The sequence below is a fragment of the Sparus aurata genome, chromosome 14 (assembly GCF_900880675.1).
Source record: "Sparus aurata chromosome 14, fSpaAur1.1, whole genome shotgun sequence".
Lineage (NCBI taxonomy): Eukaryota > Metazoa > Chordata > Actinopteri > Spariformes > Sparidae > Sparus > Sparus aurata.
Genome location: NC_044200.1, coordinates 19,461,455 through 19,533,198, shown reverse-complemented (window position 1 = coordinate 19,533,198; position 71,744 = coordinate 19,461,455). Strand labels below are relative to the sequence as shown.

Genomic DNA, 71,744 nt, shown 5'->3' with positions numbered 1-71,744 from the left:
CTCTAGGCTTTCACAAAGTTAGGCAGCTTTTATTAGCTGCTCTGATCTTTTCTAGGTGGCACGTCCTCTTCAATGTCATTGTCATAAAATCAATTTTCTGGTCGTAGTTTTTTTCGGCAGCTGTTTTGATGAAATAAGCCTGAGAATAAACAGGTAGTGAGCCTCAGTGGTCAAATGAGTGTGAACAGAAATAGCAGCACAACGGACATCTCATTAGAGGCCAAACTGATTGCAAAGTAAATCTCCGGTAAGTAGATGGATTTTGCAGGAGGAAGGGAGTCTTCTCGCTAAAGAAGATTATGTCGGCTAATAATTGCGTGTACTGGTATGAAAACTGGGGTTATTTTTGGCCGGTAGTAAAGCTGGATGAGAGGCAGAGGAGGCTAACCGGAGAGGAGGAATGACGGCTCATTGCAACCACCCACCTGTTGTTGTCTCTCTCAGAGCCATTTTCTTTCTTTTTTTTCTCTTTTTTTTAAGTTATCTGCATTAAATTGCTTTTTCTGCAGGCTCGTCCAACTCTTCAGCCCACTCACGCCTCAAACATTTGGCTGTCGCTTCCTTTAATAAAAGAAAAATTCAAGTCCAAACAAATGAAAACATGTCACTCAGCACAAACGATGTAAACTAAACGACGTTGTGAAAAACTATTGGATTTTGTTCATTTTGCTGCGTGTCCGCTCTCCAAAGTTAGCTTACACAGGCTAACCTGTATCTCAATTTTCTTTCCCATATATGTCGTGCGACCCAAAATCTCCTCCTTTGTGTAAATTCTCACATTATTTTGTTTCATCGTGCATTAAGCTCCCTGGTTTTCTTTGCAAGGAGTCCGACAGCAGCCTGGTTTACTCTCAGAGGTCGAGGCTTGCAGTGCTAACACACAGTTTGGTGACTACAGATTGATTTATTTAGAACTGCAAATAATTAAAGGGGCTCTGTGGTCGTTTATGACAGTCGACTCCATTTCTAAACTAGAGTTAACTGCCATTGCTTAGACGAGGTCGTTAACGTCGTGTCATTTGGACTGTCGCAAAATCCGACATGAGTCCTTCACAAAGAAATCCCCAGTCCAGGCTTGTACAGGCAACCGAGGGAAGCAAGGAAGACCTCAACAGCAGTGAAAGGTCAGTTTGTCATACATACTTTGCAATGAGCGGATGTCCATTGATCTGATGTTTCTCCCAAGATGAAACAGTGAAAGGTGAAGTTATAAAATATAATAAATATCAGTTTATCTCTCTCTAAGACAGCCAGGTTGAGCAATGAGGTCTATAAGCCACGATCAAACAGTAAACTCAGATGGTCTGTCGCAATATTATCACCTCCTTGACAGATCGGATCGAGTCACAGTTCACTTTGTTCGGATGATTTATGAAAAATGTCTTTTTGTTGCTCTACAAGCAGAGAGAAGATGTGAAAACATCAATAACGAGGCTGCGTCTGACTCAAATTTCCTCTCGTTGATCAATGTCTGATGAAAATCTGATGCAACGCTTGTTATCAGAGTCCGAGCGTCTCGGAATCCATAACTTTATTGAGATACGAGCGCTTGTTTTCCACTCGTCCACCAGCCTCCCTTTTACTGCCTGAGTCAGTGGACTGGAGACCCCGAAGGCCACAGGGTCGCGATCCCAGGTGAGGCATTGTCATCGGGCCCATGACCAGGGTACTTAACCCTTGATAGGCTAATTCATATCCCAGGTGTGGAGCCGGGTTATATACGGTGTGTCCGTCATGGTGATCAGAGTTTCCTCTAAAGCGGCCCAATGAGTGTGCAGCCTTGTCTGAGGCAGTTGGGAGGTGACGGGGTGAGGGGGGGCGTGGAGAGAGACGAGGTCCTGCAGTTCATGTTCATTATCAGTTCTGTTCGGTGACCCCCATGTCAGCGCTGGTCCTAACCGGATCTCTCTTCTAACACTCGCTGAGAGGAGGAAAATCACACGGACACCCCCTTGCGTAAGACAACACTGCAGGAAGGGATTTTTTTGTGTGTGTTTTTTTGTTTTTTTGTCAGGAAATCTGAGATGTGCAGAATTAAGTCAGCACTAACGATTCATTCCTGTGGGTTAGAGGACCCCTGAATGCCGGACAGCAAGATATTAATATTGTTTGCTCTTTTAATCTTTAATGCACCAGTGTGATTCGTTCTGTTTACTGAATACTGGATGGACTTTGTTCTTCTTTCGACGGAAAGACACAATCAGTACAGTCATAAGTAAATCTGCGGCACACAACATGTGATCGTGTCTTTCTTATTTGAGCTCCCAGCACCTGATCAATTATTCACTTAAGTAATAATGTGGAGGAGACACTGGCTGTCCCTGCTGGGATGGTGTCCTACTTTAAAGCTTGGAATATTGCCAGAGTGCAGAAAAGCCATTTTTTAAAAAACTTTCCTCCCTCATACATCCTCATACGGCTGGAAGCAGGTTATGCAGGGAGACGGAGGAGATATCTGCCTGAATTCAGCTCTACCCAACATGAAACGCTGTTGCACTTTAAGTACTTATTATTTATTTCTTTTTCATTCTTTAAATGAAAGGGAAGACGGTCCTTGGACCCCGTAGAACCCTGCTTTGGTTTCAAAATCCCCCCCTTTTTTTGAGGTCTCAAGGTTGGTAAGTATAAACAGCCCGTTTAAAAGGTACAAGGTTACTTAATCAACATTATACAACACAAGGTTGCATAACAAAATGGAAGTAAATTAATCCACGCTACATAAATTACAGAAGTTGGATGCAGTTATTATATATAAACCCACATAAACATGTAGTGCATTGTTTGAATTTGTGTCGAGGTTATTGTAAACAGCATAAATATGATGGAGATGATAATGTGATTGGCTCACTCAACTTTGACCATTATTTAAGCACCAGGCATCAATGTTACAAACACAGAGTCCAGCTCTTCACATTGTTTGGCGAGCCCGGTCTCATTTGTCCATTTCCTTTTAATGCAATCGGACAATACTCGGTGTACAACACAATCAGTGTATTTGGAGGAGCTGTTGCACAAAAGCTTTCAGATGAAATGGGTTCCCAACAACACACCTGCACAAAAATCTATGACAGCACCCTGTTGTGAAGGAGATATAGGAAAAGTTGCAGCAGCGTCTACGTTAGTGTGGAACAGAGTCAGCGAGAATCATTTCCAAGAACCAAAACAGCACAAATAATAGACAGAATATAAGATAAGATAGGACTACATACTATCTACACTAAAGATAAGAACAGAACTTGTTGTAGGGAGGTTTTGAAATAATCCCTTCGAAGTCCTCAATATATGTCAAGTTACATCATTATTAATGGAACTTGGTTTCACTGGAGGCACTTGTCATGTGACTGAAAGGCAAAAACACAACAAATGTTTACAGTTTTATGCAAAAACCAACAAATAATGATAAACAGCTCCTAATTGTTAGTATTTCTCAAAATGCTTTTCAGTATTAAGCGTCAGATCAACTGCAACACAGTCTAAAGAAGCCTAAAGTCATCGGATCATTGTGTCAGCTCGTGCTGTACATGTACGCTCAAATTTCATCATAAGCATTCAGACGCAGACTTCAGACTGCAGAGCCGCAGCCTCCGAGCGTCTTTGGATTCTAGACAGATTTACACTTCCTGCAGTCCATCCCGACTCCACCTCCCTCGCCTGAGAGGCCAGATCCTCCAGATCCTCCGGTCTGACTTTCCACCCGAGCTCTCCCATGATTCTCCCTGACAGCTGAAGCGTCAACCCCCCTGACACTGACGGGAATTTATGGTCCGGTTCAGGATGCACAGTAGCCCCGGGGAGAGAATACACGATTGGGGCACAGCAGGGACACGACTCCATTCATCTCGAGAAAAAAAAGAAAGAAGTGTGCACTTCATTTCAGCTCAGCGATCATGGCTAATTATCGCCCGAAGTCAGGCTTAATTTTAATATGTATTATATTTAAAACCCATTTGGAGCAACAGTTTCTGTAATATATATCTAATCGTCGTTCGTTCATGATCATTTGTCCTTTTTCCTCGGTTTGTTTGCATGAAAATGAGAAAGGTTCGGTGACTTTGAATGCAGCGCCGGTTTTGTTTTTGACTTCCGTGACATCTGTGGGAGGCAGAAATCTATCTTACCTGATGAAGTGCACTCTGAAACCAACACCTCCCACTCCAGAGAACTTAATGCACCGCGTTCGTAGGCACCAACACACCCACACTCTCCTCTGTTGTACACATCATTTCTGCTGCACGACAAGCTCAAAAAACAGCAAAACCAATAAGAAAAGTTATATTGTTTTTCACGAGCGAATGCCCCGGAGAATACATCCTCTGCTTCTGAATGAAAACACAAGACAAAGGACATCTTGTACATTTGCAATATTTGATGAAATGCACAAACCGACAACAGACCCAGAGTGCATTAGGTACTTTTAGAAGTTTTCCCAGACATTATGCATTAATAATGCAGGGAGTCTGGTGTAACTGCTCTGAAAATGAAATATACTACACATCCATATTCTGCTCTCCTGCATTAGCGGTAGGGGAATATATAAACGCGCCTGCAGAGCTGGGAGTACGTCTGACTGCTGGAGGTTAGTGTTCATGGCAACTTAAAGATTTCAACCCCATTTCCAATTTTTAACTCTTACACCTCGGAACAAAAGTATGTTTGAAACATACATCATCAGCTGTAGGTGATCCCACATTTCCGATACGTCCTCTTCAGCTGTGGTGATTTTATTGGCGTGACCTTGGAAATCCTGCTATTATCACAACGCCATTTACAATCTAATGGAGACAGAAAACATCGGATGTTCGCAATTAGTTCACAACTGATGGATGGATGGAAGGACTGTAATGCTTTGAGTGGACAGTTTGAAGTGTGCCTCGGAAAAATCAATTCTCCGTACAGATTTTTGGACATGGGTTTTACATTTTAAACTCGTGCTGACTGTCTGAATTTCTGCCCATGTACACACATTCTGTATTCCCCATTTCAGGAATTGTCATGTTACCACTAGGCTGATTGATGTCATGATACACAGAAAAGGGGCCGGGAGTCACACAAAGGGAGGAAACTAAAATTAAAACATAACACACAAGGGCAGAACTTCAAAATAAAACAGGAAATAGCAAAAATCCCTATGACAATTGACCAGAGCCACAAATGAAGATGTGATCACTTTCTTAACTTTTATTTATTGTCTTTATCTGATCTGCTCATCACTGTGAAGCTCCAGTGGAGTGGGTGGGGCATCTCATTGGTGCTGCCTTTCGCACCCAGAGGGATTTAAACCGACAACCGTATGGTCGCAAGCTCGCTTCTCCAATCTTTTGGCCAGAACCACTCTGATATGCTGCAATGTAATATGAATAACAAGAAAAACTCTCCTGTTATTATATCTTTACACATTATTACTATTTGTTTACCCTCTCTTCTAACCTTGTGGTCACACTAGCTACTCGAATTGTAAATGAATCTTTTCGTTAAACCCACTGTTTCTTAACGAGTAAAACCAAATACAAACAAAGTGCAGAGCTCCTCAATTGATTATATACGTGTTGAAATGGGGTTTTATAGCGCTGTGACTGTCAGCCATGTTGTGGCAATCGGCGCCTTATTTTTTCTCCCACCAGTGTGTTTTTGAAGTAATTATGATTGAGAGATAATGGGATTTTCAGAGAGCCATGAAACCTCTAATTGGAATCACTCCCAGGAGGCTAAAATGAATAGTCCTCCTCACCTGGCTGATCTTAATAACAGCCTGTGTAATCTGACGTGAATGCAGCCCCCGACTCAAACATCGTATTCGAGCGTGTGTCGGTGAGTTAGGTGACTGAAGTGGGACCATGTTGACTGGTAATATTATTTCGGACACCCTGACAAATGTTGAAAAGCACCCGTGACTCTCCGCCTTTTCCACAACAATGTAACAGAAGCCGGGGAGCGAGAAGGAGGGGGCAGGGATATCCATAGGGTAAAAGCAAAACCCCACCAGAACTCCAGCCATTTACAAAAATAGGAAATCCTTCACATTCCCGCCTGTGAAGTTTCCAATTGTAGACCTCTCAAGGTTGCAGCAAAAATGCCACGGGCTATATATCACCTCCTCGCGGGCTTTAATCTCTTTTATGAATCTGAGATGAATGAGCCACGTTGCTATTTATAACAGCCCCCATGCATGCATGTTTCTCCAAGCGTGTTTTGACTCTGCACATTCCGATCCATCTATGTTGGGATTTTCTACATGTTACAATCGGCCATACCATTCCCAGAGGCTAAAAACAGGCACAACACACCTCGACTCTATAGGATTATATGGCTTCAGTACATGAATGATACTCTCAGCGGGTGTGACTGTTTAACCTGCTTACTGAGCATGTAGTTCTCATAGAAAACTGTTCACACCGAGGCTTTCGTACGCCGGGCAGCTCTTTATTATAAGGTACATGAAGAAGTGAGTAGTTACCAGGGAGCAAGCAAAGAACGAATCAGGAAGTACATGTAACGACTCACATGTTTGGGATTGAAATACTATATTGAGAATCCTGAAACTATCTGTGAGCTCCCAGGAAAAACTCTATAATCATCATGTGATGAGGGACTCAGTATTGTTGAGCTTTACTCGAGTGGTAAAAAAGAGTAACTAATGATTAAGTAATTAGTATCTACTTGGTAACTTCTCAGTATGTTTCAGTTTACTTGAAGCCACACAAAAAGAGTAATTAATGATTAAGTAATTAGTAATTAATGTGTCTACCTAGTAACTACCTGAAGGTCCATAAAAAGAGTAACTACAGATTATATAATGAGATACAATGAGTCTACTCAGTATCATGTTTCAGTTTACTTGAAGGTGCACAAAAAGAGTAACTAATGATTAAGTAATTAGTATTTAATGAGTCTACTTGGTTACTTCTCAGTTTGTTTAAGTTTACTTTAAGCTATCTACCTAGTAACTACCTGAAGGTCCATAAAAAGAGTAACTACAGATTATATTATTAGATATAATGAATCTACTCAATAAAATGTTTCAGTTTACTTGAAGGTGCACAAAATGAGTAACTAATGATTAAGTAATTAGTAATTAATGAGACGTTATTAGTTTGTGCCACTCAGCAGTTGGTTCATAGTTAATGAGGATCAACTCATGAAGAAAGTGGTAAGATATTCATGAACTAATCATTACTTAATGACTCGTTAATATAGTATCTCCTAGTCTGTTCTCCAGTTACTCATCGTTATCTACATTATAGTCCTCGAATCCCATTTATTCCAGGCACACTCGTATTATTGGGTAGTTCCTGATTCACTTTTCACTTGTTTCTTTGGAACTACTGACATTTTTGTGCACCTTAATTTAAAGTGTTACCATAACTTGTAACAAATGTTCTGTAAAAGATTGCCGATCAAACTTAGATTATCAGATTTTTGGGTCCACCTTGAAAGAAAGTTGATTTTTTGAGTCTCGTTTCTCATCCAACTCATCAAATCTGACGCCTCGGGATGCTGATGTTCTTATCTTTAAATATAAAATGTGCTATATGAATAAACAAATCTGACTTGCTTTGACGAGGAGCCAATGTAAACAATCTGTAAACCCAATATTGACGTAGCTTTTATTAACTTTGTACAGCGTGCTTGTTTGCAAACAGTTGATTATTTACACATTCGGCAGATATGGAACAACATTTGGAGTCATGTCTGTGTCCACCAGATGAAAGTAGAGCTCTGTTTTTTATCTCCTCCAACCGCCTGAGAGAAATATCTGCCACTTCAGCTGCTAAATGCTTTTCTATGCCCACTTTATCTGTCTGCTGTTTGGTGCTGAGCAGGTAGTGCCCACAGTCTGAGGGTTTTTATCCTGAACACAGCTGCCAGCTGAGTCTGAAAGCAACACAGGTGACAGCAGTGAACTTAAATGATAAAGTTGCAGCAGTACGAACCAAAACAATGAACTCAAAGAAGCTAAAACACTTTATAGAGCTGAGGTTCACTGCAGGGTCAGGTGATTAATGTCTATTGATCACCAGGTCACTTCCCAAACTTTGTGAAGTGTTCTCAGCAAAGAATGTTTTATAAGTTTTAATGATTACTTCTTGAAATGAGCTTCAAGGCGTTTTAATCAAAATGCAGTTCCAAACAAATTGTTGACGATTCTAACTGCAGATTTACTTTTATTAAAAAATAACGTTTAGAAACCACAGCAAAGTTATGGACCTAAGTATTTAATAATGAAACAGGTAGAATTATTCTGAAGTGAATAACTGGGAATGTATCGCAAAAGTAAGCAATATCTATGGTGGCCCTGAAGGTTTAAACACAACAGCATTTCACAAAACACAACAGCACTTTGAGGTGTTTTCTGCGATGTTGTTGTGCTTTGTGTAAAAATGTTGTGTTTTGTGAAATGTTGTGTTTGTGTTCTGTAAAGTTGTTGTGTGTTCTGTAAAGTTGTTGTGTTTTCTAACATGTTGTTGTGTTTTGGGAAATGTTGTGTTTTGGGAAATGTTGTTGTATGTTCTGTAAGGTTGTTGTGTTTTCTAACATGTTGTTGTGTTTTGGGAAATGTTGTTCTGTTTCCCGAAATACTGTAAATCTGGCTAATATGAATTAAACGGAAAGAGAAGAAACATTTTTCAACAAATACAAACAGCTGACAGTCCAGAAATGCAAGATGATCGTAAATAAGGTAAGAACAGTGCAAAGATAATGATTTCTGTGGAGAAGGAGGATATACGTCGAACACAACTTGGCCCTAAAAGGTTTAATCTTTCAAGTGTCATATTATTGATCTTAAAATCATTAAAAAACCTATTAGATACAACTGTTACATTGATTCCCTGACACCAGTGACTCCATTTACATTGAGTTTTACCCCTGTTTAACTGTGTCACAACAGCATCAGGTCTTTCACTTTCTCAGTGACAGCTCTGGGAAATATCACCGCCCGTTGCCATTTTGTCCGGATGTCAGATATTTAAAGCACCTGTCGTGAAACCTGAGGTGACATTTCAATAGCTTCTGGAGGCCTTAATGTACACGCGTTTCCTCCACAAAGTCACTAGGTTGTAAAGAGCCATTGAAAAAAAAAAAAAAAGAAAGAGAGAAAGATGCTTGATGCAGTGTGACAGCCAAAGTGTTGGATAGAGTTTCACATTCTATATATAAGCCTGGTGACTTGTGTCCCTGCTGCTCCGTTTAAATGCCAGAGCCACACTGTCAAAACAGAGTGAGGGGGCGCAACAATATGATGGACCTTTTTGAGACCAACACTTATCTTTTTAATGATTTGCGCTATTTGGAAGAAGGAGATCATGGACAACTGCAGCACCTGGACATGTCGGGGGTTTCCCCTCTGTACAACGGCACCGACAGCCCGCTGTCACCGGGCCAGGATGATAATGTTCCGTCCGAGACCGGCGGGGAGAGCAGCGGGGAGGAGCACGTCCTTGCGCCCCCGGGTCTCCGTGCGCACTGCGAGGGCCAGTGCCTCATGTGGGCCTGCAAGATCTGCAAGAGGAAGTCGGCGCCCACGGACCGACGCAAGGCCGCCACGCTCAGGGAGAGGAGGAGGCTCAAGAAGATCAACGAGGCCTTCGACGCGCTGAAGAGGAAGACCGTGCCCAACCCCAACCAGCGGCTACCCAAGGTGGAGATTTTACGCAGCGCCATCAGCTACATCGAGCGGCTGCAGGAGCTGCTGCAGACGCTGGACGAGCAGGACAAAAACGGATCATCCCACAGCTTTAAAGGCAAAGAGCACACTGTAAGCTGCCATGTCATATTCAGTATGAGCGAGGTGACTTTATAATGAAACTTTTAAAATTCCCACATGGACTTGTAACGCGTCTGTGGTGCGTTTAATGACCTTAAGACGTGTTTACTGCATATCTCGGTGTCACTCTGATATTTTTATTCCAGTCGTGAAATTAATTAGGGATGTCACTGATGTTGATGTTGACAACTTTACAGCTTCCTCTGCGAGGAAATTAATGTGTTCTCCCGGGAATATTCATCTTTTTTATTTATTTATTTGCTTTATTTGTGTCTCATAAAAGTTTGGCCTGTTTCTGTGTTAGTCTAAAAGTGTTTTAAAGTCAGTTTGATGAAATATACTTGTGTTTATCCATGGGCTGACCAAAAAACATGTGTGAGTAACATGTGACTTGTGGTTCTACAGGTGGCCAGTCATGAGTATCACTGGAAAAAGGCCTCGGAGAGCTGGTCGACCTCTGCTGATCATATCACTGCAGCAATGACAAACCAGAGAGACGGTACATCTGCCAGACTTCACTGACAGTCACTTTTAACTGGATGAAAAATCATTCCTAGAAAATAAGTCCTTTGAGTTTAATGTCAAAATTCAGAATTTCGAGTTCAAGGTCAGATTTCTGAGAAAAAAGTCAGAATTTGAAGTTTAGAGTCAAAATTGATGGAAAAAAGTCCGACTTTGGAGTTTAATGTAAAAATCCAGAGAAAATAAAATCGGATTTCTGAGAAAAAAGTCAGAATTTGGAGTTTAACATCAAAATTCAAACAAAAAAGGCAAATTTCTGAGAAAAAAAAGGCAGATTTCTGAGAAAACACGTCAAATTAAAAAAAAAGGCATATTCTGTAAAAAATTGAGTACTTGGATCAGATTTTGGAGAAAAAACACCAACTTTTGGAGTTAAATGTCAACATTTGTAGAAAGAAATGTCAGATTTCAGAGAAAAGGAGTCTGAATTTGGAGTTTAATGTCAAATTCAGAGAAAAAAAAATCAGATTTCTGAGAAAAAACTTCAAAATTCAGAAAAAAAATTCAGAATTTGGAGTTTAACGTCAAAATTCTGACTTTTGAGATAAAAGACTCAAATCCCAAGTTTTTTTTACAGTGGCTCTTATCCTGTTCTGTATCTTTGTTTTCAGGAACAAGTGAATCTTCGGCGTCCTCCAGCCTCCTCCGTCTATCGTCCATCGTGAACAGCATCAACAATGACGAGAAAATCAACTTCGGCGGGGACGCCTCAGAAAACTGAAACATTTGAACAAGACCTTGACAGGAAAACAATCGTTAAATTTAACATTTTCCATTGCTTTTCTCTAAATTATTTCCACTATATTCAGCCAATTCTGGCTTCTGTTTGTTTATGTAGCCTTCGTTTTTACAGCAGGAGTGACAGATTGTACATATTTTATAAGAATGTGATGTTTAGATTTATTTATTTTATATTCAGATGCACACAAACTCTCTGGGGAAGATGATATTTTATTTAAGTATTTGTACATAACTGACCAAGAGAATAAATTGCAACTTTTTTGCAATACTTTAAACCGCTGTGTTCCTCATTCTTTAAGGGCCCGAAGAGTCTCACAAACAGGAAGTGCAACATCAGACCACATGTATGTTGTTCTGACTTGATACCACAACACTAACACCAGTCCTCTTTTCTTCTCTTCTCCTCTCCTCTCCTTTCGCTTACAATCAGTAAATAAATGAATTACGTTAAAACAACAGGTCTTTGTGTGGAAAAGGATTAAGGTCACGGTAAAAATGTTTTTGCTCACGCTTTCAATTTAATTCTGAAAAAGTCAGAATTCTCAGGAAAATGTCACAATTAATTGCCTTATTGACAGGACAGATTGAGAGATGACAGGAAACAGGATGAGAGAAGGGGAGTGACACACAGCAAAGGGCCCCAGTCCAGGACTTGAATCTGAGACCACTGCAGCAAGGAAAAATCACAAAGAATATTCAGAATAAAATCCGAATTTTGAGAAAAAAATCCGAATTTTGAGAAAAAACTTCAGAATTTTGAGAAAAAACTTCAGAAGTAAAAAAAAAATTCAGAAATTTAAGAAAAATGTCAGAATTTGGGGAAAATTTTTCAGAATTTTTTTTTAAAATTTCGGAACTTTTAGAAAAAATTTCAGAACCTCTAAAAAAATGTCAGAACTTTTGGACAATTGTCAGATTTTTTGCAAAATTTTCAGAACTTTGACATTTTTTTACTTTTAGAATTTTTTTTATAATTTGTAGAAAAAATATGCTTATTTTTTGTAAAAATATCTGAATTTCAGAAAACATAAAAAAAAATGAGTGTGAAGCTCTACCTTCCCTTCTCCTGTGATTTTTTAGAAAAAAACATGAGAATTTCTAAAAAAAAAAAAATGTGAGAATTTTTAGGAAAAATAGATGTCAGAACTATAGAAAACCAACTCTGAGAATACATTTCAGGATGACACGCAGGAGGGCCCCAGCAGTGAGGACAAAGCCTCTGAACTTTTAGGAAAAAAAGTCAGAACTTTTAGGAATGTGTCAGAACTTTTAGGAATGTGTCAGAACTTTAGAAAAAACTTTTAGAAAACATGTAAGAATATTTTGAAAAAATGTCAGAAAATTGAGTTCAAAGTTCTCTCCTCTCCTCTCCTCTCCTCTCCTCTCCTGGTCATACACTAGTGACATGGAAACTTGTGCAACAGGCCTGAGTGCAAAGCCCACAGGAATGATGAGGTATAATTAGGACTTTATTCATCATCACTTGTTTCGTCATCACATAGAGCACAGAGCTATTAAAGCAGGTGACGTGATGCCAGCAGCACTCGAGTCTTGTTTGTCGCGTATTGACAGGAGAGGGTTTTGTTTGTTGATGGTGTTGGGGTCTGCTGGTCTCCCCTCACGACACAAAGCCTTGCTTGACCTCTGGGACTCTGCCTCGTCTCCCAGGCCTGCAAACACAAGCACACAAACACATCGTGTCACCGTGCAGCTCGTTCAGTCGGATTGTGGTTCTGGCTGCAGCACAGCCTCTGTAACCTCTGCTTATTTCAGGCTACTGTTAAAGAATCCCGGCTGATACAGACACAAAGGACTCCTTAAAGCAATTCAATTTGCACCGCTGAGCTCTCTACATCTCCTGCCTGACTGTTATAGCTCTCACTGAGAGGGGAGAATATGGGATGGATCTCAAAGGATTCTCTCAACCTGGTGAAGTACGGGCCGATCAAAGACAGACTGATGATGATGGTGATCCATGACCCGTGATTTTCATCGCCGACTGAACCAAATGTGATGTGATTTCGTATGAGGCAAGAAAGGCTCCAAACCCAGCCTGATAAAGCAGAACCATCACTTTCTGTCTCATTCACATAACATGTTACAAGTAAGAGGGCAGGCAAGCCAGTGACCACAGTTCAAGACTGCGTTAAAACACGACTGTGAACTTGTGTGATTGGCTGGTTATGAATCACCACTAGACTCTGAGCACCTACGTGTTCCTGAACTTAAATAATTTCCTCTGTGTTTTTTAATTTTTTTTTATTTATAACATGATACAATATATCTAATAATGCAACACTGCAACATTTTAAAACCATGACAAACACGTCGTGGAGTATTTTCTTCACATATTTGTCAAGGAACTTTTATTTATTAATATACTTGTGTATTTGACAGGGACAATGTGCAGCTCCTTAGCAGCCAGAGTTAGCTATGAGCTAATTAACATCCATAGTCCCCGGGGCAAGAAACCAAGACATCATCTCTGCTAAGAACATTTCAATACAGTAGAGACAAAAACAATACATATTCACTGTACAACAACATCAGCAACCCCGGCCACAGCAACAATAAGAACCAGAAATCAAGTCAACAATATGAGAGCTTGTTCCAGCACTGAGCTGAATTAAAAGCTGAAGACAACACGGTGATCCGGGGCTCTTCTGGGGCTCTTTTTCAACACAACTGTTCGGATCTCTTACCAAATATCCTGTTGTCTGTAGACACCAGACAGAAACACGATACTCCCCAAACAGTAATGTGATTTTAATGGGCTCCTGCTCACTCGCTCCATCTGATAGCACAACAACCCTAAATTAATATCTGTTTGGTAACGACCGCGGACACTTATTACCGCCGTACATTCAATTATTTTCTTGACATACTCTTTAAAACCTATTAGAGGAGTTGTATCTGCTGTAAAATCTCCACACCCTGCTGGGTTTGAAACCCTCCCGACTTGTTTTAAGTGCCCCCGACAAAGAAACCCTCCTGGAGCCCCGACTCTCTCTGTGTCTGACTTTACAGGGATTTCTGTGTTACTGATGACACCATATAATTCTCTTTTGGCTGTGAAGGCAGTGTTTTTAAAAGTCAGAGCTGATGAAAGGCGAGCTGTTACAGGAGTTGGGGGGGGGGGATAAGCCTCGGGCCTGACTGCTCTGATTTATCCAGACTTTCCTTGAATATCCTGCGAGGAATAGGATTGAGCGCTGGCTGCGCACCTTCTCTCCGCTTGGTGCCAAACAAATGCTGTTGCCACTCAACATGTTGTTTTGTTTGACTGATTCTTGAGGGGACTGTAAAAATGAACTTGGGGGGGAAAAACACTGAGGATGCATCGTCGTTATCAAACACAAAGTCGCAGAGGCGACAGTACTTTGCTGCGCTGTAAAAAGTATCCAGCTGTAACTATTTTGTGTTAAAATTTGATTTTGATTAAAGAGAAAGTCACCTTACGTGAGAAAAAGTCTTTAAGTATCTAAAATTCAATGTTCTGAAGTGTGAAAAAAGTACATTTACTCAAGTACTGCATTTAAACACAGTTTCAAGTTGCTATTTCCATTTTTACTTTACACTCCCACTTCTTCACCTTTTGCAGGCAAATGCTGTACTTTTTACTCCACTACATTTATTTGATAACTCAAGTTACTAGTTACTTTGCAGATTACATGCTGCATTGGAGCTAAAGTTGCATTTATTAAAATCAAGTTACGTAAAGAACAAGTACCTCTTATACACCCATACGAATAGTACCTGAGTAAAAGTCTTAAAGTATCTGATATCAAACGTACTTAAGTATCAAAAGCAAGTAAAAGTAAATCAAACGTATATTTACATGCATGTGTGTTCTTCATACTTTGAGCCAACAGATTATTAGATCCCATGTTCAACATTTTTCTGATGATCAAGAGTATTTTTTTTTTAAATCCTGAAAGTAACTTGTAACTAAAGTTATCAAACAAATGTAGAGGAGTAAAATAAAAGTACAGCACTTTCCTCCAAAATGTGGTGGAGAGGAAGTTGGGAGGAAAATGGCAGTAATGTAATGTAACTAAGTACATTTACTCAAGTACTGTAATTAAGAATACATTTGAGGTACTTCAAATTTAGTAACTAGTGACTAAAGTTATCAAAAAAAAAGTGGGGGAGTAAGAAGCTCAATATTTGTCTCCAACGTGTTGTGGAGTAAAGCACAAGTACCTGAAAAGAGTACTTAAATACAATACTTAGTTACATTCCATCAATGTCATTAAATATTACCGTACAATATTTCATTATAATCTGTTTGTTGATTATGTTTTCTTTTATTATACTGACTCATCAAAGTAACTTGTAACAAACTGTGTTAAATAAATGTAGTGGAGTAAAAAGTGCGCAGTAGCAGACAACAGAAACACTCAGGTCATGTACAGTACTTGAGTAAATGTTTGTCGTTACATGCCATCACTGGTAACAGTGAGCGCTCACAGAGATATGAAGGCAGCGTCCTCTGGGCTGCAGAGGTGATGCATTGTGCAGGAATGTGGCTCTGTGTGATGGATCTTCTCTCTGTCAGGCTTCTTGTGTTGCAACAAACCGGCAGCAGATTAAGTCAAAGCTCGAGGCCGTTTAGAAGAAATAAGGTTTTCAGACGTGAGCGAGGTGCACATAAAGGATCACCTCCTGCCCTTCACTTAACTCTGTCTCTGACCCCTGAGAACAACAAAAACAGCAAACTCGAGGGAGTTCCCAGGAGACCTGCGCGCACCGGCTGCGCCATCGGAGCGCCAGAGCGCGTCCCCGGTGACACCATGTGCTGCTCCGATCGAACTGCAGCCTCGATCATCTGCGGCTCGATTAGCAGGTTTTCCCATCGTGGACGTTGTTCTCGGCCTTTGATCCTCCCAGCAGCTACAGGCCGATGTCTTCTTCAGCTGTGCCTAATCCAAACTCCGACTGCAATTCAGAGGCAGCAGCGGGCAGCGGGTGTTTTCTTAGGTGCGCGCTGTTCCCAGAGAGAGAGAGAAAAGGGGGCTCCGCCAAACGTTTTGACACATTGTGAGAAATATCCGCATTGTATCCTTGTAAGCTGTCAACAGCGTCATTACCTGCAGTCCGTCACAGGGTCGAGCTGCAGAAAAAGCCTCTTTTAAAGCGTGGAGGAGAGCAAAATCTGCAGAAAAAAGAGAGAGACAATCCAACGTCTCTACTGACAAGGAGAAAATAACGTTTGGTGAAAAATGGCTAAAACATCTTGAGATTGTGGAAAATAAAAAAATATTCTCAGATGTATTAGGATTCCTTCAAAAAAGCAACACAATCATGTTGAGATTTCTGCACTATAAACATCTCTGCAGCCCTCTGTGCTTCAGATTCAAACAACCAAACAACTTTATCTTTATGACTCCCACCAGGGCCAATTTGTTGGAACAGTAAGAAAAAAACCCCCACAGTAATATGTAAGATATGGCAAAGAGCTCCATGGAGTAATAAAAAAAAGTCTAGAAATAGAAAATGTCATCAAAAAGTTTGATCAAGACGATAAAATCAATAAAAAAAAATGGCAAAATATGAAACACAGAGGGTAGAGAAACACGTCCAGAGGAAACTAAAATACAGTCACTTGATTGCAAGAGGAATAAAAACTACTGCACCATCACGACCATCTGCTCTGTGCTGAATTGAAGCACTCGACTTGTGTCAATAACCTTTAACGGTTGAAATTTGTTCCTCTGAGGCGCGGTGGTGCAGCGGTGCTGGTGTCAGCGGTGTAATTGCTGTTTTAATGAGCTTCAGCAAACAGCGATCGCCTCACTCGCGGCACCTCCAGTGACGAGGCCGGGGTGTTTAGAGGGGGCTTACCACCGTAATGTGAATTCACAGGGCTTGAAATGTTACACCTTCCTTTGCAGCTGGGCTGCATCTGCAACGCTGTTGTCTCCACCGTAAAAATCGGCCTGCATACTCCTACAAGTGGTCACCTTCTTTTTTTTTTTTTTACACAGTTTGACCAAACAAAACGCGCTCTCTTTAATGTTTATGTCTTCATAGCCGAGAGTTGCTTTGACTGTCGGCTATGATGTGACACCCGGAGGCTGGTTACAGATAAATCAGGGCAGAATGAAGGACTTCTGCTGGGTTAAAAACAGGTCATGTGGTGGTTAAACCTGCTCCAGAAACATTCCCGAGCATTGTGTTCATCGGGGCCTTGTAGGAGGAGAAGGGCCCTTGGAAGCAGAGAGTGGTGATGAGTAGGAAAACACCAGTAAGTGCAGATGTGGGAAACTCTGCAGGGTACTGGGGGGTGAGAGGCAGCGGGTTGGGATGGGGCAGGGAGGGAGCTGAGCTAACCCCAGCCTGCCTTCTGGCTGGGCCAATGGGCCATGGTAATTAGATCTGGCCAATGTGGGCCCTGGGCTCTGGCCTGGGGGCATATAAGGGGGGCCTGGGGCAACAGACCCCTCATATCACTCAGAGGTCTCCTCTCTCACACCCCACTCCTCTGCCCTCCTTCTTTGCGCCCTTTCTTCAACAAGCTATGGACGTCTTCTCGCCATCCCAGGTCTACTACGACAGTGCGTGCCCCTCGCCTCCAGACAGCCTGGACTTCGGCCCCGGCATGGAGCTCGACGGCTCCGAGGAGGACGAGCACGTCAGGGTCCCCGGGGCCCCTCACCAGCCGGGACACTGCCTCCAGTGGGCTTGCAAGGCCTGCAAGCGCAAGTCCAACTTTGTGGACCGCAGGCGGGCCGCCACCATGCGCGAGCGCCGGCGACTGAAGAAGGTCAACCACGCTTTCGAGGCTCTGAGGCGCTGCACCTCGGCCAACCCCAGCCAGCGCCTGCCCAAGGTGGAGATCCTGCGCAACGCCATCCAGTACATCGAGAGCCTGCAGGACCTGCTACGAGAGCAGGTGGAGAACTACTACGGCCTTCCTGGAGAGAGCAGCTCGGAGCCCGGGAGCCCGCTGTCCAGCTGCTCCGACGGCATGGTAAGACCCCCTCATCCACATGTTCATCTTGCTCTAGCAGACATACGGTTGCGGAAAAGTCTCGCAGGTCTACGACTGCGAGCACGAAGGGACTTCACCTGGAAAAGCCTCTGTTGTCGACCAAAGTATCTGCAGGGCCTGCTGCCGGTTCTCATTACCATGCCGAGTATTTCATTTCAAAACAGAGCCAGGATTTCCAATTTACGAACCTATTAATCAAATAAGCTTGTCTTGCACCAGGACCTCAATTACCATGGCTCCCCATGCGTGTCATACTCGCCTATAATTCTTTAATTCAAACATCAATTCACTCAGTAGCCTTACACGTATTTCTATCCGCTGTGTTTTTATCACAAGTCCGGATGAATTAGTTGTTCTCAACAACAGCCTGAATGTGACGATGAATCAGCCAATTCTAAGAGACTTATAATGCTGGATGCAGTAATGGCTTTCCCACCACCGGACACTTTATAGCCGTAATAAACCCGAGCTAAATCCACCTTACCGGGGTCTGGCAGGAAAAAAAAAACTGGGCGCTTTTTCTGCATTCCATCCTGACTGCATGTTCTGCACCGCTGCCAGGATTTTCTGCAGATTTACTCAGAGAAAGTGTCATCTTGCACAAACTGGTGTTGCTTCCACTGATACAATCGATTCGCCACGCTCAAGAGTCGGCCGGAGAGGGGGGGGGGGAGGTAGAGAGGGGAGCGCACACTGCCACTCTGGCTTTAAGGTGGATGTGAAATAAAGAAGGCCATAACTTTGGAATTCAGGATTTATTAGCCTGTCAAGAAATATCGTGAAGGGCACTGGTTGTTTTTTGCCCTTCTTCCCAGCCACCGTATATATTTATACAAACATAACACATTATTTTCTGTTGGCTGTTTTTTTTATTTTGTGTGTGAGTGTGTGTTTGAAAGAATTCAAGGGTAAATTTGATTTCTCATTGCTTTGCAGGTTGACAGCAACAGTCCAGTGTGGCAACATCTGAATACAAACTACAGCAGCAGTTATTCGTATATGAAGAACGGTAAGACCTTTGGACTGCATAGAAGATTTTTTGTGTTTTAATTTCCTTGACTGCCAGGATCAGTGTCCTAGAGGGCCAGGATTTAAAAACACAAAAAACCTGATAAAGCATAAAAACGACAAATCTTTTTCTGTTCTTTGATAAACATCTGTCCCTTGTATGGTTCCTTTTCACAGCATTGGATTAACTCGAATTATCTTCCTCTTTTCAGACACTTTGGGCGATAAGACAGCCGGAGCCTCCAGTCTCGAGTGTCTCTCCAGCATCGTGGACCGCCTGTCCTCGGTGGAGACCAGCTGCGGACAGCCGCCTCTGAGAGACTTGGCCACCTTCTCCCCCGGCAGCTCCGACTCGCAGCCCTGCACGCCGGAGAGCCCCGGATCCCGGCCCGTCTACCACGTCCTGTGAACGGGAGCTTGGATGTTTTGCCTCAGGCTGCATTCGCGACAAGATATAAGAACTAGTTTGTGCAAATCTGAGGCAGCCGTGGCCAGAAGCTTTTATATTGTACATGAGATTGTAAATAATGTAAATGCTCATTTATTCTATACATGCTATTATACCCAATGAGACATATTTAATTATGACAGTTAATGTAATGTTGCTTTTTTTCTCCCCCCCCCCAACATGAAGTGGTATTTAAGCAGTTTGGATTTCTTACTTTCCATGTTGTCATGAACATTAAATCTTTCACTGTTTTGTACAAAAAAGTTTCTTCTGTTGTTTCTTCGTGACCATGTGTGCAAAATATCTCATGAATCATCATGCTAACGTGGGACGTAAATAGTAAAATAGTGAAAGAAATTAACTCTGGTGGCTGTTACTTTACTGATAAATGTGAAAATTCTATATAATATAACTTTCAGCAAAAAACGAAGTTACTTAGCATCAAAATAACGCCTAAAAACTGTCGACTAGCTCACACTAGTGTAACATTTTTAGCCAAAAATGTTAAAATGTAGCATTTTTTCATCTTTGCTGTCTTTAAGACAGTGATTAGAGGGTGCAACACTTTAATTAAAACACTTCAAAAATTCATCATCTGCTCCTAAAACAGTTAAATTAACAATTGATGGTAGTGCTTGTTCCTGTGGTCTTTCATCGTCTGCACATCTACAATCCCCTGTATGTATTTCATATGCAGAGCTAAATTAAAGAATGCAGAGATGTTTAACGACTAAACTATGGAATGTATGAATTCTGCGGTATAACAAAAGGTGGCTGAAAATGAAAGGGCAGGTCATATATTACGTGACAGGACTGTCTCTTGCGAGGACATTTTTAGACCGTCTCCGGCTAACAAGGTGCGGAGCTCACATTAGAAAACTGATAGAGGTCAGCTGATACCATTAATTATGTGTCACTGCTGTAATCACTCATGTAGCCGCCTGCACTGAGTCATTCCAGCGGTCTGAAAAAATACCTCCTGTGAGGACTGAAACCTTAAAGATGTCCGGCTTTGATCCGCCTTCCCGCATCTCTTTGTTCTTCTAATGTGTGTTTTAGTGTACCTGTTTGTTCTTCCCCTCCAAATGTGAGTCATCATTAACACCCTCGATTGCGCCATCAACACCAGTGTTGGGAACAAATGGCCTCTAATTGTACTTTAATGTGTGACTGAGGGGGGAGGGGGCGGGGCTACACGTGTGTCACACTGCATCGTGTCTGTCATCAGGCTGTAAGAAAGCAGCATGTATTGTTTTAGTTCATTTAGTCTGTTGAGAGGCACTTAAGCTTTTTTTTTTTGTCCGGATATGGCTCTCGTAATTGCATCCTCTTCTCTCTGAAACACATTTTCTTTCTCTTCTGTCTTTGTTAATTTACAAATAAAGGACAAATATCTGCTCGGATATTCTCCTGTTTCACTTTTTCTCTCTATCTCTTTCATAACAGAGCGAGAGAAAGCTTTTTAACTGCTCAATGTATCATCGTTTCCATTTGGACATGAGTATTATGTTTCTTACCATTGTTTACAGGATAATTAAAGTCATTTTTACTGTATTCCCAATAAGGAGCTGTGGAAAAAGTATCCAGATCCTGAAATAACAGAAGGAAAACCCCACTTTGTAATAGCCATCATTCATAAATGGTGAATATGGAGTTAATTTAACGTCAGTTAATAGTTTTTCACTATAAAATGGTGATAAATAATATATTAAGTGATTGTTTAATGTAATGTCACAACTGATGTTTATAATACTTTGTTAAAGGTCAATAAATACCATGTAGTTCAACTATAAATGTGATTTGGACGACCATTATAAGGTTGCAATTGATGTTAACACAAAAAAACAATACAATTAACACTTATTTACCAATACATTGAACTACACATTGTGCATGTTGCCTCATCAGATTCATTCTGAACTTGATTTCTCAACAGGTGGTTCTTTAACAGTCAGGTGCTGATCAGCAGAGAATCCAGCAAGCTCACAATGAGAGTATAAATCAGCAATAATCGGCAACAGCAGCAACAGTTCCACTGTACAAACTGTAATGAGATCCACAGGATATCAACAATATAGTACAAAGTCCAAAGTACATCATTTTCCTCATAAACATTATGTTAGAGGAGGGTAATACATTTAACTTCATCACAAAAGTCAGAATTTATACAAAGTCAGTAAATATCAAAATATCCTCACAATAAAATACAATCTGATTCATAGAAAAAAGTAGAAAAAATAGGTTACAGTACAGTACTTTACAAGATTCATTCATTATAAAGAATAAGAAGATCATAAATATGCATAATTAATAAGGGAGGGAAGGGCGAGGGGTTGTGCCTAGAGGGGTTTAGTGGCTCAACTTGACCCACATACATCACCTGTGGGCACGAAAGAGACAGTACAGTTAAGAAATACAAGAACACGCCACAAACATTGACGAATCACAATGTCGCAGTGAGCTTCACAGCCATGTTGAGAAAAAAGCTATTTCAAGAGAGGAATAAAAGATGGAAGGAGCCTCAGGAAGACAAGCAACAGATGATGTATGTGAAGAGTGTGGATCCAGGCCGAGACATCGCCAAGTGGTGCCCGAACCAAAAGGCTGAAAGTTTGATTAACCATACATTTACAATTCATTATCCATAGTGATAATGTCAAAAAGTGACAGTTTTCTCATCGTGCATCCATCTACCCAACAGATCTTTCTCCTTCCACCACTGGAGACATTCAGAGTGTAAACACAGCTCACCTCCACCACACTGTCTATGTCTCTCTCTCTCTCTCTGTGACACACTGCTGTGAAACATTGTGGACATTCCAGCAGCGGCTTGTATTTCAGCAACCTCCACGGCTGCGTACGACCGTCCGAATGTCACAGATGTCTTTTTTTTTTACTCGACGTGATTCATGAATGGCTCACTCACTGAGCGTCAAAACAAGAGCGCGCCATGAGGTCACGTCAAGGTTGTGGAGCATGAAGTCAGGGAAAATTAAAAAGAGAGAGAGGGGGGAAGAGAAATTTAATTTTCATGCATCATTGATGTTAATCTTGACTATCAAGCACAGTCATGTTTGCAGTTCTCGTCCAAACCACAGGGGGGAGCTGTTTCTTGCATTTCCTATATGTCATATTTGACATCTGTGTTTTAATAATTCATATATAGACTATGTTTAAACCCTGGGGAACTATTAACAGCCTCATATATTTTCTCCTACTTCAGAGGAATACTGATCTTGTAATGAATGTTTAACTTGGGTCTTTGGTGAACTAAATTTGCCCCTCAGGCGTCGCCTGTGATTACAATGCAAGTACACTTCTGATCTATGAGAATCTTGAGCTCGGCGGAAAAAAAACTGATCACACACATACATCTAGATTAAATAAAAGTCTGACGTCGTCTCGCTCATCGCATAAACCCACTGTGTGATGTGATCAATCTCCTGATCACGTCAAATCAACAGATGCACAGTATCATCTGTCAAAGTTGCAGTTTTTATTTAATTCCCATATCTTTACGGATTCAGTTTGATTGTTGTGCGAGTGATATGACAGAGGCATGAAAAATTAGTGTTAACACTCAGTTTTCTCTGCGCTATTTCAAGACGTGGAGGTGTCGATGGAGGATTACAAAAAAGATCAAGAAGGCGACGAAAACTGTTTTCACACCTTTCATCTATTAGACAGTTTTACTGAGAGAAGCTGAGGGAGAAGATATTTTTCATCTTTAACTCCAGTAAATCAGAAGTGAACCTTTGGTTGTGTCAGGCGTGTGATCCTGAGGTGTTTCTTTCAGGCTCTCTGTGCTCTGGACACAAGTGAGAGATTCGTCACCTGCATTAACGTCACCTGAACTCTGGATATTTGTCACCTCAGGCCTTTGGTCACTTTCTGTAGAATTGGTTATTCAGGCCCGAGAGCAGCTCTAACGGGGATTTTATTGAACCAAACACAACGAGAAGCAGCACTTCTGCTACTACTGTCACCATCTGAGCTTAATACCTTCCATTTACAAGAGTCTCTTTATTAGTCTCAGTGTCTGCTCTTTGTAGCGAGTTGACAAAAGGCTATTGACGTTCTGTTCCAGTGGCTGAAAACACGGAGGAGTCTTCAGAGGAACATGTCGGTACACAAGGTTTAATCACTCCGGCTTCAGCTGCTGCACTTACATCAGTGCAATGAGATCAGTGACAAGCTGCTGAGTCGCTGATATGAGAAATAAACACAGCACAGGCTTAACTATCAGATTTACTTTGTTTATAAATGTTAGATATCAGATAATAAAGCCCTGTAGGTCATTAAAATATGCTCAACATTAATACGCATATATTAGTGTAATAATAGCATCACACATGTTTATTGTTAGATTATAAGACATTTATAAGTCTAGTAAGAAAATAGTTACGTTTTTTAGATTCTGCTTAAGAATGTTAATGATTGACATTGTGACTATTGATATTCATTTAAAGTTTCTTATAAGTACGGATGAAAGTCTTATAATCAACAATAAACTTGTAATTCTTTATCATCTATTAATTATTATTAAAACTAAAAATACAGAACAGTTATGTAGGTTACCAATGTTAAGAAGCCTAATTACCATTAGCTTACGCTTAACATTAACGCTTATTATGTGAAACGTTACCTCTGATCTTCTGTATATACGGTAGATCTTCAGTTATGTGATATCTTGTGTTGGCACTATAAACATGTACATTGTTAGATTATAAGACATTTTTAACTCTTGTAAGAAAATAGTTACATTTTTTAGATTCTGCTTAAAAACGTCAATGACTGACATTGTGAATATCAATATTTATTTAAAGTTTGTTATAAGTACTGATGAATGTCTTATAATCAACAATATATATGTTATTCTTTATTATCTATTAACAAAACAAAAAATATGTAACAGTTATGTAGGTTACCAATGTTAATAAGCCTAATTACCATTAACTTACGCTTAACATTAACACTTATGAAGACATCAATGTTGACCGTTACCTCTGATCTTCTGTATCTACCGTAGATCTTCAGTTATGCGATATATTGTGTTAGCACTATAAACATGTATATTGTTAGATTATAAGACATTCACCAACACGTATTATATTCCTGTGAACAGTTTTTTTAAACTTATATTAATAAAACCTACCAACCTAACTTACCTTTTATGTCAATGTTAAACCTTAACTAAGCTTCTTCTTTCTTTAACAGTTATAACAGTTTACTATGATTTCTGCTGCTACTGGATCGAAACAAATCTTTTATCATGCACTTAATATACATGTTGATGCTTATTAATAGTATATACGTCGTAGCATGCCTTTCATTTCATTATGCTTATTGTTGGACTGACTGAACTTTTTCCTTTGTTTTATTTTGACATGTCTGTAGGAAATTTGAATTCATTCATTCATTATTAAGTATAAACAGTTAACTTTGTGTTGATGTGATAACTGATGTTTTATAATGTTTTTAAAGGTTCAACAACACCATTAAAGGTCGATTAACATGCTTCTTACAAGTGTTATGACTGTTTAAACAATAATGATGGTGCATTGCTATTATAAACACGACAACAGTGTTGTTAATGTTAATTACCATATTTGAACTCTTATTACCAAATAGTTAACACTGATAAATAAAAACATTTCTCAAGAGCAGTTCCAAAGGAGACAAAAAAGGTGCTGCAAATATGGTGAAAATACTGACTGTATTAACTAATATACAGTAAAAACAACATTATGACAACATTGACGCAGGAGATTCAACTGTGAAGTTACGGACTAAATTAAAATACTGTCTGGTTATAACTGTAAATGTGTTTTATGCGATTGAGTAGTAGAAGTAAATAAAAGTCACTCACATAATTTGTTTTGAGTTAACATTTGCAAAGTAGCAAATACCACCACCAACACACTCCTACAGATACTCGCACCAAGCAGTTATGTGTGTATGTAGGCAGTGGACAGAACCACTGTGAGGCAAATGAAGGGGAGACCAAATCTTTAAAAAAAAAAGTACAACGCATTGTTTTGCAGTGTTTTCAAATCATGTTGTTATATGATTTAAAATTATACGTGTACAATCTGAAAATGGATCTAAAAACACAAATATATTTCCATCTAAATAATGAACAGATAGCATCAAAATGTTCACGGGGTATGAAGGAAAGGTCGACAAGCTCTTCACTGTACACAAGCACATAGATTTATTTATACAAATATAATATGTATTACAATTGCATATCAACAGTTTGTTGTCTTTTTTTGTGTAATCTTCACGGTAAGTACGGGACCATCAGCTTCAAAAATGTAAGTCAATTAAGAAAGAGTACCTGTGATTTAAAGATACAAAAAGGGATCTGTTGTGTCGAGATGTTCTGAAGAGGAGAGAGGGATTCAAAAAACCTTTGAATATTCTGTCAGACCCGAGCACAGAGGCGACCTCCTGCGTCGGCATTGAGCGGCCTCAGTGTGAACAGGTTGTTTAGGAAAATGGCAGCATGGCACGTTTTATGCACTTAGAGGGAATTTTGCTCTGCCGCAGACTTGTGCATTAAGATGTGATGTAGATCAGAAAGGGTTAAAGGTGGAAAAGCAATATCTCTCTTTCTGTCAGTAAATCCAAAATTCTAAATCAACAATCAGCAACATTTTTCTAAACTTCATGACAGCTGGAAACATGCAGTTTCTGGATGGTCTCTCCTGGGAAAACAAATTCTCTGACATACAGGAAGTGACGGGTTTTATGTTTAGGGATTTGTTTGGGTTCAACAAAAGAAGGAAGTAGTAAAGCCTGCATGGGTTGAACAATCAAAGAAAAGAGCGCCACCTAGAGAAAATGAAAGAACACAAACAAAGACGGGATCTCTGGGGTACTGAATCCCTGAGGGGCGGGCGGGTCTGTTTTTTCTCTTGTTGTCAATTTTCTAAGGATCTAAATTGTTTGCTCTCTTGTATTTTTGCCAGGGTAATTTTTCTAAGTTCTTAATTTTTTTTACTTATTTCAGGGGAGATTTTTTTTTTTTTACATGTGAAACCATGTGAATTTTTTTCCCTCGGTGGATTTATTTTCATGTGCGAAACCGACTCAAGGAAACATTTTTGTGGGAAAAAAAATTACAAAAAAAGTTATGTTTTTCAGGAGCGTTACAATATTCTCCTGCTAAAACAAGCTTTTCAATTGGTTTCACACTTTTCACACACAATTTTTTTCAATTGACAAAAAAAAAAGTTGTATGAAATCTGTGATACCGGGTGAATCTTTTGGAGAAATCTGCTTTTTGGAGTTGCATATATTTTTTTCATCCAGACCAAAAAAGGAAAAGAAAAACCCTTCTTGGTTTCACACAAGCAGAAAAAAATTTCTTCTTAGAAAAAAATATTTAAAAAACCCTTTTTGCGTGTTGAATCAAGTGACAAGACTAAAAAAAAAATGTGAGTGCAATTTTGGGAAAAATGTGAGTGCAATTTTTTTAAACTCTTGGGGGGTTTCGTGGAATTTTTTTTTCACCAGAAGAAAAAAAAAATTAAAAGAAAAAAAAAAAAAAACACTCCTGGAAAAATAATCCCATGGTTTCACACAAAATAAATGAAAGAAAAGGAAAAAATATCTTGGCAGAAACTTCGCATTCACCGGTTCTCAAGTCACAAACACGGGAGAGAAAACAATTTAGCTTAGACTCAAAAAACTTCCCCTCAGGGCTTCTGTACTGGGAAGTGCAGTACAAACAGAACAAAACAAAACAAAACAAGGAGCTCTTGGCACATAAAAATGGAGACAATTAAAAAGTAAAGAGTGAAGTTTTAAGCAGATTTCCCTTCACAGGTACAGAGGAAAGATGATTGTCCAAACAGAAACTCAGGGAGCAGATCTACATAAACTATGTGCGAGTACTCAGCTAGACATTAAATAATAATATTTAAAAAGGAAGAATAAAACTTTAAGTTAAATCTCTTTTAAAATAGAAGTCTGAAAAATAAACATAATTATAGTATATTTTGGATTTAATTCTGTTCAAATGAACTGGTGACATTCTGTTTCCTCGCTTCTGAGGACGGATTTCGTTAAATTCTCTTTGTAACATATATTTTCAGGATAAATCTCATTGGGGAACGGTCCACAACGTGTGTTAATAATCGCTGTCATTGCACATTAATTGTTGATGCCATCGGTAAATCAATAATCTCTTTAAATGGCACAGAAGATCGATTATTGTTTGGGACAAAAGAAGCTGCCTTACAGTTCATACGATGATTTACATTTGCCATAAAACTCTGTATATATACGTACGTGTCCAATCGCTGAATTTTGGTGGTGAGATGTGAAAAAACTGAAGGATGTGTGTGTTATTGCTAAACCTACAAGAAGATACAAAATCTTTTTCTTGCTACAATATAGAAGGTAAAAAAGAGTTCACGTTTATCCAAAACAGGACACGAAAAAAGAAAGAAAAAAGAACGACGGTCATTCATACGGAGACACAAGCACCAGTTGAGGAATCAATAGAAACACCACTGTACAAATGATATCTATGGCAGAAGAAAGGCGGCAGAGGGTGCCACGGTGCGATGGATGGATGTCGGTAAGCAATCGGAAAAATTGGACCGTGAACGAAAAAGAAAAAAAAAACAACTAACACAAGAAAAAAAAGGGAGTTCCAGAAAGAGTCACAACCGGGGAGAAGAACAAATTAGAAAAAAGGGGGATACAAAGTTAAAATCGATGACGTTCGGCGCTTCCCCCCCCTCTCTCCCGCGTTCCTGTTTTTTCAAAGCACCAGATTCAGGACAGGACGGCTCTCCATCTTTCTCTCTCTCCCTCTCTCTCTCTCCCTCTCTCTCTCTCCCTCTCTCTCTGTTTTTTTGCTCAGTAATCGTTGATCGGTGGTACACTTGGAAGGGAGAGAACGAGTAAAAAGTGTCCTCTGCTTGTTGGTTTTCCTCCGCGACGGAGAGAGAGAGATTCCTTTTTTTCAGGGGGGGAATCCTCGATGCAAAAACACGTGGACCGGCGAGATCCACCTCCATCTTCTCAGCTCGCCTTCTCACTTCTTCTTCTTTTGGAACAACCTGCAGGAAACACCAAAGAAGAAGAAACAGACTGAGAGCAATGCCTCAGAGCTCGCTGACAGCTCACACCGATACTATCAAGCTAATTCTGTGTTTGTCTGATGATTCGATTAATTGTTTATAGGATCCTCATCCCAGCTTGATATTGTTGTTAATCCATTATCAGTGAGGTTCAAAAGCAGATAGTTCTGTGATCTCTGTTGGCACGACAACGCTGCTTTTTATACCGAACCAGAGCAGGCCAGATATTATTGAGAGCAGGCAGAACAATTCCAGAGTAGATTTCAGAATTTACATATAAATTGATTTTTGTAACCACATCCAAATATGTTCTGATGACAGTCGCATGTAACTTATTTATGTTTATTTCTAGTAAACTGATTTAAAAAAACAAATATTGAATCCGTTTTATATCTAAATACGATGCTAACTAGTTTTATATGCATTGTATGAAAGTCATTTATGTATAAATCCTAAAACACAGTTGTGAATCCTTCATTCTTCATTCATTTACATAGAGACGGATCTAATTTGATAGTTCTGAAGAGGCACTATGATGTTTTAGAGAAGAAATTCAAACTCAGTAGTAATTTTGTTTAATGAATTCATTACTTTATGTCATTTTTATTGGGAGGTTTTAGCTTTTATATACAGTAATGTAGTAGTAATGAGTTTAAACGATACAAAATATTGAATAAAATCAACAAAAAGTCAGGTTGCCATTTATAATTTACTCTATAAAGCATTTGTGTGTAGTAATAATGTGTTTAGACTAATGTGTGCTTTTGTTTGATTTTGTCAAATTTGTGTTTTTACATATTTTTTCTTCTTTTTTCTATAAATTTCACAATGTTGCTCTGTTTTTATAATGTATTCTGCATGTGTTTATTATTCTACTAACATGGGGCCTGGGACGAAAGACAACACAACTGATATTGTGTGTATGTTGGTGACTAAAACAAAAATAAAAATACATTTCCTTAACAAAAAGTAAAGTTTTGTGTAATAAATTGAGAACATGTCTCGTGCCAGGGATTTGCCTGCATGAATTGCACCTTAACTCACCACTGTTTTAAGAAAAATAAAATACCATTGTGTCTCTTTTTGGAGAATAAGAACACAAAACACTCACAAACACCATATATGTGATGTAAAGTGACTTTACACAAGTGAACAAAACATTTTGGAGCTCAAGTTTTACGAATTTTCATGCAAAAATCTCCTACTAACAGATTGTTTTTAGTGTTTGTTAGACCTGCTGTGTTGCTCAAAGGCGACCCAAGTCGTCATGATACACATACACAGACAACATTCACACAAAAATCCCTGTGAACGGTTTGTTTTTTGCTACAAATCCAGGAAAGTTCCGTCGATGCCACGGCTGCTGCTTTGGGATAAACTGCACTGGAGTTGAACCGACGACACGGGCTGCAAAATAAGTGGGGTGATATTGATGGTGATATATATTTCTGACTACAGCTGTGAACTTTTCGCAGAGAATAAAAGCTGTCGTTAAAGAAAAAAAGGCTCACTCCGGCTCACCGTGTAATGTTTGTGTTCTGAGAGTCAAAAAGACAGCCGGGGGGGAGACGGTGACAGAGAGGAGCTCAAGGCCAACCGGTGGATTATGTTGCATTCTTTCTGCTTGTGCGCGTCACTTGGTTCGGCAGCCTCTTGGCCACCGGAGCAAATCTCTGCGGTCAGCGCGCCGGCATTGATAAAACATGATCCCCGCTCCGTTCCCTGTCTGTAGCTCCGCTTGCAACGTGGCGTTACAAGCTCCTAAATACCTTCCCAAGCTGCACCGTGCCAAGAGTAAGACAAGAGATATGCACGGGGGATTTAGCTTCAAACGGGGCAGTGCCACAGAGATTTTGGACACATGCCCGCCTCCGATACGTCGGGGGAATAACAGGAGAAGTCTGGGTAGAATTAACTGCGGCGTGACACGGTTGAGCTTGTCCGAAAAAGTTTCTTCTTGCCTTTAAGTTGTTTTCACACAAAGTATGACTGGCAGAGCTTTGTTTTAAACGTTGGACGGTAAAAAACCTCGTCGTCCATCCGGCAAGGCTGCATCGTCTTACCTAGGCTTGAATTATTTACAGGCCTCACAAACTGAACCGCTCGCACAAACGCAGCAGAGGGAGCGGGGATGGTTGCACAAGAGGACGCCGGCAGCTAAGTTTGCAAAACGTGCCGCCGAGGTTTTAAGGCTTTTTTGTGCCGGAATGCAAAATGCTGCCGCCGCTACCTGCACACGAGGCCGGCGGAGGCAGAGCTCGAGCGTGGCGAATGAGACTCAAAGGGAGAGTTAAGCCTTTCGCTTCCAGTTCACCTCTCTGCATCTGTATTCCTCTGAAGTCTGAATCCTTGCACTTTCTTTTTTTTTTAGCGACTGAAAACTCAGGATAAACTGTCTGGATGGAGAGGCGGCGAAGTGTGAAGTCAAAAAAGGAACCAGGCGACGTTAAAAAAATGAAAGCTGCACATTCTTAAAGGTGTTTATGGGGAAAAAAAGGTGTAAATGCTAATAATTCTGCCAAAAATGGTCAATATTAATACTGTTGGTGGATATCTGCATTCACAGTCCCCTCTTTGTTTTGTTTGTTGTGATTCACAGATCGAAAAAAAAAAAAAAAAATTCCATGTTGAAGCTCAAAGATAATCTGCGCTCATCTCTACTTGACCTCGGTGCAGATCACGGGTTTCACGCTGAGTTTGAGTGAAATTTGAAAGCATATTTATTTCTTTTGGCACTGGTTTAATCCAGTTTCCACTTCAATCCAGTGAAGTGAAGGGTTTGAGTAGGTTCAGGAACGAGTGACGCCAATCAGGCGGGGTTGTTCCACGACACCCCTCAAGAAACTGAGACTCTCCCATTACATTTGTGTCTCGATGAAATTGAATTTAAAAGGAGAGGAATTACCAATTGGGAGTGCAGCGAAGGGTTAAGAGTAAGGAGACTGTTGACAGGTACGTATAGATTGACAGGGATTTCTGTGCTGCAACTTTTTTGTGGTAAACAGTGAAAAACAACCACACAAACATGTCATTTTCACATATTTGTTTCTGGACAGAGCAAGTTTTCCTCTGCTGTCAGTCTTTCTTGCTAGGCTAACTGTCTGCAGGCTGCAGCTTCATGTTTCTCATTTAAATATGAGAATGATATTTCTAAAAATGTTCAGTGTCCCTTGAAAGATGAAGGTGTGTGACCGGTTAGAAGTTTTCTGGTCTAAGCTCTTGACTATCTGTGAAAAATTGGCGGGCGGTTAAACTATCACACTTGCAAGCTGATGGCTTCTTAATGCAAACACATTTCTGTTCGAGCTTCTGCAGGCATCTTTGTGCAAAGAAACTTAAAGCTGGTATCAGGAAACTTTCATATTTTGTTGATTCTGGCAGAGAAAAGATGACGATGGCGAAACAAGTAAACTGCCGCACCACCGGGCAGATCATAAGTAACGTAATTGAGCTGAAATAGCAGATCTTCTTTTTGCCGGTGGTCTTGTTTGCTTACGTAGCTCCTACAGAGGCAGTATTAAATTGCGACTGCAGATGAGATTGTTTCTTAACCAGTTAAAACTTCCTTAAAGTCCGTTTAACATCAGCTTCCACTCTAAAGTCTCTAAACTCTCCAACACCTTGTGATTCTTGGGAGGACTTCCTCTCCGTCCTCTCCTCCGGCAGTGTTTTACCTTTCCGCTCCTGGGGTCCCGCCTCCAGCTCCGGCTCCCTCCCCGGAGGCGGGACACCTCACGCTTAAAGCAATGAAGCGCCTCACCTACGACATGTGGTTCTGCTGAGAGGTCAGGTTCTGCTGCTGCTGCTGCTGCATGAGGAGCTGCTGCTGCTGGCGCCGCCGGGCCGTGCGGAGCTTCTCGAAGCGGGCCTCCATCTCCTCCAGCACTTTGGGGGTGTAGCGGACCACCAGCTTCACGCTGTCCTTGGCCGCCTTCAGCAGCTCCACCGCTTTCTCGTGGTGCTCGCCTTCCACGCTCTGCGAGGGGGGGGGGGGAGGGGGGAGACAGAATTTTAATGGAAGCTGATTTTATTGCGATATAAAAATAGTAACTCCTCTAAGGAGAAAAAGAAAACTTCCTCCATTTTTAATGCCCTGTGATATTAAGCTGAAATGAGCTTCCAGTCGGAGTTATTCGGCTCTCTCTGCAGTGTTTCTGCTCCCTGTGCAGCACTTTGATCTCCGCTGATTGTTGACTCACACATCAAACTAGCTTCCAACTTTTTTGGAAGCAGCCTCTCTGTGCGTCTAGGTTTTTTTTCCGACCTACCACGCCATTGACGGACAGCAGCTGATCCCCTCGCTTCAGGCCGCCGTGCCTCTCGGCCACGCCTCCTGGGATGATGCGGGAGATGTAAATGGGCGAGTTCTGCTCCTTGCCGCCCATCACGTTGAAGCCCAGCCCTTCCTCCGTCTTAGGGAGCTCCACCACCCGCGGGTGGGAGTGGCCTTCGCTGGCTGCGAAGGCTGCGACTGTGGCCTGAAGGACGAGGATGAAAAACAACACTGAAGAAAACCTTGAAGGAAAACATCACATACTGAGACATTGCCCACACAGAATGTGTTGTGCACCGCTGGTTGAATTACATGGGAAATGTATGTTTTTCAGCAAAAAGGGAGCAAGGAGGAGAAACTCTGTCCCCTGAACTGAGTCTTCTTGGCTGCACTGTCAAAAAAAACACGAGTTGCACCGAGTCAGCAGTGGAAAACAGATAAACTGGTAAAAATAAGTAAAATATAGAAACATGGATTTATCAAGAGGACCGTTAGACGTGGTCGGAGAGCTTTGAAAGTGTTTACTCCCAAAGGTCAAGACGGGACTTCAACGCTTTTATCCTCTCGATAAGATTGGAAAAGAAAATCCGACCATGTAGTCAGAATGATGTTGAAAAACCACTGATGTCATCAAACTTGAAGGTGTCATACGTATCATAACAACATTTATACAATATGTGTCGCATCGTGTTTTCATATACAACAAAAAAGCAGAAAATGTCTCCTTTAAGAGGCATTCTTTTAGGCAGCTTAAGTGATCTGTGAAGGGTGGCAGCGGTGAGTCTTGACCCGACTGGGGGCTCTGGTGTTTCGATGGGTTCATGAGTGAATTAAAGGGGAAGCACAAACACATTTTCAACGATCAATTAGCCTTTTTAACCCAACAAACTTGAATTAGCCAACACACAAGTGTCATTGGACCGCAGTGAGAGATGATGATGGTCCTCTGCACACCTGTGGATGTGGATATCCCCTTAAATATCAGACTTTTGAGCAGTTGTGTATATGAGCTGTTAGGAGCTGAAAGGGTTGGTGGTGGTGTGACAGTTAGATGCCACAGCTGCCAAGCAAGAGACCACTGTTCAAGACAAGGTTTCATAATTCTAAGTGTGAAATATAATAGATATAATGAACGAGATGTTTGGACATTTTTCGGTCGTGTTATAAGCCAAGACATGATCTTTAATCTTTGCATCAAGTCAGATCTGGCCACCTGTGACATTCATACTAACTGTAGTTACAATTCACTAGTTAGCTCTGTTAGCTGTGCAGCTAGCGGTCCAGACTGGAACAGCTAGCTCAGGTGCTTTGGACGGATACTCGTGGTTTTACAGAAATGCAGAATAACAACATCTACTCTGGTGATTTGATTGCTCCCTGTGTCTTTTTCTTCGTTTAATAATGTGATTACTGCAGTCAGTACATCTAATCTCTGTGCAAACGTGTAGAGTTTTCATTAACATGCCAGCAATCCTGGGACAAAAATGTCTTGTTTGAACAAAAAAAGAGCAAGTTTGACATTGTAAAAGTCTCGCAGTCTGCACTCACTTCCCGTCGCACCCATTAAACCCGAAATGAATCCAAGAGGAGGAATCCAATTTACAAAATGATCGTGAAGGTGGACGGCTATAACAAAGCCTTTTTGGAGGATTTAGCCCGAGCCGGGGATTTGGACTCCACGTGAGAAAGTTCTCTGGCTTCTTTTTTCTAAGCGCTCGGATTAACACATCCAAGTTCACGCTGGAAGGAGCAGCCAGACAAGTTTCAGCGTCTGTATCTCCACCAGCTGGTTGATGTTGCTCGCTGGCTTGTGGGGGTTTCTTTGAACCCCGAGCCAAGCCTCCTCGCTCCTTGTACGTTCGGAACAAAGCACCCAGGAGCTTGTTAACCGCGGCCTGGGAAAAGCTAATGGCAGACGAACAGAGGGAACCGTGCCCGGTGATCCACAGATGCATTGCCACAGGTGCCTTCGCTGTCAAGTCGGGCATCATACGCGATATGTGAGGTAGATCGGGACAAAAAAAGAGCAGGGGAGGGGCGGTTCTGTCAGAAGCTTTTTGCAGATGTGTATCCAAATTCCCCAGCAGCAGCAGCAGACGAGTATCTTGGCACTTTGAGGTCTTTGATGCTCCCCTCTGGCGGCATCGGCATCTCTGCTCTCTCTTCCATATTCATACGCGTCTTCGTACCGACATCCATCCCTCCTCGAACGGCTTCTCTTGCTCCTCTCGCCTCTCCCGCTGCCTAGTTATCGTAGTGACCACTCTTCCTCCCTCTTCCTCCCTCTGTCCTTCTCCCTTTTTCCTCCTCCCCTCCTTGACGCCATTGTGAAGCTAGAAAGGCAGCTCGTCAGCATGCACGCCGTCGCCTTCCGGCCCCCTCGCAGCACATCGACCTTCACAACTTTATCTGGCTTTTTCTGCGAAACGAAAAACAATCTGGCAGATGGCCGGCGCCTCACACACACACACACACACACACACACACACAGGAGGCATCCTAAATGAAAAGCATGCAAGAGGATTTTGGTAACCACAATGCACTCTTTAGTGTAAGTACGACTTAATATATCAGCTGATCATCGGCTCTCATTATGTTCTCCGGAGCCCGAGCAGCCCTGATAGACTCCGTCTCCATTAGGATCAGTAATAAGGGGCCTCGAGCCAGGAATTAGCGGCCGAAATTGATTTAATTAATGAAGCAATCAACGAGAATCGAATGGCTCAGGTGAAACTCAAATCCGGCACTGTCTGGAGATTCGCCGTCTTGCAAAAGCTGAAGTGCTCGAGAGGCGCCGGCGTATTCCAAACATTTCATCATTATTGCGACGGCAGCTTATATAAGTCGATACCATAACGACAGCATCCATCTTTTTTTCCCTTTCAGATGCGTGATACTGATGGAGTGCAAGTGCTACCGCGGTCCGGCCCGGTCGTTATCTCCTGGAAAATCCTGAGCTCCAAGTTGAGAGTGTCCCCACGGCTAAGTCAGCTCAGCCCATTAGCTGTGTGCTTAATTGTCCGGTGGACGTGCAATTTTTTTAATACAGATTTAGCAGCAGTGGCTCCTCAAAGTTAGGAGCGAAGAAGAAAAACATTGGGAGGCAGTTTTAAAGCTGCTTAAATCATGTCTTTTCTGCTTTGGGCTTAAAAAAAGAGACGGATATGCAGCTTAACTGTCCCAGTTTCTCCGGAGAGGTAAATTCCTGCACTCTAGTACATTAATAAAGATGTTATTTCTTTAGATGAGACAATGCTTCACACTGTATATGTGACAGGAGATATTCCAAATACAGTAATTGAGAGTTTCTTTAAAAAAAAAAAATAATTTTGTGCATCATTTGTGAAGGAATCGTTTAAGTATTTGCATTTATGTGAGTGAAATGAGAACATCTGAGCGTGAAGTCTGATGCTAGAGCCAACAGGTGGTTAGCTTAGCTTAGCTTAGCTTAGCTTACAGACTGGAAACTGGGGTGACAGCTAGCCTGGCTCAATCGAAGGACTAGTTAAAGAAGGTAATTAGCCTAGCTTAAGCAGCTAGTTTGCGGTTTCAGAATTATGCAACATGCTAAAACTATTTGGGGTCGAACAACCAAGTTGGTGTATTTACATTTGACTAGAATGTAAAGTTTGCCTTTATTAGCCATTTCCTTCTGCTTCAAGTTGCTATTTAAGCTAGGCTAATCACCTTTTAGCTCTAGCTCCATATCTATATCTCGCAATGACACAATCTTTTCACAGAAAAAATAGAAAATAAATCTGCAAACTTGTTGATTTTACATTTATAGCTGATGCCAGATTGTGATTGTGGTTTAAGAGGTACATGTGGAACCTATTTTATGCGACTGGTAGCCGTTTCCTCCTGCTTCCAGTAAGCTTTCCTGGCTAAAGCACCTGAACTTTTCAGCTAAAAAAGAGAAATAATGACACAAATGTACTGTTTTTACATTTCTGTCAGAGAATAGATTAAGTAAATAAGATATAATATGTCAATATATGCGATTGAGTAAGATTCACAGGCACAGTGCTTTCAATCTTTATGCTAATCTAAGATAACAGCCTTCCGACTCCTAGATCCACCGACATGTGAGAGGCATCAATCTTTTTCATCTGACTCTCAGGAGAAAGTCAATAAATGCGTTTTCAATTCGATCCAGGTGTTCGATTGCAAATTCACCACCAGGCTCCGCGCTATTGTGCTCGAGGCAGAGTGTCGGATGGAGGCGCGAACAAAACAGGAAAAGATCTGCTCATCTCAAGCCTCACACACAAAGACCTCCCTCTGTTTTTGTCATCCGGTCCTATTCACGGCCTCCTCCCACTCCTTCTGATGTGGCTACCGGAGAGGGGAGCGGACCCGGCTGAACACCGAACACTAAAGGACCGAGACGTGCTTCATCTCGTCTCATCCCCGCATCTCATCATCCTCGTCCTCCATATAAAATCAGACGAGCCTGTCCTCTTTGTTTGCTCTCACAAAAGCTTGTGTCCTTCGCAGGTGAGGCGCTAATAACGACTCCTGCATTGGTAACAGGGCCGAGCTCGTCTCTATTGTACATCCAAATTAGCTTATTCCATTTATCGTGCACCTGGAAGTGCCTCTGTTACTCTGCTTTTTGTCCTTTGCCAACAAAAAAAACAAAAAACGGCCGTGTGAAATGTTAAACAGTCGAGTGGGAGAAGCGAGAAAACACCAAAGAAAGGGAAGAGCTTTTCCAGTGATTGACATCTTATATGCGCTACATCAATAGACAGCCATGAGCTGTCATCTGAAAAAATCAGATATGCGCGGCGGCTCGGGACTGAACATCAGAGCCTGCAAAGGCGAATATAGAAAGCGGTTCCTCTTGGTTTGATTTGAGCGCACACAGAGAGAATAAAATAAAAGAAATCCATCTGATACAGTGCAGTCCTGTCAGTTGTGACGATGGCAAAACAAATACGCCTTCATCGCCGTGTTGTGTCACACGGCAGCATTTCATCTCGGGGATGGAGAGAGACAGCAAACAAAACGTGCGAATCGTGGGAGGAAAGCGAGATTAAAGGTGTAAATCCAGTGGCTGCTAATCTGTTAATTCAGGGAGAAGGTTGCGTTGGGAATGGAAGACATTTAGAGGCTGAAGGCTGTTGACACGGGGATGAGGAGCTGGGTTCACACTGGGGAAGAAGAAGCCTTTAAGGAATTATATTTTCGCCACATTTGGTTATAAACTGTGAGCCGTCCTTACCTTGGCGGTGGCCCTCGCCTGGTACTCCGGACAGCCGTTCACCGTGATGGTTTCGTGCATGTACTGGTACACCTGAGGAGAAATGAAGCGAGACAGGTCGGTGTAACTGTGTTTCACGTGGCTGGGAAAAAAGAAAACTGGAAATCGCCGCCCCCGCGTCTGAGCTTCAAACACTTCATCACAGTCAAATAACAGTGTTCCTGCACAGATGGCTTTACGGCGCTAACATGCTGACTGATGGAAAACACCCAGACACTCAGGACCAGAGTTAATGTACGCTAGCTGCTGCTGCTGCTGCTGCTTATATCCGTCTTACACGTGGAGAGAAAAAGCAAACGTCGTTATTTCGCCCGGGCCTTCGCAAATCTGAATCCCTTTGAAATGTGAAGACGGCGGCGGATCTGATAAGTGAGCCGTCACAGAAGAGAAGAGATAATAATTCAATTACCGTAAGAGTAGCAGCCTTGAAGATTATATAATGTTTGTCTTCAAACAGTTTCGCCTATTCAGCTATGCACACATTTCTTAGCAAAGAAGGGAAAAAATGGTGGAAGAGGAGGCTTGACAATCCAGCGGCTGCAGTTTGAGACGGCACTTGTGTTGATGGGGACAAAAAAAATATGATAAGAAGTCGTGCTCGTGACGACAAAACTAGATGTTTTTGACGAGACCTCTTGGCAGCTTCCAGCCGTGACTTTCTGAGAAGTCAGGACATCTCCAGCCGTGTTTGCAGCGACAAGAAACATATTTGAGGAGACCTCGGGACAATATCCAGCTGGTAATATCTGGTAAATACTCCCCCCCCCCAAAAATGGCTGTAAATGTCTCGAGTTTTAGTCAAAAAAATTTTTTTTTTTTCTTCACAAACACAGCAGGAGACGTCCTGAAGTGACAATATCCAGCTGTGTTTGTCTCAACAAAAAACATATATTTTTGACTAGACGTCAAGACATTTACAACCATTTTTGGGGATGTATAAATGCACCAAGTGGTGCGGCGCCTAAACCTAACCCGGGAATTTTTTGGGGCTTGTTATTGGCGACAAACCAGATATTTTTAATGAAACATCAGGACAATTACCAGCCATGTCTGTGGCGACAGAACCGGGTACAAAACATGATCTTTTCCCAACCCTTACCAAGTTGTTCTGGTGCCTTAAGATCGTGAGCACAGTGTCGCCACATGGAAAAAGCTAAAGAAAATGTTTCAATATAACTCTGGTTTGCAGAAACATACACTGCCAACATTTATTTTGGCGATTAGGTTGCAGGTGAAGGAGTTACTATCTCGTTCTGGACTTTCAAACAGCGTAATTATTAGGGGTGGGCAAAAATATCGATACGGCAATATATCGTGATACTTTGCCGCCCAATACAATATCGATTTTTCAACTCCAAATATTGATATATCGCCGAAGAGCAGCTCTGCTGTGCGGCGGGTGATTTCTGTAGTAGAGAGAGTGGCTGAGGTCTTTGCAAAATGGATGGCAAGTTAACAACGCCTCTGCAATTTAAAGTTGACGTTGGGAAGCACTTTGGCTTCAAAGTTAAGAGAGATAGCAAGAACAACGAGCTGGACAAAGAGAATATTACTGCCCGGAAATTTCATGGGAATTAATTAAATGGAGAGGCTGTTTTGAATGAAATAGTTTTGACTCAATTTGTCCTCTGATCAATATCACCTGATGTACATATACAGGTACTTGTGTTTTCATCTTTATTTATATCGCAATATCGTGATATCGTGATACGTATCGTATCGTGACCAAAGTATCGTGATACGTATTGTATCGTGAGGTTCTTGCCAATACCCACCCCTAGCAATTATCCTCCAGAACACGCAGAACTACTGTACGTCACTGCTGCCGGGCCTGAACTGGTGCTACGAGAGATACGGGCTGCTTGCTGTAAAACCCAGCTGGATGAAACACAAAGTTTTTTTTTCTGCTTATCCGCTGAGGCAGACAGAATCAATCCAGACAGGTGACCTTTTCAAGTGAAGACGTGTCTTTTAGATACACTTTACAATTGAACTTCGCAGAGTAAAAGAGGGAGAAGGAGACGGCGCTGAGTGACGACGAGCCGTTAATATACCGCCACGCAAAAGCACCCGTTCCTGTATGTTGCCATTCAGATAAATCTCCTGTGCTGCACTTCTCAGATGCTGTATTGCACTTCCCTTCAGTGCCGCAGCCACGTAACGGAGAGCACAATGGGTGGAGGAAGACGGATGATGAGATGTTCGGGCTGATTACGAGAAGCCTCAGAGGAAAATGTTTCTGCTGAGTACAAACACGTCCACTTGTTTTATGGCAGTTGGAGTTAATTGAGCAAATAAGCAATCAGATTTTAATCAGAGCGGTGATGGTGTGAAACTCTCAGCGCAGGATAAACTCCAAACTGTTGTGCAAGTACATTTACTCAAGTACTTCCCTTACAGATCGGAAGTAGCTGTATTTTACCTGAGTATTTCCATTTTCTGCTACTTTATACTTTCACTTTAATACATTTTGGAGGCAAATATTAAACTTTTTTCAACGCTATGTTTGTTTGATAACTTCAGTTTCTAGTGACTTTGCAATAATCAGAAAAATGCTGAATATCAAACCAAAAAACCGAGTACTATAATTAAATATATTAAATATACCAAAAGTAATAACTAAAATAAATATTGTGTTAAATGATGTGTAACACCTGCCAAAATTGATAAATGATTATTTTGATTAAAATATATATATATATACATATATATATATATATATATATATATATATATATGTATATATATATATGTATATATATATTGACTTTCCCATTTGTTTCTCGATTTTATTTCTGAATGTATTTATTTTTTTATTAGTTTTTTAATGTATTATCTTGCAATTTTTGAGGGTGAAAAATGTAAAAAAAAAAAAAAAATTATAAAAAAAAATAAAACCAGAAATAAAACAACGTTTTTGTGCATTTTACAGGATATTAAGTTCCCTATTTATCTCTATATATCTATTTATTGTGCATTTTGGCAGTATTAGTCCTCTATATTGTATTTATATAAGCATATATATACATGTCACGTTCATTAAATATAAACTACTTTAAGACTTTTACTCAGGTACTATTTTCACTCTCGACCTTCATTTTTACAAAGTAATAGTTTTAACATATATTTATTTTTACTCGAACATGACTTTCGGCTACTTTCTCTAACTCTGTTTCTGTGTATGTCGGATGTTGCGGCTCTGAGATGAATTTTTAATCAGCTGTTTCCTCTCTTGATGACGTCTCTCATCAAAGCACGGCGGCTCGCCTGGAAGCGAATATCTCCGACGTACCTCGGTGCGTAACGAAGGCCTCGCTTCGCTCGATCATCAAAAGCGTGTGTACTTAGAGGCTACAAACCCTGAGATATCTGCATGTAGAGATCTCAGAGAAAAGGGGAAACAATACATCCCTGAGCTTCTGTTGTCTTGTTTGCTCATGAATCTCAAAGACCAATAAAAAAACAAAGAACAACCGAGCAGCTCTGCAGAGTAGCGGCTCCACATTTCATACCGCAACACACTTTTGTGCAGATTTATAGTGCTGATGCATTCGGAGAAACGGAGCCTGCAGTCCACACGCACACTCAATTCCCAGATGACACCTTCTCCCGAGGCATTCTCCCACCTTTGCACTTCTGGAGGCTGACTACAGACTTCATAAAGGCTTTCCTCTCTTCTGCCTTCATGCACAGCTGCTTCCTTTTTCCCCCCCTCAGTTTTCCTGCAGCTGCTTCGTTATCACAGTTATCTTTATTCCAACCGCCCGTCCCTCGCTTAAAATCGGTAACACTCCTGCTTTCTTGTCTCTGTCGGTGTCTGCGAGGCAAATCATTTGCAATCACTCTTTCCCGAAGACGACAGGAGTGTTACCGCCAGAGCTGCAGTGCTCGTTCAATATTTGGTATCTAGTTTGCGAGAGCGAGCGGTGGCACAGCAGCGACTTTAAATAAGAGACTTCTCTCACAGGGCGCAAACCGTGATCGATGTCATACTTGCTTGTTTTGCAGTCGAAGGGCTTAATTAATGGCCGCCGCGAGCGCAGGGGGGACGAGCAGATACCTTAATAAATTGGCTGCATTGTTTCCTCGTATAACAGACGGACGATGCGATTCTGCTCCCTGTGGTGTTTTATACAGTTTGACAGCAGATGAGCGTAGAGAAAGGTAGAGCGTCTGTGTTTGGTGTGGAGGTATGGGCATGTTTATTGGAACTTAACTTAACTTAACGGCCGTTAAACAATCAAGATTTATATCTCTGATTCACTGCTTTGTTCTCGCTAATGCTGCTCTCTCTATTCATTAACTCTATAGCACAGACGACCATAGTTGCTCTCTCTATCTGTCGTGCAAAAACCATACAAAAAACACTATAACAGTCCTGTAGTGACCTCTAGTGGCCATGTTAATTATTACAGCAGCACGGGAGGAAGTCAGGCGAAGAAAGGGTGACATGTCCTGTGTAGAACAGGCAGCTAGTCTGATTTACCTGATGTAGACTGTTTGGCACAAAGCCTCTAAACAAAGCTTCTCACACTAGTCGCACAAATGCAAACAAGCTAGCACCTGTTAGCTTTTCTTTTTCTATAGCCAACTCAACCATAGGTGCTCTCACTATCTGTCGTGCAAAATCCATACACAAAACACTACAACACTCCTGAATAGTATGCCTTTAACGATACCAAGACTTTGGTCGTGTGGGTCCTTTGAGGCTTATTTGCTTGCTCTGAAATGTTGACTGTTAAAGCAGCTAATTACGACCCATATATAAGTTTCTTGTTAGGCAGCGGCCTCTAGTGGCCAGAGTCATTATTACAGCTGCACAGGAGGAAGTAGAAAGGCTGACAAGTCCTGTGTAATCCCTCAATTATCAAGCAGCTAGTCTGATATACCTGATGTAGACTATTGGAACAAAGCCTGTCAACAAAGCCTCTCACACTAGCCTGTTTGCTAATCGCACAAACAAGCTAGCACCTGTTAGCTTCTCTGTGTCTTTTTCAACATGTGTCTGGCAGGTCGCTAACATGCCACCGAGCAGTCCTCTTCGCCCGACATTAGCGTTCGTTCGACGCCGTCAGTTTAGCCTCGTTCCTTGTCTCCGGCTCCTCCTTTTGTGGAAGTAATTTGGATCCGTTATCCGCTAATTGTTACACTATCTTCACAGGACAGTCGCTAACGAGTCTGTGTAGCGCTTGTTCCACCGGCCGACAGCTGCCTGGAGTGACTGAAGTGATGATGAGGATGACAATAAGAGTGGTGAGAGTGAAGATGTGAAGATGTGGGCCAGAAAACAATGACATGACAAATGTTATGAAGCCAGGAGAGTTATTAGTGCGTAAATATCACGCAACACAGCTTTGTTCTATTCCTTGTGCATGAGAAATTATGATGAACAGACACGTGCTGTATTAAACATCTCTCTGTGTGTATTTATGCAGCATGCAGCGCCCTGAATACCTGCGCTGTGACATGGAACAAACAGCTGTGTGCTTTTGAATGTCAGTCTCGCTCTTGTTGTGGCTGCACTTTGCTTTTTTTTTTTTTTTTAAAAAAGGCCACTTGTCTCGGAGCCATCTTTTAAATTCTCCCCTCTGCCTTTTCATTTTGTCTTTCGCTGTCACCGACACCGTCAGTCACCCCCACTTTTCTTTTTCCAACCTACATGTGGATCAGGGTGAAACACAAGAGCACAAACGCCACATTTTTCACTCCGGCAAGGAGGAACGCCACGGAGCCGGAGAATGAAGAGAGAGAGAGATGCCTGCAGGGCAAAGTGACATGACAACGCTGGTTGTAACCATGGCGTCCTGCTTCCTTTACTGACTCAGAGACGGAGAGGAAGAGGGGGGGATGGGAGAAACCAGCACAGGACCTGACAATACACTTTCCCTCTCACGGCACGACACGGAGGGGGAAATATTGAACTGGCGCAGGCTGACTTGATGCACCTTTCATCCCTCAATTTAATGTGATGTGGGAGGCGGAGGCAGCGTGATGGAATCAACACAAATCCACCGCCCTCGCCTGCGTTTGCGCTGCCATAAAAAAAAAAAACAACCCCACACAGTCAATTATGCTGATTGAAAAAATGTCTGCCGAAGTGGAAAATCAACTGCAACGTTAGAGCCGATGAAAGATGCGATCGCTCCGGCCCGGCCTCTTCGCACTTCCTGCGCTCGTCGAGTGTGGGACTCTCTAACCCAATAGACGGCAAATTCCCACTCTCTGTCATTTCCAGCTGGTTAGCTCTTCCAGTCGCTTCGTCTTGTGTCCTTCCTCTCCCATTTGCAAGGCTGATTGACCCTGACAACTCATTCGGGCTGATGCGGTGAGACTAACGCACAGACAGACCCGAGATCCCTCCCCCCCCAACCCCTCCGAACGCCATCGATAAACGTGGCAGAGGAAGACAACCAGCTCATCTAACTCCCACGTTGTCATTTACCCCAACTCTGCTGAACAGACTCTTTTCCCCCTGACGCTCGTTCCTCATACTGACAGGCCGCCTGTCATCCTTAACGAGGCTGATTCATGTTTGCCTGTTGACGTAGTTGTACGGGCTCAGTGTTTGCAGGTGGACTTAACGGTGGGTTTTTTTAACGGATGAGTATATCCGTCATGTCGGGCTCTGCGTCGACCCGCCGGAGCGTGAAATGAGCTACATCACATACGTGTGTGAAGGAAGGGAAGGAATCCTGTCGCAGATTAAAAAAAACAAGGCCTGGACTCGAAAAAGGACAGGTCATCTGTAATAATGAAATGTCAGAGCCGTGTGTGTGATCGAAAATGAGGAACAGGAGGGGCCGGACTTGGACAGTTTAACCCGGGTTTTTATGCCTCTTTGAAAATTGGGGGGCAGTTAACGGTGATGGATGACATACAGGGCGGAGAAGTGAGCGCAGTCAAGATGAATTAGAGCAGGATTTTATGGTGAGGAGGGACAAAAATAAAAGCTTTAAGTGGATGAAAACTGATACTATTACATTTCTGTAGAAGCGTTTTGTATTTGTTCATGAGGAAACACAGTCTCTGGATTCATCTTAGCGTCATTACATCATAAAATCAACCTTCAGAGACTTGTTGTCGCCAAAGTTATGCCATCAGTCTGTGGTGGGAAGCGCTGGTTTTATTTCAGGGTGGTGCGTTCATGCACCGATGGAAAGCTCCGACATTTGGGATTTCAAATAAAAGAGAAACAACGCGTACAAATTTAAAAAAGTGAAGATAATAATATGGATTTTAACAGCTTTTGTCAGAGAGTTGATGTTTAAAACCCCAAATTTAAAGCTCACATGACAACAGACGTGAATGCTCTAATCTGAAAGTAATTTAAAGGTGCAATATGTAAGAGATGGCCAGCAGTTGAAATCATACTGAGAACTAATAAGGAGGCAGCATATCAGCAGAGTAACCGCTAACTGCTGCTAGCTGTAGCTGCCGTTAGCTAGCTCAATTAGCCGTGCAGCACTGGTCTGGATTTGTAGCTTGACTCAAAGATGTGAGTGTTTACAATGCTAGCACAGGGTAGCTGGTTAGCATGCTAAACACGCTTTGCAACACAATACGTGGATGTCATGACATCAAAACTTTTGGTAATGTTTTCAACCAAGATTCTTACATATTGCACCTTTAATACTGATGCCTCGATATGACCTACATAAGCTGCTCTGTTCTCTGGTGGTACAGCAGCTGATGACTAACTTATGTCTAACAGTCATTAGCAGCAATACAATGCACGATGCACTACAGTAAACAGCAAACATCAAGCCAGAGCAACTACAAGAGAACGTCTTCAAGAGAAGAGGGAAATTCCCCAGACTCCCTTACAAAATCACTCAATTTTGTGCGCTGTTGAGATAGAGGAGGCTTTATTAACTTTGTGAAATGCTCACTATGACAAATTCTTAACCATTATGGCCTTCTTGTAAATTCGGCATATGTTATACAAGATGTTCTTTCTATATTTTGTATAAAAAATGCCAGATGTGAACTGACGAGCTGCCCCCCCTTGTGTGGTTAATACCGGGGACAAACAGCCTGATAGTTTGGAATAATGCAGCAGCGTGAGGATACGGCCGTTTCATGGAGGAGGCGCTGATCTGCCTGTTTGTCACCGCTCACAGAGACACCGCTCTGATTCTTCACGCCGAAAACAATTCTCGTTGCGACTGAAATAGAGAGACGCCACGAGTTAGAAGAGCAGACCATCTGGTGAAAGAACCCTGTGGTTGTGGACGCTCTCTCGCTCGTCACAAACAAACACATAAAAAAAGAAACTCCTGCGTATCGGAGCGTTAAATCCGAATCAACTGCTGCTTTATCGCAGATTCCCTCCCACTTGAAAGCGTGTTTCTTTGTTTGGAGCATCAGCTGTGTGGAGCTGCCGCCCTCCACCACAACGACGCCCCTTAACACTCCGTGTAATAACAATAATAATCTACTGTATGCAATAGCCAGCACTTACAACCTGCTCCCCAGCTGGCTCAGCACCACGCGAGGAAGCTGTAGTGTCGTGATGCACGGTCAGGAGCCGACTGATCCCGGAGCATCTCTGATGGTTTCCCTGGTGACTGTGTTTGGCCTCCTCTTTGTGGCTGAAGTGGTCTGAATCTCAGCTTCTTGGCAAAGGCTGTCTCCGCCTCTGCTGCCGAGGCCGAGAGTTTTCTTTTTTTCTTTTTCAGAATCATTGTCATTGCACTCCAGCGACTGGCACTGAGATCAGTCAGCCGGTTGCCAGACGTGCAGTTGGTGTCAGGATGTGCCAGGCTCGCCCGAGCAGGCCAGTGCCGGGCTGCTGGGCCCGGTGAGAGCAAGAGGACTCCAGTTTCTTTTCTGTCTCTCGCTGTCACTTTGCATGAAGTCTGGGCTTTTTTTTTTTACTTAATATTCTGTCAGGATCTGTTTCCCCTAATTGGTGTCATTGCTGGTGCCATTTCATTATTGTAACGGGACACTCGCTGAAAAATGAATGAACTCCCACATTAATTAAATAAGGCGTATAATGAGTTTTGATAAGAAATGTGCCGAAAAGGCTATAGAGACATGTGTACTGTATAATTTACCACTGACCCCTTATCCATCTTTAAAAGTGCATCATATCTTTTGTATCAAATTATCCGTAAAATCTGAGCGTCGGTTTCATTTTTTAAGTGCAGCACTTGGCCAAACGTAATGGCTTCAGAGCAATGCTTGACCTGAGCCGCCACCTCGAAGTAACGACATTAACGGAGTCACAGAAGATGACATGTCGGCACTATTTGTAATCATTATTTGTGTTTCATTGTCGTATCTCTGTTGGTTAGTTTCAAGCGTTGTCTGCACTTCCTCTTTGGTGACACAGCTTGTTTCACGCAGGCTGTCATGATCGTACTTAAACACGTTCTTGGCAGTGACGCGCCGACAGATTTGTCCTCGTCGGAGCCCCGTTGCCTCAATCAAACAACAATACAATGTGTTCACTGACTGAATCTGCAGAATGTTTACCGTCTACAAGGAACCTCTCCATCTAATCTGCATTTTTATGGCGACTAAAAGTGCGTGGATAACATCAGGGGAAAGACTGCAGTCTTGGTTAAATATTGAAAAGGTCAACGCTGGCTTAAAGCACAAGTACGCCTTGACCTTTTCAATTATTAATCAAAACCATGATCTTTAACCGCAACCGGTAAGTGTTTCAGTCACCTACAACTGTTGGAACCAAGCGCTGGTGTCAAGTGTCAAACCCAGTCCTCTCTCCTGCTGCTTCAGGCTGCTAGATGACTTCTGCACCAACCACACGTGTTGAATAAGCAGAAGTCAGAGAAAGAACTATGAGAGAACAGCACCCCTACCCAACCCTACGCACCACAGCCATTGCTGGTGGGCTAAATGCTTAAAATATCATAGTTTACTGTGTTAGCATGCTAAAACTGGCTCGTTAGCGCTGGAAATATTACAGTTCTTCCTCAGGAGATAATGAATGTCAGTACAAACTTTCACCTTTATCAGTCTGATGATTGATAAAGCCTGGACGCTGCCATCGTTAAGGGCCCAGACACACCAAAACAACCTCAAAGAATTACCTCACATCGCCTCGGTCCTGCAAAAAAAACTGCACTTGAACACACCGCAAAGGCTATAGCCCACGGCCAAATGCCTACCAGGTTGCTGTAGTCTGTATTTGTCATTCAAAAAGGGAAACGGGAAGACTTGGACTGCCGATAATATAGCTTCTACTCAAGAATATATCTGGTAAAAAGTTGCAAAGTGGCACTGATGACAAGGCGGAGGTGAAAAATAAGGAGAAAGCTCAAACAGTACAGGCTCGAGGAGATTTCTGTTTCTTTTTCTATTTGAGCGCTGATTAGCTTAGCTGACAAGGTGACGGGCCGCCGAGAGCCGACTAGTTCCAACGGTCCAGAACACACCGCAAGAAGTCGGCCCACAGATGCTCAACGACCGCCAAAAACCTGAAGCTCACTTTGTTTACGCCCTTATAAGTATTTGAGTTACAAACGAAAGCGAAGTAATCTTTCACGGCATTGGAAGTGAGTTTGGTAAATTGGCCCAGAAATCCTCAATACTCAAACTATATTATAGTTATTTTGTGCTCTGAAGCAGTTCAAAATCATGTTTAATTTCCCAACACAGTTCCCTCCAGATAATAAAGCCGAGCTTTCCCCCAACACACCGATAAAGTCTGCTAATTGCCTCCTTTCATTCCAGAATTTACACGTTCGCTCTGTTTACAATTAACTGGCGGCGGCATTGAGGCATCTGTCATCTGCTTCTTTGCTCTTCAAACGCCTGTTTGCTTAACAATTACATGTCACCGGGTGTTGCGTTCGCGGATCACGACAGACAGGACGACGGAATATACGAGATGTGCGGTTATCAGCCTGTGTGGAGCTGTCGTGTGGAGCGAAATGCTCTTGTTTGTTTTGCGCCCCGTCCTGCTGATGAATGGTGTCGAGATGACGGATCAGTGGGTGGCTGCCTGCCTGCGTCTGAATGTTTTTTTTTTTTTTTTACAAGAACTCCTGTTTATGATTCACATTTCATGCCATCCGTGTAAAATGTGATTAAAACCAATTTCTGGCAGCTTAATTAAAATTTCAGTGTAACGAGCTTATCAAGCCTTCAAGTTTATAAAAAATGCGCACATTGTTTTCTGGCCCCCGTGATCATTGAAATTTTCCGTGTGGATGTTTCATGCAGGCATAAAAAACTCACCGTGCCTCTGAAGTTTGGCTCAGGTATTAATACCAGTGACAACAATCTCTGATATTTTCATATTTTCATTACGCTGCAGTCGTTTCTGATTGATGCAGCACAACAATGACTGAAAGGCACCTTCTAAGATTTAATTTTTGAGGCCGTTATTCCTTCTTACCTGCTGTTTTATTGAGCGTTCAAACATCAGCGGCAACCTGGGAGCTCGTTTGGCACTTGTGTAATATGCAACACAATCAGTGAGTGTTGTATTTTACCTCCAGTGTAGCAAAATCACAGAACAACTACGGTGACAGCCACATATAGCATCTGTTCGCGCCGGCCAATTACACATTTGGACGTCCCAAACGCTACGATTTAAGCTTCTTTCTAACCGCTTTACCACCAAATCTGTCACTTTATTCACTTACACCAGAGCTTAAATCGACCGCAAGCAAAGGTATTGTCCTCTGCAGCATTCTGGCAAAAAGGAAAATGGAAACTATGTATATATAACTTTAAAGAAAGAATAAGTATGCTAATGTGTGTTATGCTCTTTGTCTCATTATTGAGCCGGCACATGTGATGTTTACTTCCCAAGGTTGAGATCCAGCTCTTGAAATTCTCTTATCACGGTCATAAATAATACCAACATCATCAAAGCCTCCCCCCGAAAAAACGTCTGTCTTGGCATAAAAGATTTCTGCCCGAGTAAATAATTCAACAGTATTGAGTTTTTTGTCGCAAATATTTCAGCTCTAAAAGGAAGATCGGCTTCTTTCTTTCTTTCCAGTGTGTTGGCGGATCTTTTTCAGAGACCGGAAAGATGAAAACGCGGCGTTTCCTTAATGAGATATTCAGCCCGTTCTGAAAAAAAATGTGTTCAAGAGGAATGTGAGCCGCACGGCATGATTAGATACAAAGTCATCAGAAAGACATGAAAGGACGCAATTAAAAAGAAATTTAGCTCCGGCAAAACGTCCAATATGGGCTGAAAATGTTTCAACGTGAGTGATAAATGTGCGCTAATCCTGGAACTTCATGAGTCTGCTTTATATTAGAGATGCAAGAAGGGAGTAGCAGAAAAATTGGCAGTTTTGTGAGTTCTGATCAGTAAAGAAACACACAGCTGGTGCATGCATTGGATACACTGGATGCTAGCTTGTGGCTAACATCTGCACAGTCATCACATTGAGATCTCACTAAAAGAAACACAGATGAATGATGTACAGTGACTACAACGATGAACAGCTGTTACAAAATGCTGCCGATGTAAATTAGTAAAAGAAGGTTTTCCTCGGGCTCTTGAAACGTTAGCCGCTACATTAGCCGCTAACATCTTTCCAGCTGTTCTGACATGATGGAGGGTAATCGATAATAATATTAGACAAGCTCTTGAATGGTATGATAAAGTTTGAGTTGGATCTCCTCGTGTGTAAAGTTAAAAGCTAAAGTTAAAGATAAGATAAGATAAGATATACCACATTCCTTTTAGGCAGGTCGTGGCATTTGTCGGCCATCTTGGCTAGCAAGTCAAGGCCACAACGTCACTTTCAATGTTCACAGAGGCATCAAACTTCATGTAAAGATTCACCAGTCAAATCTGATAAAAAAAACTCTTTAAAAGTTTGTTGACTTTGCCCATAAATAAGGTTTAAAACACCTTTTCCCCCACATGGCAGGTTGGCCCAGTTTGCAGACACCAACTTCTTTTACGGTTCAGTCCAAACTGCCTTGACGTGACACTGTCAGAACACACCGGCAAACACAAGTTCAATGTCTAATGTTTAAGTGACATCACCTTTCTTGCTAATACTATGTTTTAGCCTGATATCCTCCCGTCTTGCTTATCAGAAGTCCGTCTGCATCCACGCCAAATCGGTTAAAACTGTCCTGAATTGTAACAGTTTGCGAGCTTCAGAGCAACAACATGATTGGCTGGTATGTGATAAAGCAGACAATTGGTTTCGGGGGAGGAAGGGATGCGATATGTGTCGTACAACCACCGTCTCAAAGTGGTTCGTCCGCTCTCTTATTACATCTCTGTCCGTACTTGCTACACAACAGGCTGTTTTCTCAGAAAGGGATTTTGGTAAACCAGAGATTGCAGCAGCTGTCTGAGGAAAAAATCCCTGAGTCGCTGACACGAATCAATATTTCAAAACTTCATGGTTATTTTTGTGATCTGGAGCAGTAAAATCTGATTGAACGTCCCTTTTATATGAAGACAGTTCCCTCTAGATAATTAAGTTGCGCGTCTTCCCAACACACTGACTGCAAACTGTTCCAGACTTCCATGTTATTTTCCAGCTCTGCTCTGCTGGCTTGTTTTTGGAATGAAAACAGCAAAAAAAGTATTGAGTTTCTCGAGATGAACAACACAGCAAATGTGACTGAACAGGTGAAAGAGCGGCAACTCCATCAACAACAACTTCAAGGGAAAAAACATCCCAAACGGGGCTCGATGATTGATTGGAAGAGCCCGGCAGAAACACAACGAGCAAGAGAAAGGTCATGAAACGAAGAAAAAAGACTCTCGGAGGAGAAAGAGGGAAAAAGCCACGAGTCATGCTGGCGTTCACGGACCGGCGGTTCCCTCCCTCGACAGCGACTCACCTCTCTGATGGCTGTGCAGAACTCGCTCTGAAGGACCTTCTTCAGGGACTGGAGCTTGTGTCCGGGGACGTCGCCCGACTCCTGCAGCTTCTCCAGCAGCTCGATGGCCCTGGCAACATCTGGCAGAAACAGGGTGAGAGAGGAGGGAGAGGCCGTTGAGTGTACGTGTGTGGGTACTCATGCCAAAGGGATGGAGGGAGAGGGAGGGGAAAAGAAATGCCCTCCATTCAATTACACTAACAGCACAGCCATGCGAAAGGCGCCGGAGCGAATCAATGGGTGGGATAATGGAAATAGACTTAGTGAAGGCCAGCTGGGGCAAGAAAGATCGTTTGCATTGGCTCGGCTCTATGCATTCAGATCAAGGACGGAGGAATAAGTCGGGCACTCATTTGCTCAAAGGTAACACCTCCTGCTGAGAGCAGGTGCCTGCAGGTATTACAAAGCTTTCACACTAAACATGTAAGCCTTCAGGTAGGCTGCGACTCTGAAGTCTGCCGGGCTCTCCTGCCATAATTAGCCTTGAGCTGAATGAGTCCGCCAGCTCGGCTGATTAATTTCTTGCCCTCTGAAAGTGGCAGGCCAAATAGAGAAACATAATGGAAGGAGAGGGAAGTGATTTCGAAGTCAATCACCGGACTTAGACTGTCGGGTCAATAGCATGTTTTATTCAGCACGTCTGTCCGGAGAGCTGCGACCGCACAGAGAGAAGCTGTCGGTACAATCTTCAGCGTTTCCTGCGTTCTCGATTCAACCAAGATATAATTGGCTTGCTGCTGCACGTACCTTATGATGAGAGCTGTGTTAAGTGTTAAAGGATAAGTTCACCCAGAAAATGAAAGTTTTAGTGCTCACCCTCATGCTGATGGGAAGTCGGGAGAAAGATTCACAGACCGCAAAACATTTGTGGAGCTTCACAGTGAAACGGTGTCGCAGCATTCTGATAAACAGCTGAAGCAGCGTGGGAATTGTTTCTTCCATGTAATTCAACGTCTTATTAATATATTTATTAATTTCTATGCTTGTATGTTGTGGAAAATTGTGAATCGGAACAAAATAAATCACTACTACTACTTTTATTATTTCAATATTTGGATTTAATGGTCTATTATCTATGATGACTTGATTAATTACTTATCAATTTAGTCTTTAAAATGTTGGAAACTAGTTCAAAGACCAATCCCAAGTATTTAGAGAAGTATAAAACAGATACAAATCTCAATAACTTTCACTCTACACATAACAAAGACATGTTTTAGCTCTTTAAACATACATAGGTACGTTTTGGGCCACATGGGGGCAGTGTGGTTAACTGCAAAGTGTTCCCACACCATGACGTGGTGAATGTGATAGAAACATCAGCGTTCACTGAGTCTAATATGTTGCTCCTGTTTTGGTCTCCACCAACCCTGTAGGGAAACACAACGCTCTCTAGCTGCAGAATGCTCCATTATGTTCACCAGCTTGTTTGCTTAATAACTCTGTCTGACATTTGATGCCCAGTCGGTTGTTTTAAAAGCTTTTTGCTGAAGAAAAACAGCCTGAAAATGGTAAGATTGTGGGCGGTAAACAAAAACACCGAGCTGAAAGACACTAAAAACCCTCCGGAGCCGCAGGGAACCCAAAGAAGCCAGAGTGCTTTGATCCATTGCTAATATGAAAATATCGATTAGAGCGGCTTCAAACGACTGTCAGAGTTAATTCCCTGAACGATCCATTACGCAGTTTATACATTTGTTATTCCATTAAAAATAATTCTCCGGCAGCGAGCAGAACGCCCACGCCAGCTGAGCCGCTGGTTGGGATTCATGTCACCCCGCCACGCAGCAAAAGCGTGTTTTTAAAAGACCTTCCACAGCTCCGACCACGCTCCGGTTTGCCCTGAGGGTTTGATCAATATAAAAACAGGCGCATACACATTCTCTGGATCACTGTACGTGTGCTCTGCATGAGCCACACGTGCCTGTGCATCGTTTGTATGCAGGGAAAAAAAAATGGCATCAACAGCTTGACTTGTTTTCCCTCTACTGCAGTCATGTAGGCCTATCACAAAGAACAGCGATAATGAAGTGTTTGATCCATTTTGTCGAGCAAATTAATATAAAGATTTGCCACTTTTCTCTCTGTTCCGTATCATGTTAATCTGAATATACTTTTCGACTGTTGATTGTGTTCGAGGATGTGACCTTGGGCTCCGGGACAACAAAACAGATTAACTGGGTAATAATTCTGAGTTGCTGCCGTGATGACGAGCGCAGATGATCTGATGAGCCTCGTGTCTGCAGTGAAGTAAGGACGCAATTAGAGAAACAGCCACGATCACAACAAGCAGTGTGTAAATACCACAGACTAATCCGTTTCTCTACACTGTGGTCGTACTACAAGACTGTGCTTGAGTCTTTCTTCACACAATCACAATCACACACACACACACACACTGAGGCTGAACTCTGGGAGTATAGAGTAGCTCTATAAAGCCGACAGCAAACAGAGGACCTGTTATTATTTGCAAGTGGCGGAAGAAATATTCATTCTCAAAACAAATACAAGAGAGTGTGTCACTGGAAAAACCGCCTACGAACTGTAGCTGCAGCCAGTTAGCTTCGTTAGCCATGCAGCTAGCGGTTTGGAGCAATGGGGAGACTATTGGTGTTTAGTGGACCGAGATGGGTTAGCTGGTTAGCATGCTAACTTCAGTAGAGATATCAGCGCATCAACGTAAATGACAAATCTGTTATTTCGTCTCATTATGCTGACAATGTTGGTTAATTTCTGACTAAGATTCTTTACATTTGACACGTTTATTTTCATCAAAATATACCACAAATCCTCCGTTTCAGAATATATTATATGATTGCTTTATTGATTGTTGATTGATTGATTTAATGTTGCTGCTGGTAAAGGTGGAGCTGACTTATACCGCCTTGTATAATTGATCTGCCGGTTAGCTCATGAATTATATTGTTATTTTATCCTTTAATCGAAATAAATACATCATAGTTTACTTGTTTGATCATATTTCTTACTGTTAATCTCAATATTCAGCACATCCACTAACTAAGTGGAGTAAAAAGTGCCATATTTGCAGCTGAATAGTGAATGAGAAAGACTATCAAATACCTCAAAATTGACCTTAAGTATGGTATACAAGTAAATGTACGTATTTACGTTCCCCTGCTGCTGTTTGCAGAGCTGTGGGAGAAAAGAACAGCAGTGATCTCGAGCTCTGACTGTGAAAGGCCATGAAAAGAACGCTGCATTTTGCCTTTTATTGCGTTTCACCTTTACGCTCCATATGGACACACTGAGCACGCCTCGCAGAAAATCCAATGCCTGTTTCTATTTCAAGCGCTCCGCAATAAAGCTCTGAGGATTATATTGATTCGCCTGAAATTGCAGGCTCGGTCCCGCGGAGGAGGCCCGCGAGAACTGGTCCCGGCGAGGGTTGTATCGGCTGATGACGGCTGGCGACGGGGGCGGGTCGTCACGATGATGCTAATTGGGCATTAATCAAACAGCTCAAACAGAAGAGAGCCTCCAAAGTCTTCACGTATGAAATGAAATACAAAGCTGGCAGGTCTGATGGCAGCGTTATCATTCGGAGCAGAGGTTGAGCAGACAGTCCAGTTCATAAACCTGATACCCCTTTTTCATCTACTCTTGCCAGACTGTTGAGCCGTCCACTGTCTGCTCTGTTTGTTGACCTCTGCCTGCACTGTCTGGACGCCCGGCCCGCTCGCCCTGTGCTCCTTTTTTTTTTTTTTTTTTACTCGGTTGTCTTGTTTTGACAGCTAACTTGTTGCTGACCTTTGCTTTGCCTCGACGATCAAGTCCACTCAACTTTTCTTTTAACCCGCCGGCCCTCGCCTGAGTGTCGAGTTTGGAGTCGAACCGTTGCTCTGCAGAGGCGTCGCTGGAGCAGAAATGTGCATTATGTGCAGGTCGCGCAGTGCTCTCCTGTATGAGCAGCTCTTCCTTACCTCTCCTAGAATCTAGCAACGTGTTTCGGTGAACTGAATCAACACTGACATCATCACCTTCTCAGCTGTAGGACTAATAAAACTGCGACTCACGAGCTCATGTGTTGAACCAAGAGTGGCACATCTATCTTTTTTTCTCCACTCTAACCTCTTCTGATTTTGTTTTCTACCAACTCCTGAGGGACATATCTGGCTCTTTAGCCGCAAAATGCGCCATTATGTTTGTTTTTTTCCCAGCCGACCGCTAAACTGAGCCTGTCTGGCAGGTAAAAGCTGTGTCACAGAAAAAACGGCTGCAAACAACGTCACACTGCAACACTACATTTGCACGACTTTGTAGGCTTAACGTCTTGCTAATAGTCGCTTTAAACTATATTAATGAATAAAGGAATCCAACATACTCGGTTATATTCTGCTAAGTGTGCCATTTTAATGTTTTCCATCAAGGTGAATGGGTCATTCCCCTCCTTGTGCTTGGATATCAGAAACACTGATCCTGAATAGCTTCTAATGAGCTGGTACACTTCCAAGCAGCAAGGGCATCTGTCGAGGAGGTTTATGAGCATTTCTCTCTCATTAAACGGAGGTCAAGGGCCATTCGGGGAAGACTTTTTTTTTCCTGCCTTCTCGCGCTCATTAGCACCGTTTTTCTTTATCCGCATCAAGATCTTTCCGACGAGGCGTTCGGGAAACTTCAAAGATTAATATCGCGGGCACTTTTTCGGGTGCCTGCTTTCATCTCGCTGATCAAAAGTGACGCCTGCCCGTTTCCTGATGTAAGCCCTCCAACGCGCATTAGAGTAATTTTTTGACTCCGAGAGCTGTCGCATCAAACGGATGAGCCGACGATTGAAAAACGTTCCAATGATACCAACGCTGACAAGCTGATGTAGTAGCGAAAGCCAGCTCGTGTCAATACATGTCGCGTCCCTCTGCAGTTTTAGTCCAAATGTAACAGCAGACGGACGCAGAACAGAAGACTGATCACGAGACGATGTACTTGCAGGTGTCCACGCGGAGCTCCCTGCTTCACACGCGGCAGCTCAGAGGAAATGAAATGTTTGCTGGCACTGTGTTGGCACATTTGCCCCTTTTGCTGCCTCCATATCTAATCTAGCACAGAAAATATGTCTGTGCAGATTTTCTGCTTTGCCGTCAAGGTATTTTTCATGCCGGCCCGGTCGCCAGAATAGAAATGTTGGCATTGTGTGACTCTGCAAAAACCGAGGAGACCTCAAATGTGAACGTTTCATTCATGTCACATCAACATTTCTAACATGTGTCACGAAGAGTTTAGATTACGTGAATATGAGCCGACTTAAGAGACTCTGTGCCTACAATTGAAACCACTAAATATTTTCAACGGGACCTTTTTTGGGCATGTCAGTGGCGACAAAACCAGATATCTTAAATGCAACATCTGGACGATTTGCATTTGAAAACTGTGTATTATTTAACGGACATCAAAATCATTTCCGCCGATGTCTGTGGCGACAGAACCAGGTACAAAACACGATCATTTCCTAACCCTAACCGAATGGTTTGAGTGCCTTAACTTAAAACACAACCACAGTAACACTAAATTAAAGACTGAACATGAAGAAACATGAAGTTGCAACACTACGTTCATTGCATTAATTTAAGCATCCGGGCTGGTTGTGCACATGACTGCTGGATTATTTCCTAACACGTAATACGGCGCAAAAATAAATCTCTCCCTTTTTGTTTATGCCTTAAACTCAAATGAACCACGCAGATTTGAAGCAAAAGTGCCCCCTGAGTGCACTTCAACACACACTGCTCTGTGTGCTGGATATAAAAAGTGGGACATCAGATGAGCAGCGCCTGATTGGAGTGGTGTAAAAAAAACCCGGGGGAGGGAGGCATCGCAGGGTGATTCTGTTCCATGACAGAGCTGCTGAGATGACTGCAGGGGGGGAACACAGTTGCGTCACATTTACAGGAAACGATTCCCCGAATCAGACGCGCAGCGAAATGACACATTACATCACCTTATAGTCTGACTGCTGGAGGGAGAATATAACACCCAGCGTGACCCTGTGAACTCTGGTACGACCGACGTAACGACGGCGAAAGACCACAATCGTCTCGCGTTTTTTCACCTTCACCTGAGGAAAGAGGCTGACGTGACGAAGTGAAGCGTAGATGAAGATTACACCAGAGATGTGCTCAACGCCCACATGGTGTGCTTGTTATACAGCACGCACTGTGAATAACTTCAGCTGGAGGGGAAAACGTGCCGCCTATGACTTGCTGACTCTGAACACATGCATTACTACAGACTTCCCCAGTGGTGGAACAAGCACTGCATTCCAAGTAGTCACTATGTTCATTTATAGCTACTGTTGCTGTATTGTATGTAAAAAAAATACACTGTTATGGATTCATTTTGCCATCAGTAGTGACTGTAGCGTTAGCGACGGCAACATTAGCTAATGTTAGCAATGTTTACGTTAGCTAGTATTAACAATGTTTACGTTAGCTAGTATTAGCAATGTTTATGTTTGCTAGCAGTCAGCAGCTATGTTCCTTCTGCGATAAGCATGAGGACATTCTAATTAGTGATATTTAATGATTCAATTAGCCAAGTTTAAGTGTTTTACCTATATGGCCTAAGTTTCAGTCAAACAGCCATTTGCTTGCAACAGGGTTTGTGGGTCAGTACCATAACGCAGTAGGTATCATGTGGTATCTGTGTTTCATCCGTGATCAACAATCTTGGTAGTTGCCAGTTTGTGGGAAAATCAATAAAGTAAAAATGGCTGATTTCTACAGTACGTGCCCAGCATTCGGTACTGCCATAAACATAGCTAGCTAGCTAGCATTTAGCAGCGTCAGCATAAGCAACGTCAGCGTAAGCAACGTTAGCTAGCTAGCAATGCTGACATTTGCTAGTTGGCGTGAGTGATGTTAATGTTAGCTAGTGTTGGCAACGTTAACATTAGCTAGCCTGAGCAACATTAATGTTAGCTAGCTAGCAACAGCAGTTACTTCCCGGGAGAAAACTTAACATTCAATTGCATTTTGGAAATTTGTGATATCAGCAAACTTGTTTAATTGTGATATTATTTAGCTGGAATTGTAACATTTAAAGATATATAGTTAACACGCAGTGGTCCGACCTTTCTGACGTTCTGCTGTGCTTAATGTATGTATTGTGTTGCTTTGCTAGCGTCTTTGATATCCACACAACAGCTAATCTCCGACTGACTGCTAGTTTTAAGGTAAACTCAAGCTGTCATTTTCTTTAGCCTGTGGCCCAAAAGGTTAATAAGATCTCCAACATAATGTGAGTAAAAGTTGTTTTTCTAACAACAAATAACAGCAATGTTTGATGAAGTTAGAAAATGTGAAGAGTACTGTACAACAGTGGAGAACAATTTATCCTGTACGTGACTTCTCACACATTTCTCATCCTGTCATCGTGCAAATATTGTTGTTAACCACCAACATCAGAGGGAAACTTGTGGCCCTTCAGCTGTTAGCCACTGTGCTATCCACCAGCTACTCCCTTACTCTGTCCGCCTGCTGTTTGGTGCCTCAGGTAGTGAACAGCTACAGTGGGGGTTTTAAGAGCTTTACCGCAGTAAACGGCTACCTGCTGCGTCTGTTTATGACCTTCAGGAGAGCGAGGTGTGTGAACTAAATCAAAAGGTTGTGGGGGCCGTAAAAAACACAAAACTGAGGGCAAGTCAGGAGGTAGACCCGGCTGCCTTTTTGGATATCTGCCTGAATGACCGGCCTGCTACTGTCTCCAGGTTTTGACCATGAACACAGTAAACTTTGCTTTAACTCCAACTATTTATGAGCTTCAGCATAAGTAAAACATCTCCTCAGTAATCCTGACGTAATCAGTTTCACTAAAAATGCGCTGGAGGGAAATTAAGTTCCCCTCTCGAATGTTTTATCGTCCCGCATCGGCTGTATCTCAACCCGGAGACCCGCAGTTTTACACTCCAAGGGATTCAGCGGGTCCAGATGTGTGCAGCATCTGCACACGTTTTCTGCCTCCGCCTCAGTGGAATCTATACGCTTAACCTCCGAGTTGGCAACTGCAAAAAAAGAAAAAGCCTGCCAAATTTAGCATATCTCCCAAGCAGACAGACTGTATGCAATTAGGTCATTCCCACTGTGTAGTCTGACAGATTCCTCTCCAAAGGAATGAAAAAAAAGGAAGAAAGGAAAGCTGATGCTGCTGTATCTAAATGAGAACGGTGACAGAAGAAAAAAGCATCTTTCTCTCATTATCTGCCACGGAGAAGCTAAGAAACGCTAAGGACAATCTTGAGTCGGGGATGAAAGAGTCTTTCGACGTGTTTGAGGAGTCGCAGCGACAGTCAAAATAACTTGTGCGCGCGCTACATCAAGATACGATTGCGGTGTAATGCAGCGCTGCCATATTAAGCAGAGTGATAACGGCGGCAGAGATTCTGTCGGCTGTTAATTTCCCTCCGCTGTACTTAGGATGAGGGAATTCTCATTAGTGATATTTAATGATTAAATTAGCCCAAGTTTAATGCAAGTTTTTTAATTACGTGGCTTTCAAGACTTCATTATTACTTTGTCTGAACAAAGTTTCCACGGCGTATTGATGAAGGGATCGCGAGCATTCATCAGCACGACGCCTCTAAAAAAACTTAAACGTGGCATTAAAGTCTCTAAAAACCTTTCATTTCTTCAAATAACTACGCCCCGACGGATTTTTTTTCTCGGCCGGCTCTTCCATCCAAGTGCTTCAAACAGAATCCAAACACCAGTCAATAGAAGGTTTTCCTCTTCTGAGTAGTTCCACACGGTATTTTTCTTCCCCTTCACATCAAACAGCAAGATCTCTGAACGAATGTGTGAAGGGCCGGACGCCTCGCGGCCTCTTTCAAGCTGGACTTTGTTTGCTGCGTTTGCATGTAATTGAAAAACGTGTCATGGCCTCCGCGTTTGTGAGTAATGACGTACGCTTAAACTTTCCACTTTTTTTTTTTATGTTTAAACGCAGCTTTAATCAACGTCCGTTTTGCGAACGACGAAACATACGGGCGCACTTGACTTCCCCGTGCTGAGAAATCCGACCTCCTTACATCAATTTAGAAGGCGGCGTCGCGGCGCGGACGGCAGCGCGTCGAAAACGGGGCGAGCTAGCAGAACATCCGGCGTTAATGGACCTCGACGACCTCTATTTAAAAAAGACGACGGTGCAGGATACAAAGGAGTGAAGCTGCTTGTTTTATGTGTTTGGTTGAATTACAGGGAAATAAATCTACACTTAAACACATAAAGACGACATAAATCTGAGAGAAATAACAATGTGTTTTTCCTTCTGGCCGGTGAAATATAGGCAGCGGGCGGATACGAGCATTTCTCACAATACGACAGGAGGCTAACAAGGCGCTTCAATCATGTCGCGCTACATCATAATAATAATACGGTGCTAATTCATTTACGGAAGAAAAGAACCGGTGCATATAACAGTAAACTTTGGCGTATTAGATCCGAGCAACCATCCAACACGGTGCGTCCCTGTTGTCACGTCACATGAACATATTGAGGGTAAAACTCATATTGTAGACTGAATCAGTCCAACAGCAAAACCTCAGCCATCTCTAATTCCTAATTCAACCGTAATGAGAAATGTCTCGCGTTAGAAACACAACTTCTTCCACTGACTGTTGGCATGAAAGCACCCAGACAATAATAACAGTTCCAGGAACAGTAACAGGGGGTCGTCTGTGCTTCTCAGACTACAGCTCTCTTGGCTATTACGACTACATGGACCGAATGCAACCAGCCGCCCCGTCTCCCCCTCCATCCCTCCCTCTCTCCCTCCCTCCTTCCCTCCCTCTTGAGGCTGTTAAACTGCTCTCCTTCCAACCGAGTTAGAAATCAACGAATATCCAAAATAAGAGCAAGGTGGTCCATCCGTGGAAGGAGCTACAAATCATACTAAGAGCTTCCAGTGAAGGATGTTGCCCAGTGTGTTAATATCTCTAGCTAACGAGTCAAATCTCCAACAAAACGCAGCCCCTCGCCTGATATTACTTTAACAGGCATGACGATGACGATGATGAACCGTGATTGTTCAGCGCGGCACCCAGAGTCTGGAAACTCATTTCCCGGAGCTGCCTCTAACAACAGGCTGCGACTAAAAAAGGTCATCCTCATCACTCGCTGATTAGAGAGAAGGCACCGGGCTGAACAAAGCCGCACTGACGCGTGATGAAGGCTTCAGCGCTCGACAAGACTCCACGACGTTGTTGAGGGAAGGCGGGTGGGGGGGGTGGGGGGATTGTGTCGGCGCCGGGCAGTGCTCCAGTTTTCCCGGTATAATTAGTCCATTTATAACAGAGTGTAATTCATTTTTCAGAACTTCCGAGTGTCATTTTGACAAAACTGCTTGGATGTAAATAAACACGTCCGCATCAGAGGCTGAGCTCATTAAACACGCGCCGCCGCGATCACATCTACGGGATCCTCTTCCATCAAACCCTGGCTTTGATTATCGATTGAAATGTCACTTTCCGCCCTCGGCAGATGGCGGGGGGAGCGCTCACATGACCTTTCTCTGACTCCTCTCACACCTTTCGTACCCTGAGAGAGATGCTTCCCGGGTCGCCGTTCGTCCTCGAATTAAACGTCCCGAAAAGGCCTTTCGCCATCTGCCACCGCCACGTTGACCTGGGTGTCCTTGCGCCTTTGGCTCCTCTGCTGCTAATTCCGACCATAAAAAGCTGAAATAATGACGCTCTGAATGAGTAAAATGGGACGATGGGGTTTTACCAAACAAGTCCTGTGCCCGTGCCAAGAGAATTAGCTCTAATTTGCCTTACTGCGACAATCCCCCCCCTCAAACAAATCACTCCTAGAGGGCTAATGGCTCCTGCAGGGGCCCCGCGGTGAAAGCAAAAGGACCGCAAACATTGCGCTTATTGTGTGTCTTCATCCTCGCTAATTACCGAGCAAGACGATTCCAAGGACCGTTATTTGTGTGTTTGTGTGACTCGGGTTGAGATATAACCAGCTACGGGTGACGTCAGCCTGTCAGCAGCCGCTCTAATCCTCCAAATCTTCTCGTGTGACTGGGAGCATGTGATGGGAATGAGGTTTGGCCTCGAATCAGCGAGCTCGCCTTGATCTCTGGGAGAGAGAAAAACAAAAAGGGACCGGGGCAGAGGAGTGCTGCAGTCATCCCTGTCAGTCTGTAAACAGCGCAGAAAGAGTGAAACTAACCCAACCTTGACACGGAGAGAGGAAAACTGAGGGGAGTCGCACGTGGACGAGTCGGGGGAGCTTTGAAGTGATGTTTAACATCCTCACGGGGTGAAATGCACTGAAGCCGCATTTCTCTCTCGCCCCCCGTAGACCAGGATGTGATGCAACTTCAATACGTTGCATTCTGTGTAAGGAAGCACAAAATCCATCGCTTTCACGCCCTCGCATCGGGCCGCGGCTCTCTCCTCCTGCCTATATAACCGACAGTGAATGGGCAGCTGTATTTTTGAGTCATCAAAGGTCATTCTGGGAAAAAAGGAGCGAGACTCAGAAGTGCTGCAGAGTCAATCTTTGAAGATCAAGGCTGGGTAATACTTGACGGATGTGTTTCGAGAGTGCGGCTTCCTTTTATGATCATTCGCCGTCTAGACACGCGCGCTATACTGCCGCTCTTCAATTACGGGACGTATACGTGCAGGCAGTGGGTTTTGAGATATATCAGCCTTCAGTTATGAGGTAATTATGAGTCGATTATCCTGTAGGGTGGCGTATTTCTATCAAATTAGATCTTCGCTCGCGGCTAGCAGCGTGACGCGCTGGTCGGTCACGTTCTTCTCAGTTTAAACGGAAACAACCAAACGGAGATTGAATGCAGGAGTATGAACGTTCCTCTGCATGTGCTCCCTGGACATGCAGAGGACAAAGATGTTTCATTCATTACTGATTCATTAACATTCATATAATTGTAATTCTGTCCCTCTGTGACTGACCTGTAGTTGGCATTTTGTGTGCTTAAAAAAACCCGGGAGGTCAAGTTTCTCATATTCGTTCTGGCTTTTTGTCGCAACCGATGTCCAACGTGTAAAAATCTGAATAACGTTAAGATCGCCGTGCATACAAAGCACCTCAGTCAGCAACCGAGGGGCCACTGTGCCGCGTCTTTAATCCAGCGACCCGCGCTGCCGTCGCTGTCGGCGGGCAGCAGCCACCCAGTTAAATAACACACAGCAGTCACTCACATCCAGAAACTGTCTAAGGGAGAGCGTCACGAGCCGCTGCTGGGGGAGAGCTGGGAGAATGGGAGCTACAGTGTGCTGACTTTTTTTTCAGGTTGTCCATATTTCAGCAGACGCTGAGTTGCCGCCGCTGCAGAGATGACGGCACAAATCAGTCGGCAGATTCATCTTCAGTGCCGTCACAGGGCTGTCTGGGTTTTAAATGAAGCGTCTCGAAAACTATTGGATGGATTTAGATTTAAGTTCAGTACACATTTTCACATCCCTGTCAGAACAAAGTGGATTTTGGTCGAACCCTCGAAAGGTAGGGAAGGTGATTCTGGAGAATGATGGTTGATTGTTGAGTCCCAGGTTGTCAAAAACTCAAGCTATGAGTACCAAACGGAAGCGTGTGAGACTCAGCGATCAACCATCTACCTTCAGCATGGAACCTCAGCAGCATCATCAGCTGTTAAATTATTTGGTTTATTAGCGTTTATTAAACGCAAAATAAATGACATCCATGTTTGGCAAACGTTAGCACGCTAAACCCCAAAACAAGGATGGTGATCATGCTGAACGTTAGCACCAGCTAAACACCAACATGTTAGCACATCGACAGTAAGCATGCTGCATGCTGGTGTTAGCATTTAGCTCGATCCACAGCCACAGCCCCTACACCCACGTTTCTGACCCCTGCCCTCCCCTCTTTTTTTTTTTCCCATCAGAAAGGCCGCCGTGTCGTGCGGTTGAATGCCGGCTCTACAGAGAACGTGGCCTGGTTTTACTGTAAATCATTCAGGGAGGGCTCAAGTCCATTGTCCTTGATTGGGTCTGGTGCCGGCGCGTTCGTATCACAAGTCATTTCCTCCGACAATAACAGGAAGGCCGGTGATGTAAGACCTCTTTTTCATCCTGCCGTGACCCCGGCGAGCCAAGTGGGAGCTCTGGAAGCGAACGTATCTGTCTGCTTCCCTCCCTGCGTTGTGTTTGACACGCTCGGCAGCCCGGGCCGACTCCCAACGCGAGACCAGACTACCTTTTCATTAGCAATTATAGTGTTTTCTCCGAAGTGGGAGAGGGAGCCTGCGATGTTGCCTCTCTCCCTCCCGACGGCTCCTGCGCGAAACTATCATTACCGCCGCTCGTGCCTTTACAGCTGCCAGCTGCTGACTGGTCTTATTCATGTCATGGCGTGTGAATGTGGCTCAGCCTCCTCATCATACAGGCTGAGGTCACGTCTGAATCACTGCCCCAGTGAATCAGATGTGGCCGAATGCTGACATGTTTTACCAAGATGGAAGACGGCCCTCGGTGTTTACACGCCTGTTTATCAATCCAGCTTTCTATAATCCTACAGGGTTAGTGGGTTGTGTTGTTTATCTGTTCGCCCGGTGCCATCTTATAGCATCTCACTTCATTAGCGCGGCGCAGCACACCGGCATCAGCAGAGCTCGACTGCACACGAGGAGCAAACGGACAAAAATCTAATTCCTCGCAGCAGCCCGACGATCTGTCGTGGCTAATTACTCGGATTCAACAAGTCAGATTGATCCAGGCATGATAATTTATGATCCCACCAGATAAAGTGTATTTATAGTCGGCCTCCTGTGGCTTGGCAGAGGCTGGGGAAGGGAGCTGAAGCTGGCTTCATTTGGCACAGAGGAAATAGCTAAGGTGTCTCCTTTCTCTATATTTGACAGCATCCATTTCCTATCTCGTACTGTGTCTCAGCAGCGGATACGTAGTTGGTCTTCATCCAGTTTCTATTCAAGGAAATAGACTTTTAACATGATAAAAGAGGGAGTGTGCACTTCTTATGCTTTTATATTCTACAAGAAATCTCCCAGTGGTGTTACTATGATAGAGGGTAGGAGGAGACAGATGATCAGCCGCGGTCAATTATCGAGGCCGATATTCAACATTTTCCGATAATTAGCATAAACATATTCCCAAATGTGCTGCTTCGGCTCTGATTCAACATCCTCTCACTCGATGTCCCGCCCAAAACAACCTCTGATTGGTCACAATTAACAGCCTGTAAACACTGAACGATCTGAATCTGCACAGTAAAGAGTAAAGTAGCAGTTAAGAAAAGTACTTGAGTGAATTTCATCACTGGTTGTTTGATATTTAGACAAAAAGAGTTTCAATTTTACTGCATAGGAATCTCAGTTTTCAGTCTTTTTGATTTCCAATAATCGGTATCAGACTTTAGCAGCCCGTGTCTTTAAAGGGCCACTGTGTAGTTTTGGAGAAGAAACTCAACCTCTTAATTATAATATTTACATTATTGATGAGGTAATAATGCAACGTCATTCCCATAACTGAATAAACAAGCTGTTCTCGGATGAAAGTAAGGTCCCAAGAACACTGTTTGATGCTAGAAAGGTGGCAGGGTCCGCCACATATAAACAAAGTAAAACACTACGCAATTATGTTGTCCTTTAACGTCAGTTTGTTTATTTAGTCATGAAAACAAATAGATATTGTTTATTTAGTTTGTTTTGCTCTTCTGATTTACATTTTCTTCCCTAAAACTGCATACTGTCCCTTTAATTAAATCCATGCTTATCGTGCAGAATTCCATCATCGCTTTACTACTACATGGATGACGTCAGGGGATGCTCAAGTATGTGTTTAAGTCACATGGTGCACAATTACAAACGCTGCCCAGGCTCCTGGTAAACACTACCTGTGGTGCGTTTGGGCTGCATCACCTGAAAACATCATTAGGTTTTAATTGCATGCAAAAAAATTTAAAAAAAAATTAAAAAAAATGTAATAAAAAATAAAACATCTGCGTCCTGCATCAATTTCCCTAAAACAGGAACTAGCCTGCCTGGTTCGCACCTGCTCAATCCAAACACAAAAGTTGTCCTCCGTCTGATAAAAGTGCCCGCCGAAGCGCTCCGGCAGCTTTTGTGCACTGAGGAGGAGCACAAACGGGATAATATCATCGAGGAGGTTACATAATCGGGATGGGAATGAGCAAAGCGCGCTGCGAGCGGAGTGAGGGGTTTTTCATTTGTCAAATAAAAATGACGGCGAATTAATGAATGTGCCCATGAAGATGATTTCACGGAGGAGAGAGGAGAGACGCGCTCCGCTGTGCAGCGCGCACAGAGCGGAGAGGCGTTTTTTTAAATTTATTTTTTATTTCAGGACAGCCTGAGCGCCTTTGAAATAACGACAATCTGTGGGGGGAGTAAAAATCCCGAGTCAAACACCTGGATCAGAACCCAGGAGTCCAGTTCTTCTTTAGCCCAAGTTCACAGAACGCGCACAAAGAACCCTCTCAGTGACGACGAGCAGAAATCAAAAAGCAAATCCGTGCGCCTTACCTCGATCCAGAGAGAGCGGTTGGACCACTGTCGCCATGACTGCTGTTTACTGGAGACTGGAGCGACTACAGGAGCTGCAGCATCACAGAGAGAGAGGGAGAGGAGGGAGGAGGGGGAGGGGGAGGAGGGAGGAGAGAGAGAGGAGAGAGAGGAGAGAGAGACAGAGAGGAGGGAGGGAGAGAGAGGGGAGAGAGAGAGGAGGGAGGGGGAGGAGGGAGGATAGAGAGAGGGGAGAGAGAGAGGAGGGAGGGAGGGGGAGAAGGGAGGAGAGAGAGAGGGGAGAGAGAGGAGAAGAGGGGGAGAGAGAGAGGAGGGAGAGTAAGAGAGAGAGGAGAGAGAGTGTGTAGGGTTGGGAGTGGTTGGGAGAGGGATTAATCTACCTCCATCCTCATAATATCTCAACACCTGGCACTGATTGCACAGAAACAGTAGCTTTACACACACGCACACACACACACACACACACACACACACACACACACACACACACTAAAGGGAAGTAAAGATTAGTCTATCATTATGAAATATAAAATTTTATATCTTTGAGAAAATAGACTTTTAACACTTGTCATTAGATGTAATTGCCTGTTAATTTGCAGTCCAGCAGCTGAACGTCTCTCAACTTCTGTACAAAAAAATAAAAGCCACAGTTCTGTTCAGAGAATCTGTATTAATTCCATTGCTGAGCCAGAGACCACTTCAACATCTGTAAGCACGACACCACTGGATGTTGTTAACGAGGCGTCAGGACATTCTTCCAGCCATGTATGTGGCAGCTAGGCGACATGGTTGCTAAGCGAGAGACCACTGTTCAAGGTGGCATTTCAACATTTGTAAACATGACACCACTGGATATTTTAAGGCCTCGGTACAGTTGTGCTCATGGCTGCTAGGTGAGTCCACTGTTTGGGATGGAGCTGCAACATTCTAAAGCGTGAAATGTGTGGATACTTTTAGCAAGATGTGTGGACATAATCAAGCAGTATGTGATGGCTAGGTGACATAGTTGCAAAGCCAGAGACCATTGTTCGACAGCTTTTTAACATTTCTAAGCGTGAAACCACCAAATAGTTTTACTGAGACACTGAGACAGTTTCCAACAGTGCTTGTGGTAGGTAGGTTACACAGTTGCTCACCAGAGACCACTGTTCAGGATGATTAAACATTTACAAGCATGAAACCACTGGATATTTTAAATACTGTACTGGGACATGATGGAAACAGCCTTGCTTATGCTGGCTAGGTGCCATGGTTTCCAGGCCAGAGACCACTGTTTTTAGCCAGTGTTTCAACATTTGTAAACAGGAAACCGGTGGATATTTTTGAAGAAATGTCTGGACTTCTTTTCTGCTTGTTTGTGATGGCTAGGTGACACAGTTGCAAAGCCAGAGACCACTGTTCGAGACAGCTTTTTAACATTTTGAAGCGTGAAACCACCAAATAGTTTTACTGAGACATTGGGACATTTTCCAGCAGTGCTTGTGGTAGGTAGGTAACACAGTTGCTCACCAAAGACCACTGTTCAGGACGATTCAACATTTACAAACATGAAACCACTGGATATTTTAAATACCATATTGGGACATGATGGAAACAGCCTTGCTTATGCTGGCTAGGTGCCATGGTTGCCAGGCCAGAGACCACTGTTTTTAGCCAGTGTTTCAACATTTGTAAACAGGAAACTGGTGGATATTTTTGAAGAAATGTCTGGACTTCTTTTCTGCTTGTTTGTGATGGCTAGGTGACACAGTTGCAAAGCCAGAGACCACTGTTCGAGACAGCTTTTTAACATTTTGAAGCGTGAAACCACCAAATAGTTTTACTGAGACATTGGGACATTTTCCAGCAGTGCTTGTGGTAGGTAGGTAACACAGTTGCTCACCAAAGACCACTGTTCAGGACGATTCAACATTTACAAACATGAAACCATTGGATATTTTAAATACCATATTGGGACATGATGGAAACAGCCTTGCTTATGCTGGCTAGGTGCCATGGTTTCCAGGCCAGAGACCGCTGTTTTTAGCCAGTGTTTCAACATTTATAAACAGGAAACCGGTGGATATTTTTGAAGAAATGTCTGGATTTCTTTTCTGCTTGTTTGTGATGGCTAGGTGACACAGTTGCAAAGCCAGAGACCACTGTTCGAGACAGCTTTTTAACATTTTGAAGCGTGAAACCACCAGATAGTTTAACTGAGACATTGGGACATTTTCCAGCAGTGCTTGTGGTAGGTAGGTAACACAGTTGCTCACGAAAGACCACTGTTCAGGACGATTCAACATTTACAAACATGAAACCACTGGATATTTTAAATACCGTATTGGGACATGATGGAAACAGCCTTGCTTATGCTGGCTAGGTGCCATGGTTGCCAAGCCAGAGACCGCTGTTTTAAGCCAGTGTTTCAACATTTGTGAAAAAGAAACCAGTGGATATTTTTTTAACAAAATGTCAGGACCAGTTCAAGACGTGTCTGTGGTGGCTAGGCGGCACAGTAACCAAGCCAGGGACCACTGTTCTGGACCGTGAGTCAACATCTGTAAGCGTGAAACCGCTGGATATTTTTGACTGTACATGGGGACATTTTCCAGTTGTGTTTGTGTTGACAAATAAAATCAGAACATAAACAAATGTAATGTCCCAACATAAACAAATGTAAAGCTGCAGCATTCCCATAAATCAACCAGTGGCTGTGGCTGCATGATGAATCTCTAACGTATATGTGTGTGTGTTTTCCTGCCCGCACGTGTAAATGCTTTACCATGCGTGAGCCATTCACCCACTACACTTCAGAGATCAGCTGATTGCAACCATTGCCATTAAGGTTTTATTGTGAGCCACTGAGCCATGCCGCTCTGTTATCTCATTTCTTGGCTACATGCACTGCATGCAGCCCGATAAGGACTGAATGATGGCGGTGAACCTTTGTTGGAGGGCTTAAGGATTAATCCTCGTGTTTATATGCCACCACAGTATGGAGCCAAACCACTGGCTCTCTTCATTTACTGTAGATCTGCTGCCTAATGATGCCTGCCGCTGTAGCATATCTCATACGTGGCCAGTCATTACACTGGACAGAGGCAGTGCTTGACAAAAACGAGGAGCAAATCCCTGGCTGGAGGGGCATGTTAAGGCCGCATGATGTCACACAAACTACGACTCCAGTGGGACAAATGCAAGCTGTAAACAGGAATGCACACCTGAGGCAAGGACTTAATATTTAGGCCTCATGCAGAGGAAAAATGCACAGTATCATCACACACTGAAATCATTTTGAATCTCATTTATGCTGCTTGCCTCAGAAAAAACACCCCAAAAAAACACATCACTTGATTTAGCCCTAAACCCATTTGGGGAAGCAATTTCATCACTCCTAACCCCACTTCACTTCAGATTGACTGCTGCGGTGAGTTCCAGGAATGAAATTTGAAAAAAATGTCAAATCGATGCTGCATTTCAGTTACATTCAATTTTCATCATTTTTTCGAGGCCTTTCAGGGAATATTCTCATCATCGTAATCTGCCCTGTATTTGATGGAAAAAAAACTGTTCGTAAACCTAATCACGCAGTCCATATGTGCTGGTGAGTCCCAGCCACCCGTGTTTCCCATCCAGCTGCATGCAGATGTGGTAAGTGGTGGGCTGGACCGGCAGAGGATAGAGATGGCTTAGAGAGCGCACAGGAAAAAGAGGGCAAGGGGAGATTACAGGCCCTCATCCATATGGGCTGGAATACAGTTTTTTTTTTTTAAAAGAGGTGGGATTACGCAGCAGTGCTCTTAAAGCCCTCTAACTGCAAGTAAATTGATTTCTGAAAGGAAAGGTCTCTGCTCTCACAGAAGGAGATGCAAGAGGCCGTGTCGACTGGACAAATATGGACCACTGGACTGAAGTGTGTTTGCCTTTCAGATTAAAGCTCTTAACATTTGGCAGCGCCAGAGAGTTTGAAGGCACCGGTCTCCATCAGGGCTCGGGACTGTAAATGAAAGGAGTAGTTCTTGGAAACATTTGGGAAATTTGCTTATGAGTTTATTTTAGCATAAAGACTGGAAATAGGGGGAAACAGCAAGCCGAGTAGCTCTCCCCAAAGCTGAAAAAAATCCGCCCACCAGTGCCTCTAAAGCGAACTCGTTAACATGTTATATCCTGTTTGTTCAATCCATACAAAAACTGCCAGTATAAAATGTCAGCATTGGACATTTCTGCCTATCATGGACACATTTTTTCTTGTATAATCTGAACATTTTTTCAAAACATTTTATAATAAAAAGGTTTTCAGGTG

At 42.8% G+C, this 71,744-nt stretch overlaps 3 protein-coding genes across 5 annotated transcripts; 2 read left to right on the top strand and 1 right to left on the bottom strand.

The window, feature by feature from the left end:
* Positions 1 to 9,188: 9,188 nt before the first annotated feature.
* Positions 9,189 to 11,301, top strand: myf6 (myogenic factor 6). The gene is made up of 3 exons (XM_030439439.1): positions 9,189 to 9,754; positions 10,169 to 10,262; positions 10,897 to 11,301. Exons 1-3 carry the CDS (start codon positions 9,191 to 9,193, stop codon positions 11,004 to 11,006), a joined length of 768 nt encoding a protein of 255 aa, XP_030295299.1. The 5' UTR covers positions 9,189 to 9,190; the 3' UTR covers positions 11,007 to 11,301.
* A 6,110-nt stretch (positions 11,302 to 17,411) lies between these two features.
* On the top strand, positions 17,412 to 19,732 carry myf5 (myogenic factor 5). Its single transcript, XM_030439440.1, has 3 exons — positions 17,412 to 17,999; positions 18,957 to 19,029; positions 19,241 to 19,732. The coding sequence occupies exons 1-3, from the start codon at positions 17,412 to 17,414 to the stop codon at positions 19,435 to 19,437; spliced, it is 858 nt and encodes a 285-aa protein (XP_030295300.1). The 3' UTR covers positions 19,438 to 19,732.
* Positions 19,733 to 25,666: 5,934 nt separating this feature from the next.
* Positions 25,667 to 67,571, bottom strand: lin7a (lin-7 homolog A (C. elegans)). 3 transcript variants are annotated; one of them, XR_003986710.1, is made up of 6 exons: positions 67,460 to 67,571; positions 51,917 to 52,035; positions 38,075 to 38,146; positions 32,843 to 33,052; positions 32,249 to 32,550; positions 25,667 to 28,553 (listed from the first exon to the last, which is right to left on the bottom strand). XR_003986710.1 is itself a non-coding variant. In XM_030440103.1 (6 exons), exons 1-5 carry the CDS (start codon positions 67,494 to 67,496, stop codon positions 32,335 to 32,337), a joined length of 654 nt encoding a protein of 217 aa, XP_030295963.1. In that variant the 5' UTR covers positions 67,497 to 67,571; the 3' UTR covers positions 25,667 to 28,553. The 3 variants fall into 3 exon arrangements, 2 of the variants coding, with proteins under 2 accessions (XP_030295963.1, XP_030295962.1); XM_030440103.1 differs by having other exon boundaries at positions 32,335 to 32,550; XM_030440102.1 differs by having other exon boundaries at positions 32,339 to 32,550.
* Positions 67,572 to 71,744: the final 4,173 nt, after the last annotated feature.

Bases quoted from the DNA above. Each gene is read 5' to 3' on its own strand.
- myf5 (XM_030439440.1), top strand. From the start codon at position 17,412: ATGTGGGCCCTGGGCTCTGGCCTGGGGGCATATAAGGGGGGCCTGGGG. The intron at 18,000-18,956 runs GTAAGACCCCCT...ATTGCTTTGCAG, and splicing joins CCAGCTGCTCCGACGGCATG to GTTGACAGCAACAGTCCAGT. The intron at 19,030-19,240 runs GTAAGACCTTTG...TCCTCTTTTCAG, and splicing joins TTATTCGTATATGAAGAACG to ACACTTTGGGCGATAAGACA.
- myf6 (XM_030439439.1), top strand. From the start codon at position 9,191: ATGCCAGAGCCACACTGTCAAAACAGAGTGAGGGGGCGCAACAATATG. The intron at 9,755-10,168 runs GTAAGCTGCCAT...GTGGTTCTACAG, and splicing joins TTAAAGGCAAAGAGCACACT to GTGGCCAGTCATGAGTATCA. The intron at 10,263-10,896 runs GTACATCTGCCA...CTTTGTTTTCAG, and splicing joins AATGACAAACCAGAGAGACG to GAACAAGTGAATCTTCGGCG.
- lin7a (XM_030440102.1), bottom strand. From the start codon at position 67,496: ATGGCGACAGTGGTCCAACCGCTCTCTCTGGATCGAG. The intron at 52,036-67,459 runs GTAAGGCGCACG...TGTTTCTGCCAG, and splicing joins ACCGCTCTCTCTGGATCGAG to ATGTTGCCAGGGCCATCGAG. The intron at 33,053-38,074 runs GTAAGGACGGCT...CTCGTCCTTCAG, and splicing joins AGGCGAGGGCCACCGCCAAG to GCCACAGTCGCAGCCTTCGC.